Genomic DNA, 72,089 nt, shown 5'->3' with positions numbered 1-72,089 from the left:
ATGCAGCAAGATAGGGAGGAGTTGCATCAATACGTGGAAAGAGTCAAGACGGCCTGTTTGGCCTTTTTAGTAGACTTGCCAAAACGGGAGTTAGTTTCAATTGTCCTTAGGGGAATGGCTCTGAGCACTATGGGACTTAACTCCTGAGGCCATCTGTCCCCTAGAGCTTAGATCTACTTAAACCTAACTAAACTAAGGACATCCCACACATCCATGCCCAAGGCAGGATTCGAACCTGCGACCGTAGCGGTCGCTCTGTTCAAGGATGTAGCGCCTACAACCACTCGGCCACCCCGACCGGCTGAGGGGAATGCGACCTGCGGGTAAGTCACATTTTGTTTTTTGCGGTCGTCTCTCCACTTGGGAAGAACTTCGTGCCGCCGTTGTAGTGATATCCGCGTTGCCACTCTCGGACGATAGACACCGTGAAGTCCATGGGCGTCACTGAGGGGAACTCCGGATTACCAACATCAGCTGAGGCTGCTAAGGGGAAATCGCGGCGATGTTTCATGTGCGATCGAACAGGGCATTCAGTTGGTATTTGCGTTCAGCTGCGGACACCCAGATTCAATAAAAGACGCCCGGCTGGGCAACAACCCTGGGTTCGAGCCTTTAAACCCTGCTTTGCCCGTGTTACTGCTCAATTATCGTCCCCACTGCCTTATATTTGTTCTCGAATAGGTGGTGAGCCTATTTGTGCCCTTGTGGACTCTGGTAGCTCCTTTTCATTGTTGAGCTTGGAATGGATTCTTGAATTTGGATCATCTTGCGAGACTTAGGCTGGTCCCTTCTTCAGTGCAGAGATGTAGGGTTGCGACGGGCAGGTGTTCCCTCTACATGGTTGGGTCTGAGGGAGTATCTCGGCTGGAGACTTATCGTGGCCCTTGTCTTTGGCCTTGGTTAAGGAGCTGCCGGTCGATTTGATTTTGCTATGTGATTTTATCTGTAAAACTGGTGTTGTCTTGTATTATTCGGGGTACACCTTTTTATTTAAGTTCGCTCCTGGTCAGAAATTTGGGTTCTGTGGATGTACTAAACGTAAGGTGCATCGAGATGCAGAATGCAGGTTGTTGATGCTAAGGTTAGTGAGTTTCATCTCACATATCTTTCTTCCCAGCAGGCCTCTGAAATAGGGGGTTTGTTGGAGAAGTTCCCAGAACTTCTCTGTGATAGACTGCGGGTTACTACTATTCTTGACTACCATATTCGTTTGTCTGACCATATTCCGATCAGGCAGTCCCCATATCGTCTCTCACCGCCTAAGATGAAGATACTAAGGGGAAAGATCTCTAAAATGCTTGAGCAGGGGTTTATTAGGCCTTCTACATCCGCTTATGCCTACCCTATATTCCTCGTCCCTAAGGATCAGGGCCGGGACTTTTGGCCTGTTGTTGGCTACCGTCGCCTAAATAAGAAGGTTGTTCTCAAATCGTTTCCTTTACCTGATCTTCATAACTCTTTTACTTGGTTTGCCAGGGCTAATTGGTTTACCGTGCTCGACCTGAATCAAGCCTATTAACAGATTCCCTTAGCCGAAGAATGTAAACACGTTACATCGTTTTGTACTTATTGGAATCTGTTTGAGCTTAATAGGGTCCCCTTTGGTTTGGCTACTGGCGCACCCGTCCTTACTCGTTTGCTGGATAATATTCTTGGAGACTTGAAATTAGTGTGTGTTTACAATTACCTGGACGATTTCGTAATTTCTAGTCGTTCGTTTCAAGAGCATTTAGAACATATCCAGCAAGTTTTTGCAAGGTTTTATGGGGCCGGTTTGACTGTTAAACCCAATGAGGTGACATTAGCCAGACAGCAGGTATCCTTCTTAGGTCACCTAGTATCAGACGAGAGAGTTTGCATCGATCAGGAGCGGACCAAGGCCTTGAGAGCACTTCCGCCGCCCACTGATAAGCAAGGGATTGCCACGTTCATAGGGATGGGGAATTATTTTAGGCGTTTTGTCCCTAATTTTGCTCAGTTGGCAGCTCCTTTAAATGAACTGCCCCGAAAAGCGGTGCGTTTCGAGTGGGGACCTGCTCAAGAGGCCTCGGAGGAGCACATTAAGGCGGCTATATCCAGTCCTCTGGTTCGCGGAGTGCCTGATTTTAATAATAAATCTATTGTTCAGACCGACGCATCTAATGCGGGAATTCCGGCAGTGCTCCCCCAAGAGTTCGAGGGTCACAGGCAGCCGTTGGCATGCGCCTCTCGTCGGGTAACCGGCGCCGAGCTTAAATATTCTGTTTACGAATGTGAGGCATTGGCCGTCTTGTTCGCGCTGGATAAGTATCGGTTTTATCTCGAACACAGAGTATTTCAGCTAGAGACCGACAGTAAAGCCTTAAGCTAGGTGCCAGCCAGGTCGCGAGGTGGGCGGTACGCAGTTCGACGTTTCAGTTCGAGGTTAAACCCATTAGAGGCACTGAGAATGTGCTCGTGGACGTCCTCAGACGTATGTTTACTGAACAACCATCCTGTGGGGGCGCCCAGGAATCTTTAGAAGGCAAACTTAGTTGTATCGTGTTAGTGACATTGCCAACCATCAGGATCAGGACCCCACTTGGGGACCCATTAAGAGACGGCTTTCGGCGGTGAAACGTATGGATGAATACATTATCCGGAAAGATATGTTGTATAAAAGGGTGAGACGTAACAAGGCGATTAAGATCTATCAGGCACCCTAGTACTCCCGGTTATCCATTATTTTCAGAACTCGTTGATTGGCGGGCATTTAGGAACCTATAAAACCTTGCAGAAGGTTAAGGAGCGTCTGACTTGGCCGTCTATTGACCGAGACGTTAGAGAAATGGTTTCTCGGTGTCAGTTGTGCCGTGTGGTCAAAGCGAATAACGCTCTTCAACAGAGGTTCCTTAGTTCCGAGCGTGAATCTTGCCTCATGGACAAATTCTGTATCGATAATGTGGCCCCTTACCTCGCACCAAAAGAGGCCATCCGTATGTATTGGTTATTATTGACGCGTTTTCGAGGTTTACCTCGCTTCTTCCGAGTCGTAATCTGACTGCTGCCATCACCATTGCGCATTTAACTAACGTGTTTAGTGTTTTTGGACCTCCTAAGCAAATCGTTAGTGATGAGGCGCCGGCCTTTCTTTCGGCTATCTTCAAGTCCTTCTGTTTTCAAAGCGGTGTTGAGCATGTAACTACCACTGTGTATTATCCACAGGGCTCCTTTGCGGAAAGGGTCAATTGTAGCCTTAAATCTGCACAAATTGTCTTTCATCAGAGGTGTCCCAGTAAATGGGATTCTGGTCTGCCTTGGGTAAGCTTTGCCTTCAATACAGCCAGCAATGAGGCTGTGAAGGATACTCCAGTTTCCTTGATGTTTGCTTATACTGTTAATTCCCCCCTTTCGAACTCATGGGGGATTCAAGATTTAATTCCTGCGGATATCACCCCTCAGGTCGTCAAAGAAAGCTGGAATCGTGCAAGGCGCAATATTCTCATCGCCCACAACAGACACGCTGGTCATTATAGCCGTAATCGACGAGCCTTCAGGGGTAAGCCGGGAGATCAGGTATGTGTCCGTAATTTTCCCGACAGGGAGGTGTGTGTTGGCAACCTTGGTAAGTTTACTCCCCGTTTTCTGGGGCCGTGTACGATTATGCAGATTTTAGACCCAGTTAATCTTTTGGTTAAGGACAATCGTACCGGTAAGCAATACCGGGTCCATCTTAACCAAATTAAGCTTGGTTAGGCGGCTAGTTGGGTCTCCTAACACACACCACCGGGTTTGTCCTTGAGAGGGGGATGTTGACCCGTGCTGTGGCTCGTGTTGGTGCTGTTTGTAGGTTTCCGCTCTCTGTTGGAGGCCAGACGGTGCCGTTTAGTTGGCGTGGTTGCGGTTGTCTGTCTTCTTCTCGTGTTGACTGTCACCTCTCGGTTTTGTAAGCGGGGCCTGTCCGTTAGTGGCAGACGCGGCGGTTATCGATATGTAGTAACTGTTGCCCTATCTTTAGGGCGACGTCGTTGTTTTTCCGGATCATGTAAGTGGGCCAGTTCGGTTGGGCAAGAGCCAGGTCTGCACATTGCAAGAACACACCGGGACCGCTGGCGGGGCGCATGGACTGCCGGATCGAAGGGCTGTGGTCACGAGGGTGCATGACCTCGTCGTAAACCTGAATCCTGCAAGCTTTAAGATGAGTGCACTCGAATTCAAGTAGAGAAACCTCCACCATTGTGATATCTCGCGATTTCCAGTGAGTTGGGTCGTGTTGCTGCTCATAGTGTCGCCGAGGCGAAGAGCAGCGAGTGGAGTGCTTGGTGAAGACGGATCTGATTAGCTTTCCTCGATTTCTTATTAATATTTACGGCATTTACTACATTCAGTTTTTTTTATGCCTGTTGGCCACTAATGTTCTAGTTCCCTGCCCTAGGGGTTGGTGTATGTAGCGGCATTGTACGTTTCCTCACCTTGCCGCTGCTGTCCGGTAAGGAGTATGGTTTTGACAGCTTTCTTGATTGTAGGGCGGTTGATGATTTTTATGCTCTGGTGGATGTGATTTCTTTCTCGTTCCGGACGCTCTAAAGACAATATTCTCGGGACGTAGTGCAGACCGCCAGTTCCGGCTTTGGCGTATTGTTCCATCGTTGCGTTTGGTTTGTCCAGTAGCAGGTAGCTTCAGCAAGTTATCATTAGTCATTCGTTAGAATGCCACTAGTCTGAGTTACCGTCTTGTAAAGTGAATGGCTGCCTATCTCAAAGCTCAGAGGTCGATTCCTGGAGCACCGTCTGTGACTGGTCCTTGTGTGTTATTATTGTATTACTTATTATAATACCTTGTAATGCTTACATTAAAGGTTATGTATGGCTAGTTAATAGTTGTGGTCGCCTTTTGGAATAAATCTAGCAGTGTACGGGTTGTGTTACAAGGATTACCATCATTTTATTTCACTCGTTTGCTCATCAGTTGCTTGGTTCTTTTTTTTTTTAAATTAACTTTTCTATTTGTTTTATAGGGCAGGTTTATAAATTTTTTATGTAATTGCCGTTCCTGGCGTGTAAGGCCTTCAGCCACAATCAGTTATGGTGATTTGCCTGAAAATTCTAATTTGGCATTGGTGTTTTTAGCAGTAAACCTTAAAACCTTATTTACTGCCATGTCTGGCGCCTGTATTAAAATCCATGGAGAAGAAATAAAAAACGTTGTGGTTCGCCGATGACATTGTAATTCTGTCAGAGACAGCAAAGGACTTGGAAGAGCAGTTGAACGAAATGGACAGTGTCTTGAAAGGAAGATATAATATGAACATCAACAAAAGCAAAACAAGGATAATGGAATGTAGTCGAATTAAGTCGAGTGATGCTGAGGGAATTAGATAAGGAAATAAGATACTTAAAGTAGTAATGGAGTTTTGTTATTTGGGGAGCAAAATAACTGATGATGGTCGAAGTAGAGAGGATATAAAATGTAGACTCGCAATGGCAAGGAAAGCGTTTCTGAAGAAGAGAAATTTGTTAACATCGAGTATAGATTTAAGTGTCAGGAAGTCGTTTCTGAAAGTATTTGTATGAAGTGTAGCCATGTATGGAAGTGAAACATGGACGATAAATAGTTTGGACAAGAAGAGAATAGAAGCTTTGGAAATGTGGTGCTACAGAAGAAAGCTGAAGATTAGATGGGTAGATCACATAACTAATGAGGTATTGAACAGAATTGGGGAGAAGAGGAGTTTGTGGCACAACTTGACTAGAAGAAGGGATCGGTTGGTAGGGCGTGTTCTGAGGCATCAAGGGATCACCAGATAAGTACTGGGCGGTAGGGTAGAGGGTAAAAATCGTAGAGGGAGACCAAGAGATGAATACACTAAGCAGATTCAGAAGGATGTAGGTTGCAGTAAGTACTGGGAGATGAAGAAGCTTGCACAGGATAGAGTAGCATGGAGAGCTGCAACAAACCAGTCTCAGGACTGAAGACAACAACTGGCGTCGGATGCCTTCCGCTGTGTTTGTGGCTACTTACCTGTAATATTTTAACATTTGTAAGTTGTACATTGCAGTGAGTTCTTAAACATTCTGAATTTATTGTTATTCTTGGCGTATAAAGCCTTCAGCCGTGATCACAGTCGCTTGTTTTTAAAAGATCTGTTGTATCTGCATTTTATGGCGATTTGCTAAATTGTAACTGACTGAAAACACTATTGTTTTACACAGATGTTCATTCCTCCATTAATAACGTGTGGTTTTTTTATTGTTGAGTCTGGAATAACTGGTTTAAAATAAATGTGTATATGGCAACCAGTAGTAACTGACTACGGCCCCGTCCACAATCGTAACCGAATCCTGCCTTTCCCTGACTACCAGGTTTCAGTGGATACTTCCCTATTTTGCTCTCAAGTGCTTTAGATACTGATGTGTTTAGTGACTCTTCTCTAACCTGACTTTTATGTAAAAATGAAATATTAACTTGATGACATGTGGATCTTACGCCGAGACTTTGGAGCATATTTTAAAAGGTTGAAAATACGTTCAGTCAAATGTATTAAAACATGAGACTGGTAAATGGGTGAATACTAATAGATAAAATGACTTGGACATACAACCTGTAAATATAGAAACCTACAGTAAATAAGTAATCATGTATGAGGGTATATGAAGGGCTTATTTCAATAGCGGTACAACTCCATTACCTCCACTTTTTTGCCGATAGTGCTTCTGAAATTAATGATCCAAACAAACAGAAAGAAATGTTCATCTCTAGCAAGAAGCTATATGCTTGAATATTTCTGCTATCTCAACTTCAGTTTTTTCCGCGCTCATTTTTTAGGACTCTGTCTCTCAATATGAACAATGACTTGTACCACTACTGAAATAGTCCCTTCATATAGACTTCTATTATGATGAAAAACAAACTAGTGGTGTGCATGTGATAAACAGTGGCCAGTCGTGTGTTGGGGTAGAGAACTAGTGCACTGTGTCTAATCCTGATCTCTGGTGGAACACTAAACGAACATTAGGACCTGTAAACAGCATTACTGACAGATTCAAATGTGTACACTTACCTCATGAAAAACCTGAAGCCTTTTCCTCCAAGAGGCTGTGGTACCGAAGGGTGTATGTGGATTCGACTGCACGAGAACTCAAAATGTATCTTCTCTGAAAAACTCCAGATCCGCTTACACGGTATGCCGCGTCCAACAGTCATGAGTGAACTTGGCCGCGTGGGCAGGCCAGCAGTAAAATGTGATTGGAGCCGGACTTCTGTGCGGTGCACAGTATTGAACATTTAAAATTACGTTACGCGTACATGTAAACGAAGCTATAGACACGTTAATACTCGTGTGAATTTAAAACTTTTGATCTTTTTATCATCCAAATAGTGCACGAACTTTCAGTTTTGTCTGAACTTTCATTATTCTTATGCAATACTCTTCTTTACATTTTTCTTATGTCCAAGTCTTTCCAGCTTATAAAAATCTGACAAAAAATGAGTAATTGTCCAGTCTGATCCAATGTTGTCAACTGCTGTAAGCGAAAAAAATCAATTTTTTAAATATATATTGTTCTGTATTTTAACCCTGTATGTACCATAGAAGTGCATCCTTTCAAAAGTTTCATGTCATGGTACAAATGTTTCATGGATGCGTATACGAGTGGACACTGGGGTGAGAGTCAACAAGACAACAGTGTATGTGTGGACAGCGGGGGGCTGTGGAGATCAGACGAATCTGGCTTGACGCTGGCTGAGTGATGTCTCATGCCCCGTGTCTAGCACCACAACCCGCGTCTGACGTCACAATCCGTGTTTCATGTCATTCCTCCGATAGACTCGCAGTCTACATTGCATCACATGCGAAACTGACAAGTGCTTGGAATCAATATTCACCTTCAAAACATTGTGTTGCTCATATACCCTGCTCTTTACCCTGTGCAGAGTGACAAGTTTGTGCCAAGTACTTCACTTTAGACAAATAGTACACTAATTACGACTGGTTTAATCGAAAAAGAAAAACAGAATGCTTACTAACTTTTCTTTCTAGATGAATGATTATTCCCAATGAAGCAACGAAATGCATCGTACTCATTCAAGATGTATAGTAATACCCCTTTCGAAAAATTGTTTTGTATGTAAAATTTTGTGTAAAGATTTACGACCAAAGAGTCGATGTTCACACTTGCGTTGTCGCTGTAATAAAAGAAGGCGTAGCCTTCAAATTTTTAGAGAGGGTCTAGCAGAAGTCTGGCTGTTTGCTTTTGTCTTTCTACTTCCAGCTGCTATAATGTAAGCATTGTGGACCGTAGTTATAAATTATTCTTAATATACTAAATTATTTTGGGTCAGAAATCTGTTGATTTCCTATTAATTCACCAGATCACATGTTTATCTCGAAGTTATATTTTTCAGCATTTCTCGTAGGGAAGACGCAACACTTCGATGTGGCACCGATCCACCACTGGCGTGATTTTGTTACTAATATGCAGTATTCAATTTTTACTTATTGTAACAAGGGGAAGGCCTCAGACACGGCCAACCGATTCGGCTCAGATTTGGCAGGTCGCTTGTGTACAACCTGAAACGAAGGAATCTAAGATATTTTGGATCAACACCCCCGCGTCTTTGAGAAAATCACCCCTAAAGGTTATGACGAGCGATCGACTCAAAGTTGGAGGGATCGATAGATAATTGTAAATAGAGCGTTTTTCATCACCAGGTATGGAGTCCGAAAACGCATACTTTTTCATAAATCGAGATAAGAAACTTTTACAACTGCCGCGTCTCTACCACATAGTTAACGCCTATCGCCGATAGGGCCGATACATCCGGCGTGGTAACTCAGCGTGTTTGATCAGAGGGCTAGCTGCCCTCTGTAATAAAGAAACTGGAGTAATGGATCAACAACGAGCTGAAATGGGTGTGTTTCGACGTCCGCCCCGAGCAGATACAACGAACAAAAGGAGATTTAAAAAAAATAGTGCAACGTCCAAGGTAACTGGCTGGGAATCTGAAAACCCGGGTTCCAATCTCGGAGAAACCTAGCGAATGTTATTCATGTCGTTTGTATTTTCCATATCTCAGTTGATAGGGATAGGAGGGTTAATAAGTAAGTAAATCAATAAGGAATGATAATAATAAGATAGGGAAATTAATTTCTCAAGCGCCGTGAGTTAGTAAAGTATTAAACTTTTAAGCATTGTTACACGAAAACAAATTTATTTGTCTACATTATTATCATTCCTTCTTGATTTACTAACCTTATTAAACCTCCTATACCTATCAATTGAGATATGGAAAAATACAAACGAAAAGAATAACATCCACTACATTTCTTCGAGATTCGGAGCCAGTTACCATGGCCGTTGCGCTATCGGTGTTGTCGGCGAAAAGCATTGACCATGTGGGTACAGAAGCGGCAGTTGTAAAAGTTTCTTACTTCGATTGTACACAAGCGACCTGCCAAATCTGAGCCGAATCGGTTGGCCGTGTCTGAGGCCTTCCCCTTGTAAGACCAGAGCCTATAGATATTCCGAGAGGAAGTTAGAGTTTTTCAAATCAGTCACACAGCATAGCGCCCTTATCAAATCGCGATATGCAAGTTGCATTTTCTAAAATTCCGACGGTCCACATCCTTTGTTGCGCCGCTCCTGTCTGGTACATTTACGAAATTTGTTCTGGTAAAATTTTAAAATAGTTTAGTTGGCGGACATGAGAGCCAACTCACAAACAGGAACAAACATATCCTATCTTCAGAGAGAACGTAGCCTCTTTTGAAACTTTGGCCCTTGTTGGTACAGTATTCACAAAATTATACTCATTGTTTTAAACAAATTAGTTGTATACTAATTTATCCTGTCTAAAAATGTTATTTATTGCTTCCTGGGCTCTAAACAATTCACTTTTAGAAACAGTCTTTTCGGATATAAGCTCTTGGTCCAAATTTTGAGCAGATGCCTCATATTCTACCATTAGATTTGAACTTACGGTCCGACAGTTACATTTATTTTATTTAACCATTGTCCTCCATTACTTCCTGACATTATTCCATTCCATTTCATTGAACCCTTCTTGCTCACCTTCAGTTATTCTATGTAGTCTGCTCATATACTGTACTGGATGTTGATTCAAGTTCTCCTCACAACTCTTGTCTAATATGCACTGCGTGGCCTGTAGGTTGGATCGGCTGTGACTCTCTATTCATTTTTTTAAAATACACTCCTGGAAATGGAAAAAAGAACACATTGACACCGGTGTGTCAGACCCACCATACTTGCTCCGGACACTGCGAGAGGGCTGTACAAGCAATGATCACACGCACGGCACAGCGGACACACCAGGAACCGCGGTGTTGGCCGTCGAATGGCGCTAGCTGCGCAGCATTTATGCACCGCCGCCGTCAGTGTCAGCCAGTTTGCAGTGGCATACGGAGCTCTATCGCAGTCTTTAACACTGGTAGCATGCCGCGACAGCGTGTACGTGAACCGTATGTGCAGTTGACGGACTTTGAGCGAGGGCGTATAGTGGGCATGCGGGAGGCCGGGTGGACGTACCGCCGAATTGCTCAACACGTGGGGCGTGAGGTCTCCACAGTACATCGATGTTGTCGCCAGTGGTCGGCGGAAGGTGCACGTGCCCGTCGATCTGGGACCGGACCGCAGCGACGCACGGATGCACGCCAAGACCGTAGGATCATACGCAGTGCCGTAGGGGACCGCACCGCCAGTTCCCAGCAAATTAGGGACACTGTTGCTCCTGGGGTATCGGCGAGGACCATTCGCAACCGTCTCCATGAAGCTGGGCTACGGTCCCGCACACCGTTAGGCCGTCTTCCGCTCACGCCCCAACATCGTGCAGCCCGCCTCCAGTGGTGTCGCGACAGGCGTGAATGGAGGGACGAATGGAGACGTGTCGTCTTCAGCGATGAGAGTCGCTTCTGCCTTGGTGCCAATGATGGTCATATGCGTGTTTGGCGCCGTGCAGGTGAGCGCCACAATCAGGACTGCATACGACCGAGCCACACAGGGCCAACACCCGGCATCATGGTGTGGGGAGCGATCTCCTACACTGGCCGTACACCTCTGGTGATCGTCGAGGGGACACTGAATAGTGCACGGTACATCCAAACCGTCATCGAACCCATCGTTCTACCATTCCTAGACCGGCAAGGGAACTTGCTGTTCCAACAGGACAATGCACGTCCGCATGTATCCCGTGCCACCCAACGTGCTCTAGAAGGTGTAAGTCAACTACCCTGGCCAGCAAGATCTCCGGATCTGTCCCCCATTGAGCATGTTTGGGACTGGATGAAGCGTCGTCTCACGCGGTCTGCACGACCAGCACGAACGCTGGTCCAACTGAGGCGCCAGGTGGAAATGGCATGGCAAGCCGTTCCACAGGACTACATCCAGCATCTCTACGATCGTCTCCATGGTAGAATAGCAGCCTGCATTGCTGCGAAAGGTGGATATACACTGTACTAGTGCCGACAATGTGCATGCTCTGTTGCCTGTGTCTATGTGCCTGTGGTTCTGTCAGTGTGATCATGTGATGTATCTGACCCCAGGAATGTGTCAATAAAGTTTCCCCTTCCTGGGACAATGAATTCACGGTGTTCTTATTTCAATTTCCAGGAGTGTATAAGTGTATTTACCCCACGCTTCGAGTCTGGTGTTATGTGCGAAAAGAGCCGTATTCAGATCACGGGGAGATTCTAGCGTTAATGCGAAATCGATTTTCCCTGGAAAAAAATTAGTTCCAATTTTGGCCACCAGGTGCGCGTCAGGAGGTGTGAATGCAAGATAGACGTACAGAAGTGTATCCATATGTACTGCATTAGGCACGGTACGTGAGCAGAATGTTGATTCTGTTATTAACCACCGCTTACACAATTTGTTCAGTATGAGCTCGGTAACATAAACGAGATGCTGCATCCGTAAAACGAAGTGATCATCGGTTGGTCGCAGCTGTTCCGGTGGAATCTGAGCGACGTGTGTCATGTAAGGTAGAGCGCGAAAATGGCCCCGGTAAACGCGTTCTCTTAGATATCTTTAGAGCCAAAAGTCGCATGAAAACAGATCAGGTGATCTTGCAGGCTGTGCATCTGGAAGTCCTCTGGAGATAATATGTTTGTGGAAGGTGTATTAATTAGATCTTTCACTAGACGAGCGACATGAGGTGTTTACACATCTTGCACGAAAACAGTGGTTTCCATGCTGTTGTGATCTTCAAAAATTGCAACGCCAGAAGGATTACAAGAGGTGTTGTCGAGAGAAACAAAAATTACATTGTAGGGTTTGGTGGAATTTATGGAAGTCAGCTTTGATCTTAGTCATTTACTTTTGCTTACCACCTTCTGTGAGTATTTCTTAAACAATGAAATTTGGACACATGTTTCATGGGATGTTTTATTCGATTCAGTCTATACTACCACCTCCCGAAGTGTTTGCTATTCTTTCCGGTAGAGTCTGTATACATCCTGAAGCAATGGCGAAACTGCTCGAGTTCCACTTACCTTTTTTCGAAGATTTGTGCACGTTTATTTTTTTCTGACTCCCAGTGCAGAAAATGATTAGGAGAGCAAAAATTTTATCCGAATGAAGCGATTATCCGTCCTGAAAACAAGTTTCCTCAAGAACTGAAATCCGTTTCTTCTCTGAGAGAATTTATTTTGCACAAAACAGATTAGCTGCGCTGTAAAGGAGCTTTAACTACAATTCAAAACAAGGTTTCGTAAGAGTTCAAAAAATGACATGTCACCGGAGTGACTTCGTAGTGCACAGCGGAGATTACACTGAAAACAAATTTTTTTTGCCTCTAAAAAAGGTTTGTCATTTGCTACGTTTTTATTAAACCTACAAATTCGCCGGAGTACGTTATACATCAACTGGGATTTCTACACCAAGGAGCCCTATGCAACATTTTGAATACTTTCAGTTGGCTACTGCGTGAACGAATATACATGTACTAAGAGAATGAGTATACATGTTCATCGTAATGTGTAGTACAATATTGAAGATAGTGTAGCTTACATGAATGATATGAGACTGTCACAGAAGTGTTACTATTGGTACAAACACATGTATGTATCAGTCGGTCAGCGGCCGTTTGTACTGTAGTTTTGACACGGCCATTGCGCGACTGTGGCAGTCTGTAAATGCGACACAACTGCAGACTGACGCCAACAGAAGACCGCCGAGCTGTAGCGGGTTCTGCGGCTGTCGCATCTGCGGACTGCGGCGATGGCGGAGCGTAGTCTGCGTCTGGGAGAGTTCTTCTGACACCGGTTACGAGAAGGCAAGAGGCAGCACTCTCAGATTATACCCGTTTCTGGAACAGTAGCAATCGGTTTTTCAGTACTCTCCTTTTAACAAGTACTGCAATACAATAAGAAACTAATCACATGTATTGAAGTAAATTTTATTGCGTTCTTTATCTTCTAATAAAGTAAGTAAAATTAATTCCACCACCATTCCCAGAGGACCACTTATTTCCAACCGGCCGCCGTGCCATCCTGTGCCATAGGGCGTCATTTGGATGCGATATGGATGGGTCCGGAATTGGCAAACCGCTTTTCCACCCGACCTTCGAACAGCAACTTATCATCCCAGTAGCTCCTCGATTGGCTTCGCTGATGCACCCGTCTCCAATCCTACCACGAAGGAAACGTTGCTGGCAACACTGGGAATTGAACCCCGGTCCTAGGCACTGCAGTGAGACGCGCTGTTCGCTCAGCCACTGAGGCAGATAACAGTAACTGTCATTCGTCTTTTGCAACATCCGCACTAAGCTGTCATCCTCTACATTTCATAGACTCCCATGGTCCTCAGTTAACATAATTGCAAGGTCAAGTGTAGGAACATGAAAACTGTGTGAAATTCTGAGGAAGAGAGTCGGCCGTGTCCTTTCAAAGGAATTATCCGGCATTTGCCTGAAGCGATTTATGGAAGTCCCGGAAAACCAAACTCAGGATAGCCGAACGCAGGCTTGAACCGTAGACCTCCCGAATGCGAATCCAGTGTGCTAATCACTGAACCACCTCGCTAGGTGTGAAATTATGTTGCGTGAAAACCTGTATAGGAGTGGAAATAAATTTCGGTCCAGGGTACTTATAGAAGAGCCAGTGGACACATATAAAGCATAGGAGAAATGAACAATACTCAGTCAGCATCATCTACCTTTTATTAATGGAAACAATGAGTCAACCTAAAAGTTCTACTACAAATCCCTACATATCTAAATCAAAACGACTAAAACTCTTTATTTGACATGCACAGAAATATTGTGAAAAAAGTATTAAGTTACTTAAATTAGATTTATACGGTCATGCGAACCTTCTTGCACACAATAATTTCAAAGCGCAGCATGTTACCTTTAAATATCATTGCCCACAAAAGGTACTACAAAGAAAATAAGTCCTATCACGATGCTGTTCCTCTGACTGGAAAAATGGTTTCATTTTGCACTACTGCATGCGAAATGTCTTAGAACAATTCAATTTTCGTGCAAAGCACAGAACAATTCCATTTTTTCCAAATTTTACATTAGATTATCCCTGAGGGCGAAGACTACATCTTCACTGCTGGCCCATATTGTGGCAAGTGACCGAAACTGTTAGATCGCACATCATTCACTAGCACAGGATTACATGTTTACTTCTTCTTCTGGCCTTTTGGGCCAGCTAATAATCAAACCCAGGATTCGTCTTCCCAGAAAATAAAAGTCCATTTACAATGTCCCCGGTAGAACTAGCCAAAAAATTTGTATAACAATTCACCTTCAAGACTTTCTCTTACCGTTTATAAGTTGTTTCGTTCTACAATAAAGGAAAATCGAATCAAACTGCTACACTGGTAACTCAAGCCCACAAAACCTTGCAAGATATCTGCTAAAGATGCACACTATTCAGAAACTTTACACCAGAGACAGGAGAGTATCGCTGTATATGAGAGTTTAAATGTTGCTTGAAAGCACTAGTACTCATTTAGGGACGAACCTTGAAACATGTTGCAAAAAAACAGTGTGCAGTTTCGATCTTGCTGGAGCAACATTGCCAAATAAATTGTCAATCAAAATATTTATAGCGAAGCAAATAACTATTACTATTCTTTAACAAATAGCTGAATCATGTTAGGCCAAAAAGAATCAGTTGCAAAAACGAAGCGTAGTTTCCAATACAAGATAAACAGTAAAGCACTACCAACAGAGGATGAATAGTTAAAATATTGTCAACGTAATATTTATTATCTCAGACTTGTTTATCATACCAACGACATTAGAATTTTCTAAAATTTATTTGTACCATACCCGCAATAATTGAGTTTTATGACTGTAAATTTGTAGCTTTCCACACACACAGTTCAGGTAGAAATTTTTTCCTGGTGTTAAAGTTCTAATACATGCAGCTGAGGTGATGGGCAGAATTCATACCAGCGCTTCACCTAATGTTGTAACAATCGATCTTTTCGAGTAGAATGGAGCTGCCGTTTCAATAGCAACACTCATGGACACGGTCAGCAGCCATTTACATATTCCATTTTTGGGTGGTATTACAGAACATACACGTATACAAACATCGTGAGCCCACAACATTGTGCTCACTGGACCAGTTGCTAAGTTATCATATGTCACACGTTTTGGTTGGAAATAAAATTTCACATGACGACAGGACAAGGAAAATGTACACTACTGGCCATTAAAATTGCTGCACCATGAAACTGACGTGCTACAGACGCGAAATTTAACCGACAGGAAGAAGATGCTGTGATATGCAAATGACTAGCTTTCCAGAGCATTCTCACAAGGTTGGCGCCGGTGGCGACACCTACAACGTGCTGACATGAGGAAAGTTTCCAACCGATTTCTCGTACACAAACAGCAGTTGACCGGCGTTGCCTGGTGAAACGTAATTGTGATGCTTCGTGTAAAGAGGAGGAATGCGTACCATCACGATTCCGACTTTGATAAAGGTCGGATTGCAGCCTATCGCGATTGCGGTTTATCGTATCCCGACATGGTTGATCGAGATCCAATGACTGTTAGCGGAATATAGAATCGGTGGGTTCAGGAGTGTAATACGTAACGCTATGCTGGATCCCAACTGCCTCGTATCACTAGCAGTCGAGATGACAGGCATCTTATCCGCATGGCTGTAACGGATCGTGCAGCCACGTCTCGATCCCTGAGTCAACAGATGGGGACGTTTGCAAGACAACAACCGTCTGCACGAATAGTTCGACAACGTCTGCAGCAGCATGGACTATCAGCTCGGAGACCAGGGCTGCTGTTACCCTTGACGCTGCATCACAGACAGGAGCGCCTGCAATGGTGTACTCAACAACGAACCTGGGTGCACGAATGGCAAAACGTCATTTTTCCGGATGAGTCCAGGTTCTGTTTACAGCATCATGATGTGCAGCCACGTCTCGATCCCTGAGTCAACAGATGGGGACGTTTGCAAGACAACAACCGTCTGCACGAATAGTTCGACGACGTCTGCAGCAGCATGGACTATCAGCTCGGAGACCAGGGCTGCTGTTACCCTTGACGCTGCATCACAGACAGGAGCGCCTGCAATGGTGTACTCAACAACGAACCTGGGTGCACGAATGGCAAAACGTCATTTTTCCGGATGAGTCCAGGTTCTGTTTACAGCATCATGATGGTCGCATCCGTGTTTAGCGACATCGCGGTGAATGCACATTGGAAGCGTGTATTCGTCATCGCCATACTGATATATCACCCGGCGTGATGGTGTGGGGTGCCATTGGTTACACGCCTCGGTCACCTCTTGTTCGCAGTGACAGCACTTTCAACAGTGGACGTTACATTTCAAATGTGTTACGACCCGTGGCTCTACCCTTCATTCGATCCCTGCGAAACCCTACATTTCAGCAGGATAATGCACGACCGCATGTTGCAGGTCCTGTACGGGCCTTTCTGGATATAGAAAATGTTCTACTGCTGCTCTGGCCAGCACATTCTCCAGATCTCTCACCAATTGAAAGCATCTGCTCATTGGTGGCCGAGCAACTGGCTCGTCACAATACGCCAGCCACTACTCTTGATGAACTGTGATATCATGTTGAAGCTGCATGGGCAGCTGTACCTGTACACGCCATCCAAGCTCTGTTTGACTCAATTCCCAGGTGTATCAAGGCCGTTATTACGGCGAGAGATGGTTGTTCTGGGTACTGATTTCTCAGGATCTATGCACCCAGATTGCGTGAAGATGTAATCACATTTCAGTTCTAGTATAATATATTTGTCCAATGAATACCCGTTTATCATCTGCATTTCTTCTTCGTGTAGAAATTTTAATGGCCAGTAGTGTATTTCTCTGCCGTGATCTGAAGGAGTGCCGGATGTTCTTGACGCCATGCGTTGTTAGAAAGTAGTGCCAGGAATTTTCCGGGTCAATGGGTTGCTGCACTGAATACACGTTCCTCACTGCGATCGACGGTTTCGATGATAATACATCGTTCCGCTTAGCATCACGCCTAAAAGATTGTTCAAATGGGTCTGAGCACTATGGGACTTAACACCTGAGGTCATCAGTCCCCTACAACTTAGAACTACGTAAACCTGACTAATCTAAGGAGATCACACACATCCATGACCGAGGCAGGATTCGAACCTGCGACTGTAGCGGTCACGCGGTTCCAGACTGAGCATCACGCTTACAGTGATGGAAATTTCTATTTTCAATATAAGTAATATTATGTGTGAAAGTTGAAACTCTGACAAGTCACAACTGTAACTGATGTGTCAGTAGTGCCAACATTCGTCCCACGAGTAGTGTCAGTAATACTTATTAGTGAGACATCACTTCATACAAATAGTTTTAATATGTGATGCGTATTGTATAATTTTTGGGTCAATTTCGTCCAGGATGATCACTTCATAGCCATCTGTTTGAACTGTCTGACACTTTGTTACGTCATGTAGATGGGTGAGAATGACCGTCAGATTTATAAAGGAACACTTAAAGTAGAAATAAATACTTTTTTATATACATGGTAAAAGTAGGCTGTCGTTCATGAATATATTGTATACACAGGGAGATTCTTGGATGTATACGGGAACGTTTTTTGCAGTAACGACAGTTAATTTTCCGCGCGGGGTAGCCGCCCGGTCTAGGGGCACCCTGGACGGTTCGCGCGGCTTCCCCGTCGAAGGTTCGAGTCCTCCCTCGGGCATGGACGTGTGTGTGTGTGTGTGTGTTGCCCTTAGCGTATGTTAGTTTAAGTTAGATTAAGTAATGTGTAAGCGTAGTGACCGAAAACCTCAGCAGTTTGGTCCTATAGGAACTTACCACCACAGATAATTTGCAGACGAAAAATCTTCTTCCGGTTTTTTCCTTTTTTTTTGTTTAGTCAACGTTTTAGTCAATAATTAACGTCAATATTTTAAATATGAAAACAAAGCATGCGGAAAAAGTGCTATAACCGTTCGTGACTAAAGCTGACTTTATACATATTTTAAAACTAAAAGATCAAAAAGTGTCTTCTCTTATGATCAAGTCGACTGATCTTGCAAATTGATTGGGTGGGATACTTGTGACCTACGTACCTAACTAGGTCGATGTTATCATTTGAACCTGGGTTTACAAAGTTAAATTTTTATTTGTATAAGGATTTTATCACGATGGCAAACGTAACAAGGGTATCATAAATCAGTACCACAACACACTTACTCTAATGAAAAAAAAATTATTTATTGCTTCGAAATTCCAACATACAATGTGAAGATGGAATGTCTGTGATGTATAAAGAAACACAATCATTTCTGACATTCTTGAAAAAGAGAAGATGGTAATTAGATGTGATTTTCGTAGCCGGTCTCGGTGGCCGAGCGCTTCTAGGCGCTTCAATCCGGAACTACGCGACTGCTACGGTCGCAGGTTCGAATCCTGCCTCTGGCATAGATGTGTGTTATGTTCAAATGGCTCTGAGCACTATGGGAGTTAACTTCTGAGGTCATCAGTCCTCTAGAACTTAGAACTACTTAAACCTACCTAACCTAAGGACATCACAGACATTCATGCCCGACGCAGGATTCGAACCTGCGACCGTAGCGGTCGCTCGGTTCCAGACTGTATCGCCTAGAACCACTTGGCAACCTCGGCCGGCTGTGTGTCAGTCCTTAGGTTAGTTAGGTTTAAGTACACTCCTAGAAATGGAAAAAAGAACACATTGACACCGGTGTGTCAGACCCACCATACTTGCTCCGGACACTGCGAGAGGGCTGTACAAGCAATGATCACACGCACGGCACAGCGGACACACCAGGAACCGCGGTGTTGGCCGTCGAATGGCGCTAGCTGCGCAGCATTTGTGCACCGCCGCCGTCAGTGTCAGCCAGTTTGCCGTGGCATACGGAGCTCCATCGCAGTCTTTAACACTGGTAGCATGCCGCGACAGCGTGGACGTGAACCGTATGTGCAGTTGACGGACTTTGAGCGAGGGCGTATAGTGGGCATGCGGGAGGCCGGGTGGACGTACCGCCGAATTGCTCAACACGTGGGGCGTGAGGTCTCCACAGTACATCGATGTTGTCGCCAGTGGTCGGCGGAAGGTGCACGTGCCCGTCGACCTGGGACCGGACCGCAGCCACGCACGGATGCACGCCAAGACCGTAGGATCCTACGTAGTACCGTAGGGGACCCACCGCCACTTCCCAGCAAATTAGGGACACTATTTCTCCTGGGGTATCGGCGAGGACCATTCGTAACCGTCTCCATGAAGCTGGGCTACAGTCCCGTACACCGTTAGGCCGTCTTCCGCTCACGCCCCAACATCGTGCAGCCCGCCTCCAGTGGTGTCGCGACAGGCGTGAATGGAGGGACGAATGGAGATGTGTCGTCTTCAGCGATGAGAGTCGCTTCTGCCTTGGTGCCAGTTATGGTCGTATGCGTGTTTGGCGCAGTGCAGGGGAGCGCCACAATCAGGAATGCATACGACTGAGACGACTGAGGCACACAGGGCCAACACCCGGCATCATGGTGTGGGGAGCGATCTCCTACACTAGCCTTACACCTCTGGTGATCGTCGAGGGGACACTGAATAGTGCACGGTACATCCAAACCGTCATCGAACCTATCGTTCTACCATTCCTAGACCGGCAAGGGAACTTCCTGTTCCAACAGGACAATGCACGTCCGCATGTATCCCGTGCCACCCAACGTGCTCTAGAAGGTGTAAGTCAACTACCCTGGCCAGCAAGATCTCCGGATCTGTCCCCCATTGAGCATGTTTGGGACTGGATGAAGCGTCGTCTTACGCGGTCTGCACGTCCAGCACGAACTCTGGTCCACCTGAGGCGCCAGGTGGAAATGGCATGGCAAGCCATTCCACAGGACTACATCCAGCATCTCTACGATCGTCTCCATGGTAGAATAGCAGCCTGCATTGCTGCGAAAGGTGGATATACACTGTACTAGTTCCGACATTGTGCATGCTCTGTTGCCTGTGTCTATGTGCCCGTGGTTCTGTCAGTGCGATCATGTAATGTATCTGACCCCAGGAATGTGTCAATAAAGTTTCCCCTTCCTGGGACAATGAATTCACGGTGTTCTTATTTCAATTTTCGGGAGTGTAGTTCTAAGTTTAGGGGACTGATGACCTTAGATGTTAAATCCCATAGCGCTTAGAGCCATTTGAACCATTTTGTGCAACAGATGACTGCGCCTTCTACAAATATACAGCTCCTTTCTTGATCGCTTTCAGCCTTGATCCACTCGTTCATCAGATTTGTCTCCAATAAAGCACATATGGGACATCATCGGACAACAATTCCAGCGTCACCCACAAACAGCATTAACCGTCCCAATATTGACCGACAAGGTCCAAAATATGGTTGAAATGGCTCTGAGCACTATGGGATTTAACTTCTGAGGTCATCAGTCCCCTAGAACTTAGAACTACTTAAACCTAACTAACCTACGGAATCACACACATCCAAGCCCGAGGCAGGATTCGAACCTGCGACCGTAACAGTCGCGCGGTTCCGACTGAAGCGCCTAGAACCGCTCAGCCACCACGGCCGGCGACTAGGTGCAACGTGCATGGAAAGCCATTACACAAACTGACATTCAACACCTGTACAATACAATGCAACCATGTTTTCAGGACTGCATTTAACATTCTGGCAGTTATACCGGTTATTAATGTACCAGCATTTCACATTTGCAATGGCTTATCTCGTGCTTACATTGTGATCTCGCAATGTTAACCACTGTGAAATATGTCACCTAGATAATTGTATCCAAAAAAAATTATTACTCCACATTAACTACTTTTTGGATTTCCAGATGTGTGTGTCGTGGACACTCCCATCTCCAAGATGATAACAGCTTTTCTCACAGGGCAGCTCGCGCAATTTCCCTATCTGACGAACGCCCGAGCATCCTTTAGCATATGAACTAGCCCGCTGAATTGTCCAATTTCAGTCGCACCTCATATGTGTGGGACTACTTGGAACAGCAACTGCATGGTTCAGATGGCTCTAAGCACTATGGGACTTAACGTCTGAAGTCATCAGTCCCCTAGACTTAGAACTACTTAAACCTGACTCACCTAAGGACATCACACTCATCCGCGCCCAAGGCAGCAATCGAACCTGGGACCATAGCAGCAGCGCGGTTCCGGACTGAAGCGCCTAGAACCGCTCGGCCACTGCGACCGGCTCCTAGGGTGATTATTTTTTTTAAATCTAGTGTGCTTCTTTCAATGGAAGACGATGTTGTTATTGCTTCACATGAAGGAGGTTAGCCACTTCCTACAGAAGTTCCCTGGTAGGAATGAAGCAGTGAGGGGTGAGCACAGTACTCACTGCGCGAACTGCAGGCGGACGCAGCGGCCCGCCTGGTTACGATAGAAGCCGTCCCTGCAGCGCCGTCTGCGCTTCGCCGGTGTGGTGGTGCTGGCGGGGGTCGTGGTGCTGGTGGCTGTGGCGGCGGCGGCGGCGGCGGTGCTGGTGCTGGCGGGAGCCTCTGTGGAAAAAGTTCGAAACTGTGTACTAGCTACGCACGCTTGGGCGTCCGTACACATTTATGCAAGAGCGGGCAAGCTTTCGGAATTTTCATTCATGGCATAAGCGATTCCGTGAGTTTGTGAACGTGTCGTAGACCAGAACCATATTTTACAGGCCGAACACAAAATGTATTGTCCACTATCTGACCTTGTATTGTCAGTATAGGAGCACTAACCGCAAAATTGGTTGGTCAACAGAGCTCAGTGGCTTCGAGCGTGGACTGGTCACTGGATATCAGTTGAGTAACAAATCGAGTGGCCGCATGCCCCTGGCGCAGGCCGCGACTAAAAAAGGGCGGAGCGAGCGCTGAAGAATCACTCTTCCGGCTCACTCTGAAGATGGCTAAATGATATGCAGCAGCACACCCGAAATTTAATGAAGCGCCTTAACCTCATATCACCCATAAAAATAGGAGACTGCCAGAATCAATGCATGTACTACAAGTTTTTCTTCAGTTATGACAGGGACGCATATGTGCTCAACTAGTATTGTGCACACTTAGCATTCGAAGCGTGCATTCCACGGACGGGTTTACGGGTGCTTACTGACACACCTTCTGCTTCACGATCCAACAGAGTTACTACTGTGTGAACAACTCGGTGTCGAGTTCCTTGGCCAGCTCTTGTGGCTTGAACAACAGATACGAGAGGATCATTCCATGAAATATGAAGGTTTTGTTACATCCGTAAAACGTACTGTTCCTTTGTTTAGTAGCTTATCAGCACAGATCCCATCATCAAACCTTCGCTGTATATAGTGTCATATTTACGCCTATCTGTTTCTTTTCTTTTTATTTTCATGTTATCACATCAGTATAGACTGTACAAATGCTACGCCCATAACCATAAAATGAACCTAGAAAGTTTCTCTCTCTGACGACTGTTGGAAAACATTTCTCTGGATATTTGTTCAGTCTTTAGAGATAACCACCACGCTGCAGCACACATTAAACGCAAATCTGCAAGTTCATGTAATCGATCATCCTCAACACTCTATCACAAAATTTACCGTGGAAACATCACAGATAACTGAATGTTGAATTTCAAGATAAGATCATCAACGTCGATGCAACAGACAGTTGTTTACAGATTTACGTGTTTACAAACACGCCCCTAAGTCGGATTACTCATTCAAGACTTCGCACTGCCTGAAATATTTATTCAAAGAATCCGTTATTATCATAAGTTGTCACCCACGTCACTCTCCGCCATCTGAGACTAGCACTTCGTAGCACTTACATCCATCCCTTACACTTTTTGACTTCTACGGTTTCATCTAGTACCACACAAGTTATTCCGTGATCACGCCTTAAAACATGCGCTTTCATCTTCCCCCTTCATGTAGTCAGTTCCGCATATTTTTTCCTCCCTGGTTCTGTGAAGTAATCCTCATTTCTTATCTTATCAGACTGCCTACGTTTTGGCAACCATCCGTAACACTACATCTCAAACATTCGTATTTTCCTCTTTTTCCGGATTTCCTCCGAGTTCATGACATATATCCACACAGGGCTATGCTCCAGAAGTACATTCCCAGAATGTTCGTCCTCAAGTTAAGGCCTACAGATGGCACTAGCACACTCCTCTCAGCGAGAAATTGGTATAAGGCTAGCCCCTAAGGTTTGGAGCACTGCGAAAAATGACAGCCAAATTCTGCTCGTACCGAGTGTTCGGTCTAATCTGGAAGGAAGGATGCAAGAGTACTGTATCGGTGACCGATGTAATACCATTCAGTTCTACCGTTGCTTGTCGGCTAACACTAGGACATATCCTTTCGTCACATTTAAAATGTGTTGGGTTCGAAAATTAATACTTCCATTTTGTTGTTGTTCTACCCTGCGGAATCCTCATCAAACCTGCGTAACTGTTGCAAGTTATCTCTATGAGCCGTGGTAAAAATTGCTGTTTTGAAGAGCGCGCCGCAGCGTGTAGTGTGACGCAATCGTCCTCCGTTGGTGGCGGTGGCGCCGCTGTGGCAATCGTAGATTTGGTGTCTCCCTCTGGTATGAAAGCGGAAAGGTAGCCTGTTCACGTGCATTTAAGGGGCGCTATGAGCTCGGCAGTTGTACGATCTCATTCCTTTCCCCCACCTCCTCCTTTTCCTTGAAAGTATACGGATCCTGTACACCTCCCGCAAACTCGACCCTCCTCACCCGCTTGTCTCGCCCATCCTCTCCCAAACCCCACCCGCTGCTGCGCCTCTATTCCCACGTCCCACCCGGTCTCCATCTCTCCACCCTCCTTACCCTCTCCCAAGGTGGCTTCCGGCAGCTCCCCCTCCCTGATGATGTCCTCCTCCCCTCCATCTACCCCTCCTATCAACTTTGATCCTCCCTCCCTCTTCCCCTGTCTGTTCCTTTGGGCACCGTCCCTCCCTCCTCCCTTTCTCCCCACCCCTCCCCCGGGCTTCCCCTCCCCTGTCCCTCTCCCCCTCCTCCCATCTCCTCAGCCATTGGCATCTTTGTCCTCTCCTCCCCACCCTCTCCCCCCTCACCTTTCTTCCCCTCTTGGCAGGTCCCCGGACTCGCACACGCTACGTGGACTTCCGCGCGCGCCGGTGATCATCGCCATCTGTGTCTCGTGTGTGTGTGTGACGTCGTTTTGTGTTTTTAGTGTCCGCCGTCACGCTTCTACGTTCACTTGTGCCATCGGATTCATCAGTGTTCTGTGTGCCGTGTCAACGTGTTTTCAGTGTCGTTATCGTCGAGTGTGAACGGGTCCGTGTTTTTTTGTGTATCTGTGACCACTATTTTTTAGCCCGTCACTATGTTCCTTCTGTTTCTCCAACCTGTGTTCTGTCATTGTCAACACTATGGCTGAAGAGCGGCTTAGCATGCCGCTGACAGCCTACCTGTTTGTATAGGTATTAAAATAACAATAAAGGGAAAAAAACTCGGCAGTTGGTCAGTTAGTCTGAGTCTGTCAGTCTGGGCGAGTCTGGTCAGTTTGTCAGCCAAGTCAGTCTGGGTCTGTCTCTCGTCCGCATTGGTGAGGCGGTTAGTGTCTGTCTGTCGTCCGGAGTGCTGGTATGTGTTAGGCCGCCAGTCTGCTCGAGTTTGCTCAGGCAATGGGCATTGGCGGTTGGATCGATCGGCTGGTCGGTCGCGCACTGCGACACAAGATGACTTGTCCGTCGTGAGCGTCGGCGCGTTTGAGGTCGCCACATGAGTCCAGTGGGCCGCGCCGTATAGCGAGAGGTAGTGGCTTCACGGCCGACACGAGAGTAACAGGAGTCAACCCACGACATGGGTCTGGCCGGCGCGAGCTGCGACGCCGTGAGACGGCAGATCGGCGTGCCTTCTTGCGTCCGTTAAAGCGGCTGGCAGCGGGCGGTTCGGGAGAGCGTTTTGGGGGTGCTGCGCCAGGTCTTCGCCAGAAATCGCAGTTATTATAAGTTATATGATTCGTGATATGTTGTTTCAGTTACTTGTTAAATTCTACTTTTCTTGGTCAGTTTCTCGACGCCAGTTTGTTCGTCTGTCTTTCGTCCACATTTGTTAGGCACCTAGTGTTTGTCTGTCTGTCGGTCTGCCGTACGTTAATAGCTGCCTCTGTCATGTTTGTCGGATTTGGTTAACGAAATTATAGATTCCAGGTGTAAAGGCCAAATTCCTGAAATATCTTTTTAACTTGCCTATCATCTCTTGAAGCGGTATATGTGTAATGTAGAGCATGTTGTACATTTCATGTAAGTCTGAATTTCATGGATTTTATTTAAATAGTCATTTTTATAAAGTTGCCACCCTTCCACCGTTAGAGTCCTTTTAAAAACAAATTGCACTTTCGGTGGCAAATAATTTCTTAGTGTGAGTCTTTGTACCATTTCCACCCCTCTTACGGGTTGCATAGTTAATGTGTTTGAGTGAGTTATTAAAATTTTTTAGTTTACAGTAATCTGGTGTGTTGCAGATTTGCACCAGTGTAGTCTTTCAGAGTTTGTTGTGAGCGGTCGTGACTACGGCCGTGTTGAAAGGGAGCGGCAAGGTTCTCCCGAAGGCTCATACTGTCAATATTGTTCTTTCTGCCTCTAAATAAAATTGTAACTTGATATTTCGAGGGTGATTTTCTGCTTATAAATTTTAAATCTGTTTTTGAAAAGGCTTTTATGAATAAAATTCCCATTTGTTAAAGGTAATTTCATTTTCATCAGTTACTCCCTGGCAACTAATTCCACGCTTAAATGTGTTAATGTTCTTGATGAATCGCTAGTAAATAAAATAAATTCTTAAGAGAAGATTTTGAAAGTAAATTCACGGTTCACTCTATTTGAACCTACTTAACATAGTCAAGACTAGGTCCTTCACTACAATTATTACACTAGACACTTCCCTTTGTTGTCAAAATGCCAGTTCTTCGATGCCTCAGAAAGTGCCCCATCAATCGATGGCTACTTTTACTCAATTTATGCCATAATTTTCTTTTCTGACCAATTAGATTCAGTATCTTCTCGTCAGATATTCGATCTACACATCTAATCTTCAGCATTCTTCTGTAGCACCACATCTCAAAAGCTTCTATTCTTTTCTTATCAGAAATTTTCATCTTCCACGAGTCACTTCAGCACAATGCTACACCCCAGACAAGTACCTTCAGAAGACTTCCTTACACAGGCGAGGGACGTTCAGTAAGTAATGCAACACACCTTTTCCTCGGTCCATTTCGGTTGAAAAATGCTGGTATCGTGGGATATTTTCGCTTCAGCTCCTGTGGTTTCATGAAGTTCCGACTGGCGGTGGCGCTATATGTAGCCTTCAAAATGGCGTGTGTAACGAAGGTGAGTTCCAACCAGAAAGCTGTTACTGACTTTCTTTTGGCGGAAAACCAGAGCTTAGCAGATATTCGTACGCGCTTGTAGAATGTCTGTGGGGGCCTGGAAGTGAACAAGAGCCAGGCGAGTCGTTCCGCGAGGCGTCTCTCATCATCGCAACAAGGTCGTGCAAACCTGTCCGATCTCGCGCATGCCTGCCGGCTGCACACAGCCGTGACCCCCGCAGTGTTGGAACGTGCGGACACTCACATTCGAGATGAACTATGGACCACAACAAACTGTACGTATGTGCTGGTAGTGAGATGACACTCGTCCACCAGTTGGGATACTCAAAGATGTGTGCCCGCTAGGTTCCTCGCCGGATAACAGAATACCATGAAGAGCAACAAAAGACCATCCGTGCGGAGCTACTTGTGCGGTACAAGGCTGATTGTGACAATTTTTGTCGAACATCGTCAAAGGCGAAGAAACATTGATTCATCGCTTCGAACATGAATAAAACGGCAGTCCATCTATTGGCCTCACACCACCACTCCTCGGAAGAAAAATTTCCCAGCAGTACACTCAGGTGGTAAAGTACTGGCGACCGTCTTCTGGGACTCTGGAAGGGTTATACTGTTTGATGTCCTCGGTCATGGTGCAACGATCAACTCAGAAGTGCATTGTTCTACCCTCATGAAGTTGAAGAAAGGGCTTCAGAGTGGTCGTCGCCATAAAAATGCGGACGAAGTTCTCCTTCGTGACAACGCAAGGCCTCATCCAAGTCTGCACACCCGGGAGGAGCTCACAAAACTTTTTTGAGCTGCTCTTCCTCATCCACCGTACAGCCCAATCTCGTACCTTTAGACTTCCACCTGTTTGATCCAATGAAGGAAGCATTCCACAGTAAGCAGTTCCCGGGTGATGGCAGGGTTACTGATGCAGCAAGGAGTTGCCTCCGACGTCGACTAGTAGTGTGGAGCAGTGCTGGCATACAGGTCCCTCCAGCAACGTGGCGTAAGGCCGACGCGTTGAATGGAGATTATGTTGAAAAACAAGGTTTTGTACCAAAACACTGGGGGTAATATGGCGTATTGGAAGCCTAAATAAAACCCAGTTACTCTCAGAAAAAAGCCTAAATTACATATTAAACCCTCCTCGTAAATTTATATTCGATGTATTCAGATCTCTCATTTTCAGAAATGCATTGCTTACTATTGTTATTCCTCATTTTATATCCTCTCTACTTCTGCCTACGTCAGTTATTTTGCTGTCCAAATAGCAAACCTCGTCTACTACTTTTAGCGTCTCATTCCCATACCTCATTCCCTCAGTGTCGTTTGATTTAATTCGACTACACCGCATTTCCAAAACTTTGTTTTTGTTGATACGTTGTAAACTTGTTTTAAGGCAGTATCCATTCCGTTCATTTGATCGTCCAAGGTGTTTGCCGTCTCTCCACGGTAATGACATGAGCATACCTCAGAATTTTTAGAATTAATTATTACTCTGCCACGGAGTATGCTCTGATTTGAAACAGCCTAGCAAATTAAAACCGTATTCTGGACAGAGACTCGAACCTGGGACTCGAACGTGGTAAGCTCGTCTTTCGCTTGCAAATCCTCTACTGACTGAGCTATCTAGGCACGACTCACGAGCCACCCACACGGCAAGGTATGCCTCAGAACGTCTGCGAAGTCTGGAACGTAGGGGATAAGGTACTGGTGGAAGTAAAGCTGTGAGTCCTGCCTGGATAGCCCAGTGTGAGCTTTCGTTTCAGCTAGCATATTTCGGTAATGAATACGTGTTGAGCAAGATATAACATTTCGCACTGTGCTACCACTACTGGAAACCATATCACAAAATACACTACTGGCCATTAAAATTGCTACACCACGAAGATGACGTGCTACAGACGCGAAATTTAACCGACAGGAAGAACATGCTGTGATATGCAAATGATTAGCTTTTCAGAGCATTCACACAAGGTTGGCGCCGGTGGCGACACTTACAACGTGCTGACATGAGAAAGTTTCCAACCGATTTCTCATACACAAACAGCAGTTGACTGGCGTTGCATGCTGAAACGTTGTTGCGATGCCTCGTGTAAGGAGGAGAAATGCGTACCATCACGTTTCCAACTTTGATAAAGGTCGGATTGTAGCCTATCGCGATTGCGGTTTATCGCATCGCGACATTACTGCTCGCGTTGGTCGAGTTCCAATGACTGTTAGCAGAATATGGAATCGGTGGGTTCAGGAGGGTAATACGGAACGCCCTGCTGGATCCCTACTGCCTCGTAACACTAGCAGTCGAGATGACAGGCATCTCATCCGCATGGCTGTAACGGATCGTGCAGCCACGTCTCGATCCCTGAGTCAACGGATGGGGACATTTGCAAGACAACAACCGTCTGCACGAACAGTTCAACGACGTTTGCAGCAGCATGGACTATCAGCTCGGAGACCATGGCTGCGGTTACCCTTGACGCTGCATCACAGACAGGAGCGCCTGCAACGGTGTACTCAACGACGAACCTGCGTGCACGAATGGCAAAACGTCATTTTTTCGGATGAATCCAGGTCCTGTTTACAACATCATCATGGTCGCATCCGTGTTTGGCGACATCGCGGTCAAAGAACATTGGAAGCGTGTATCCGTCATCGCCATAATGGCGTATCACCAGGCGTGATGGTATGGGGTGCCATTGGTTACACGTCTCGGTCACCTTTTATTCGCATTGACGGCACTTTGACTGTCGACGTTATATTTCAGATGTGTACCACCCGTGGCTCTACCCTTCATTCGATCCCTGCGAAACCCTACATTTCAGCAGGATAATGCACGACCGCATTTTGCAGGTCCTGTACGGGCCTTTCTGGATACAGAAAATGTTCGACTGCTGCCCTGGCCAGCACATTCTCCAGATCTCTCACCAATTGAAAACTTCTGGTCAATGGTGGCCGAGCAACTGGCTTGTCACAATACGCCAGTCACTACTCTTGATGACCTGTGGTATCGTGTTGAAGCTGCATGGGTAGCTGTAGCTGTACACGCCATCCAAGCTCCGTTTGACTCAATGCCCAGGCGTATCAAGGCCGTTATTACGGCCAGAGGTGGTTGTTCTGGGCACTGATTTCTCAGGATCTATGGACCCAAACTGCGTGGAAATATAATCACATGTCAGTTCTAGTATAATATATTTTTCCAGTGAATACCCATTTGTCGCCTGCATTTCTTCTTTGTGTAGCAATTTTAATGGCCAGTAGCGTACCTTAGCTTTGTCTTGTCGCCATGTCTGTAGAGGGAATATATTGTAAGCTCCTTTCGAGAGAGCGACTTTAGACCGAAGAAACGGCCAAGTAGGCAGTAATGGTGCATACAGTGGACGGACAAAAATATGGAAACTTTATAAACACAACACATTACTATGCCCAATACGGTTCAGGAGAAACCGTACGCATTCAAAACAGCTTGCAGTCCTCTCGGAATGGATAAACACAGGTTCTGTGTGGCTTTCAACGGATCCTTGTGCTAGTCTTCCTGTAAAACGGTGATAAGTTTAGGTAACTATGACGGAGGTGGAAAGAGATCACGCACGCACACTTCTCTCCAAAATAGACTACAAAGGCTCAATAATATTGAGATTTGGTGATTGTGGTGGCCAGGGGAGATGTCGCGATTCATCCCCGTGCTCACAAAACCTGTCCTGGACGGTGCGAGCTGTGTGAACAGGGGCTCTGCCATCTTGGAACACAGCGTCAACATTGGGGAACTAAGCGATGAACCTGATCAGCCAAAACGGTGACATAAATCTTGGCAGTAAGTCGCCTCTCCAGAGTAGCCATAGTGCTCATGGAACACCACGATATGGCTGCCCAAATCATCACTGAACTCCCGCCTTGTTTCAATCTTGGGGCGTAAACACATCCAGAAGATGGAAACCGGGTGCCACGAGACTCATCCGACCAAATAACTTTCTTTATTTTCTCAATAGTCCAGCTTTTATGGTTTTGGCACCATGTTTTCCTGTTACGGCCATTTGCATCACTGATGACTGGTTTTAGAATCCCAGCTGCCCTGCAATTCCCTGCTTAAGGAGCTCCCCTCCTGTTGTTTTGGTGCCGATAGGGTTCGTGAGTGTAACGTTCAGCTCTGCAGTGATTTCTGCAACTGTCGTCCTATTATTTTTCGTCATTAGTCTCTTCAATGACTGTCTATCACGATCACTCAACATACACTTTCGTCCGCGTTGCGTCTTGGCGGATAGTTTTTCGCTTTCCGAATTTTCCCCATAAATCTTCGATGCGGTGCCTTTGAAACACCAAACACTTCTCCTACCTTGGTCACGGAAGCTTCCACCGTACGAGCACAAACAATTTATCGGCGTCCGAATTTACTTAGCTCCGTTATAGTGCTGTCACAAATATACACAGAACACTTCTGATCACGAGTGACCCTTGCGAGGTACTGAGGACAATGCACAGGTGAGCATGGCGTTTGTGGTCAAGTACAACATCGCAACCGGCAGGCATGGCTAGCGTTTGTATTTATGTTCAAACAATCATTTCTCGCTGTGTTTCCATTTTTTTGCTCAATCCCTGTACTCAGCAAAATACGACAAAACTCTGCCCTGTCGTGACTCCTACAGGTAAAGTACCACAGATCAACGTAGGCCACGTCCGCACCTTTTGTGAAGAAAGAAGTTGTCACACCAACACGGCAATTACTAAAGCCTATAGAAAGGAAGTACCAGGATGACAACTAGAAGAACATCTGGATGAACATTAATAGCCCCACAATTTTATCGAAAGTCAGCTCTGTGCGTATTTCCTACGGTAGAGGGACAGAATAGTGTCAGTCTGTGGCCTACGCCACTTTGTGAACAGTACAGCCTCATAGTGATCTTAGCACACATTCTCACTTGTGGAGACCCAAACCGAATTTTGACTGTACGAGGAAAAAACTGGTTTTTATCAACAGAACATCAGATACCACACTAAGTATCAACCGGGACTCCAGGCAGAGTACAAGCTATTCTCTGTCGCAAAAAAGAAAGAATGAAAAAATCACAGCGCAAATGGATTATAGGAAAGCATGTCTGCAACACGATAAAGAAGAAAATGGGAACCACGCAAGATTTTATCACTAACACCATCATATGAAAAACTGCGGTAAGTATAAAATATGGTCATACAATCGATGTCTTAGCTGCTGGTTACGCTTTCGTGCTGCATGGCCGTGTTAGATGAAACTTTTCCAAATAACGTTTCGTACAGGGCTGCACTGTACATTTTCAAGGCGCTCCTGGTTCCTCTGAGTCTTGTCGACCATGCAATTCGGAAAATTCAACAGCAGCTATAGAAGATGGTTCAACAATTTAATGGAAATTGCGTTATCCAAAGAAAGAAAATGAACTGCACGATTTTTCTTTCCTTAATTTTTATTTTTGATAAGAAGCGTTTCATTTTTATCTGGAAATTTATTCATCATCCAAAAGGCCAGAGAATATGCGTTTTAGTTTTCCAACGTATTTAGGTCTAAGGAAGAATTACAAATAGTCTAGAGAAGAAGATTTTATTGCAGCAGAAGCGTTCGTAACTCCATCAAAAATACTAGTTCATAAATGGCCTCAAGAACTTAACTTTGTTTTTGAAGCAGCCAGTTCCTATGAACTTTTTATTTTAGAAGGAGCAATATTTTATTTCCATTTTAAGTACCTTGAAAACTCCACGGCATTTTATTCATTCTCGTTTATCGTTTTAAGAAGATCTTCGAGTTTGCCAGGAGAATTGAAGTTCTGAAACAGAAATTTTGTCTTTAGATATTCTGCAATATCCAAGAAATACGAGAACTTGACAGACTGCATGACAACAAAGGTAACGCGCCAATGAAGTCAAAATAGTAAGGCCACAGAGTCCACGCACGAACGAAGACGATAAATGGCGAGCGCAAATATAGGCTACAGGGAAAGATGAAGGCCCTAATTAAAATAAAACATAATCATCAAGCATTTTCCCGAAAAGGCAATAGTTGCTTCTTCGAGTCTCGGTCGGATTAGGGTGACCAGACGTCCGGATTAATCCCGGTATGTCTTCCTTTTTAGCTATTTGTCCGGGGTCCGGGCGGATTTTTACAGTGTCTGGCTTTTTCGCTGAGTTGAGCGTAATACAGCTAAATTTGCAATTCGTCCCGTTCTATTGCTCTTGTCTTAAATACTTTAACTATTGGCACAGCCTTCGTGATAAACACACATGAAGGCGGTGTTAGTAGGTGGCACCAGGATCGTCGATGTTATCGTTGATTGACCTATAAGCGAATGCAAATACCGATTATTTAAAATTTTCGTTTCGTGTTTTCGCTTTGTATTGGCTTGACTTACAGTAGTGCACGTCTGATTTGTCAGCGTAATTTTTAACCGAGTGAGTTACGTAAAATATTTAGCTATTCCTAAACTAAAGTGTACATTTTCTGATGTCCTTTCCTGCAAATATCCGGCTTTCAAGAAAACGAGAAATGAATTTGAAGCGGAAAGTGAGACATGTGGAGCTGAAAAGTACGTCTCAGTGGCCAATAAATGTAAGAAATAACTCGACAGATTAACTGTAATGGTTTTATATCATTGTTTCATAGTCATTCAATTTATTTGTATTCGGAAGGTTAAAGTGTACTTTACATGTCGTCAGCTGCTGATTGAATTGTAGATGTTGGTAGCGGTGTGTCGAATAAAGGGAGGTGAATGGTCTGACGTTTTTCGCTTTGTAAACAATTCCGTATTGCTGACGTAACAAAACAATTGACGTCACACTGTCGCCACAATCAATGTTTTTTTATTTTTATTTTTATAATGCTCAGTTAACCACCACCTGATCATCAGTAACAATTAACTACTAGTTTTATCGGTAATTCCCGGCAGTGACGTGACTTGTCCAAAGCTGACGTCAGGTATCCTCATGTGCAGTTGACCCGTTTGATGTGTCCTCTTTGTCCTTCCTTTGTCCTCCTTCTTGAAGTTGTTTGTCCTCCTTTTTAAACAACTGCATCTGGTCACCCTATGTCGGATACACCTGACGTTTCAAAAGTTTTGCATCATCTCGCCGGCCGCGGTGGTCTCGCGGTTCTAGGCGTTCAGTCCGGAACCGCAAGACTGCTACGGTCGCAGGTTCGAATCCTGCCTCGGGCATGGATGTGTGTGATGTCTTTAGGTTAGTTAGGTTTAAGTAGTTCTAAGTTCTAGGGGACTGATGACCACAGATGTTAAGTCCCATAGTGCTCAGAGCCATTTGCATCATCTCCCTGAACTTTAATTCCCTTTTCAGATTTCTCCTTCGGTTGCTTTACTTGTTGCTGAATGTACGGATTGTTCTTATCGACGTTATTATCTTTTATTTCTGCTATGTCATGTGTTTCCTGTTTTGGTTGAGTTTGACGACATTCATAACACGGTTGTTTTTAATCATGCGGAATCTCCTTAATACTTATGGAAACTAGCTAAGTGTAGCTAAGAAAGACGGCCTTACCCGAGCACGTGGCGTTGACGATGGCAGGCGTCGCGGCTGAGTTTGGTAGAATCATCGTCGTCGTCGACGTCGTCGTCGTCTCCGCCTCCGGCGGGGAGTCGGCCGGAGGGGCGTCGTCGCTCGCCACGGGGTCCTCTGGGTCTTCGTACTCGTCGTACATCTCGTCCATCAGCTCCTGCACCAGACCAGCCCTCCGTGTCACACTGCACGCGGCTCACTTCCCCACTTGCCACACTTTCAAATGTGACAGTCACTGACAGCGACAAATATTCGTTCTCGGGCAATGATAATATCATTCGATAAATAGATATAGAAGCTTTAGAAATGTGGTGCTACAGAAGAATGGTAAAGATTAGATGGGTAGATCACATAACTATTGAGGAAGTATTGAATAGGATTGGGGAGAAGAGAAGTTTGTGGCACAACTTGACCAGAAGAGGGAGCGGTTGGTAGGACATGTTCTGAGGCATCAAGGGATCACAAATTTAGTATTGGAGGGCAGCGTGGAGGGTAAAAATCGTAGTGGAGGGAGACCAAGAGATGACTACACTAAGCAGATTCAGAAGGATGTAGGTGGCAGTAGGTAATGGGAGATGAAGAAGCTTGCACAGGATAGAGTAGCATGGAGAGCTGCACCAAACCAGTCTCAGGACTGAAGACCACAACAACAACAAATAGATATCAAACTAATGACTTTATTATTATTTCAAAACATTTCCCAGCACGTAACCTGGAAATCAAACGTTGTCGCTATGGTCCTGACGTCAGTTGGCGGGGTGTGTAGTGCCCCATTACGAAATAATGTGTTTAGCGTGTGCAGTGACAGGGAGCCAGAAATTAAAGAACAGTGTAGTCCTAGCCTTTGACCTCTACGTAAGTAAATGACTTCCTTTTAAAACAGTTTTGTACACTAGGGATAAACCGAATGATGTAGCAATGTTTTAAACCAACTGAAGACTACAATCTTCATCTGGCCATCCTTATTTAGGATTTCCGTGGTTTCCCTAACTTTCTTCCCGGCCGAACACCTCTCCCATCCTTACCAAACTGAACCTGTAAGTGGGTAAATGCATGTACATATCAATTATGTCATTTTTGTTATTTTTCAGTTGAAATACCATGACATTTACAATACCACCAGCACCTAAGGGTGCCAATACCGTTGTAAAAGTGATGAATGAAGCTACTGCTACTAGTACTACTTCTACCAAAGAAAAACTACAAAAAGTTACCGAGGAACAGAGTTTGTGGAATACTATTTCCGCACAGACAGTGCAGTGGGAGGTCTTATAACGGATAGAACGAGCTGGTGCTCTAGTTAAGGCACTGGATTCACATTCGGAAGGAATGGTGTTCAACTCCGTTTGATCACCCAGAATAAGATTTTCTGCAGCTTTCCTAAATCTATTAAAGCGAATTCTGCAAATGTTCCTTTACCAAAAATATGGTCGATATTTCCTCCACTCTATATCCCATCATAGCTTGTACTCCGCATCTATCGCGCTCTCAGATTTCTCATATGAAGAAATTCATCACGGAATTTTGTGCTCTTATTCATACGATCCTTGCAATATCAACAATCTCACAAATCTACATACGATGATGCTTTTTCGGAAGATATCTCTAACCGGCGTATGGAATGTGACGAAAGGCCAATATTCGTAAGACGACGATTGTCTTGCAATAAAGGGCTTGAGTACTGGTGCAGAGACTTCCCATGAATTTCTTCCGATTCGCTATGTGTCTTAATCAATGATCTCTATACCATAAGGATATCGTACTCCAGCCGTTTGAATGTGCCGGCCAAAGGCGCTAGTAGTTCGTTTCTTACCTAATTGCATCATGGCTGTCACTAAATGCAACGAAAAAGCAAAATGGGAACACTTTTCGATTCTTCTCCCACATCAGCGCCGCATATTAATATAAAGTTCCAAGTCAGAAACCAATAAAGAATTCTTTATCACGTACAGATCTGTCGAAGTTTTGTCGCCTAATTACAACATGGCACACTAAACAGTTGACAAGAATCTGCAAGCACGTCGAAGTCCCCTGCTCTGAGATCGGATATCTAATCCAGTTAGTATAGAAATCACTGGTCTGACCCCAGGTACAATATCTTTCAAAGAATAATGAGTTATCATTGTGGAATATTAATGCGCGCTGCGCTTGTTTAGAAATTAAAACAAAACCGTTTAAAAACGGTTCGGAGGGTTCAAAGCGGGCATATCCGCTGGATGCTGTGCTGCTGGCAGACGGAGCAGACTCGCTTCCCGCGGCCGCGAGGAATGCTGGGTCCTGCTGCCGTAACCACCTTGCGCCACGCCCCCCACCACGCCTCCTGCAATTCCGTTTTCTAGTTTTTCCGGTCCTGGGTGAACGACTTCATCACAGCAGCGCATTTGTGAGCTAATGCTCACACAGTTTGTTTTGCCCTCAAAATTCTTTCTCTTTCTTTCTAGTCGTGCTTCCTGTTGATTCTGGTTTTAGTGTGTTAGTCCGACCTGCCTTCCTGCTTAGCAAAGTGTTTGGACCAAATGTTTCTTTGATAATCCTTTTTCCCCACAAGAGTATAGCTGTCTAAGCCTCAATGCAAATTTAGCTATGTCTTAAAAATAATAATAATAATAAAAATACATCAGTTGCTGGACACGAAACTCCCATACTAGGACACCAATTTTGATCAAGCAGAAGTATATCATTTGTAATGAAATAACTATTTCACTACTGAGTTACGGAAAAGCACTTACGGTAGAAAATATTTGCGATCTGACTTTCGAGTTCTTCTGTGTATCGCGTCATTTTATAGCATTTTGACACTGATACACTTCAACATGTTGAAACCACTTATAGCACTGGGATCCGATCCTGGACTTCTGCGTTTCGCACTCGACGCTCCTATCGACTGAGACATCAGACCCTGCCAAACGGCCTGATTAAAAACTTCCTGCATATTTTTCTTCGCTGTTGCTAACACCACACGAGTTCGGTGTGTACATAATAGACATCTGCAGAAGGATATGACGGAGAATGACCTACCTACAGTCTAAAGTTTGTTTTCCACAATGAGCGGAGATGATACAGCAAGGATTGCAAAATAGTTTCACTACATTAAAATCCTTCGTTCTTATAGTTTCTCACGTTTCCTGTTCGTCCCAGGCCACATAAGAGAGACATAAATAGGTTCTTAAGGACGCTATGTCTAGACAACAAGGGTAGAGAACATGTAAATAAGAGATAATAATAGTTAGTAACTGAGTTTATGGAATGTCCTCTATTTTTCTAATGCGTCCTTTTACATTTCAGCCAGATCCGGATGGAGCTATTTATCTCGACAGCCTCTAGTGCGTGTCTCTAGAAAAAGCGCGTTTAATTCCCTCCCTTCGTTTCATTCAATAGTTGGTTATCCGTCGTAACACAGCACTGCACTAGCGTTCGCTGTAGTGCAGCTTCAGGAAACAGGTACTCATCGGACACGTCCAGCGTGAATTGGAGAACTCGGAAGAAACCACTGCAAACAGACGCGGTGACAAATTCCCAATTGACCTGACGAGGAATGAGATCACAGGTACTCATCGGACACGTCCAGCGTGAATTGGAGAACTCGGAAGAAACCACTGCAAACAGACGCGGTGACAAATTCCCAATTGACCTGACGAGGAATGAGATCACAGTTTTTTGCGAGCGTTACCTCGTTGCGCGTGGAGAATTAGTCTACCTAATCAAAAGTATCCGGACACCTCTATGTAATGCGGAATTCACCACCAGATGAAATGAGAGGTGGGCCCGCCAGTATAAAAGGAGGCGAGGAGTATTGGGTTGGCAGTAGAGAAGCAGTAACAGCAGGGTGGGTCAGTCAGGCGAACCCTACAACTTCGAACGTGAACTGGTCGTTGGGTGTCCCCCACGTAACAAAATCATCAGAGGACAAATTTAAGCCTTTTAAAGCTGGTCGAGTACTCTTGAAATAGCTGTTAAGTGGAAGCGCAAAGGAATAACCCACCATAGCTAAAGCGAGACCAGGTGCACCTCGTATACTGATGAACAGGGACTATGGAGCACTGCGGAGCGTGGCGGCAAAAACACGCAGAAAAACGAGGAAGGAATCACTAGTGAGTTTCAAAGCGCTACCAGCACTCCAGCTAGCACAGTGATTGGGCTTAGGGAGTTAAAAAGAATGGGGTGCAGTGTTCTTAAAAACCACACGCTCCCGTAGTCAGTGTAAACCGTCGCTTGACGAGATGTAAAGAGTGACGCCACGGGTCAGCGGATGACTAAAATGAGAGCTGAATCACGCTGAGCTGTGTGGCAGTCCGATGGATGTGCCCGGGTTTAGGGAGCGCCTCCAGAAATTTGCCTACAGTCATGTATAATGGAGCATCCCTGTGAGGCTTTCATACTTACCAGGTGAACCTGTAACGATAGGTGCTGATCTTATTTGGATCTTCTCTATTTCCTCTAACAACCCTGTCTCGTACGGATCCGAGACTGCCGAGCAATATTCAATTATTGATCGAATGAGTGTTTTATAAGCTATTTCATTTGTAGACGGACTACATTTCCAAACCGTTCAGACAATGAATCTCAGTCAGGCATCTTCCCCACCCGCGGTTAATTTTATGAGATTGTTCCACTTCAAATTGGTCCGTACGCGTACTCCTAGGTACTAGAGACGTTCAATACGTAATGCAGCATATTTATTTTTTCGGCCAATTTCGGTAGAAAGAATGCGGAATTTGTTGCGCGACATCCTAGCATATTCTCGCTTGACCCCCTATAGCTTCATGAAGTTCCGATAGGAGGCGGCGCTCTGCGTAGCATTTAAAATGGCGTGTGTGATGGAGGCGCGTTCGAAGCAGAGCTGTCATCGAATTTCTTTTGGCGGAAAACCAGAGCATCGCAGATATTCATAGGCGCTTGTAGAATGTCTATGAAGGCCTAGCAGTGAACAAGAGCACGGTGAGTCGTTGAGCGAGGCGTCTGTCACCATCGCAACAAGGCCGCGCAAATCTGCCCGATCCCCCGCGTGTCGGCCGGCCGCACGCGGTCAAGACTCCTGCAGTGTTGGACCCACGCACTCTCTCGTTCGAGGTGATCGACGGATGACGTTCAAACACCTCGTCCACCAGTTGGGATACTGAAACGTGTGTGTCCGCTCTTGACAGAAGGTCATGCAGAGCAACGAAGCACCATCTGTACGGAGCTGCTCGCTTGGCACGAGCAATTTTCCAACTTGGGACCGGAAACTAAGTGACAACCTCCTTCGAAGGAAAAGTTCAGTGCCGCACGCTCCGCCGGTAAAGTCATGGCCACTGTCTTGTGGGACTCCGAAGATGTTATTCCGTTTGATATCCTCTCTCACGGTGCAACGATCAACTCGGAAGTGTTATTCTACTACCCTCGGGAAATTAAAGAAACGACTTCAGAATGTCCGTCACCACAAGAATGCAAACGAACTTCTCTGTGACAACATAAGGCCCCAAACAAGTCTGCAGCCCGACAGGAGCTCACAGAAATTCATTGGACTGTTCTTCCTCATCCACCCTACAGTCAGGATCTCACACCTTCACACTTCCATCTGTTCGACCCAGTGAAGGATGCACTGCGCTGGAAGCAGTAAACGGATTGCCCGGAGATTATTGACGCAGTGAGACGTTGGCTCCGATATCGACCAGTCGAATGGTACCATTTGGGAACACGAGCCCTTGAGTAAGGTGGCGTAAGGCTATTGCACAGAGTGCACATTCTGTTCAAAAACACGGTTTTGTAGCCAGAATAGGGGAATAACAGGGTGTATTCGAATTATGAATAAAACTAAAAGGTGTTACTTACCAAAGAAGGCCGGCGTATTTTATGAATGTAACTGCTTCCAGTGGTTGTTCTGCAATTATATTACATCGTGAAAATTAATGGTCTATAACACTCCGTTGGGAAACGCCGAAGTGACTTTGTGTGTGAAGACTTCTTTCCGTTGAGAGTGATATGCTGTGTACTGTTTGCTAGAAATTCTCCCATTCGGTCACACATTTGGTATTATATTGCGTACGCTCGTATTTTGTTCACTGGACGGCAGTGCAGAACTGTGTCGAACGCTTTCCGGAAGTCAAGGAGCATGGCGACAATCTAAGCGCCGGTACCTGCTGCTTCCTGGATTTCGTGGACTAACAGAGTGAGCTGGGTTTCACACTATTGTTGTTTACGGAACCATGTTGTTTCCTACAACGGAGATTTACAGTCTGCAGATACGTCATAATACGCGAGCTTAAAACGTTTCAATATTCTACAACAGACTGACGTCAGAGATACAGGCCTGTAGTTTTGTGCGTCTGCTTGCTGACCTTTCTTGTAAGCGGGAATGGTCTGCGCTTCATTTTCAATCATTTAGGAACGCCTCTCTCCCCCAGAGACACTGGCTCCGGAAGGGGCGTGTTAAGCCGATCGACTATAAGAGCGGAAGGTAGAAAGATGTTAAGTCCCGTAGTGCTCAGAGCCATTTAAACCATTTGAACAATGCGCGTCTTTCATTTTAAAATACAACCTATGGCGTATCTGTTTTACTGCTCCCACGATCCCAAAAGCCGCAGATCCAACAAGGTCTTCACGCTCGATGACTCCCCCCCCCCCCCTCCCCCTCCCGAAAAGAACCATTTGGTAAAAGCGTTTATATTTTTACACACATAAATTCTCCCCATCCCTCAGTTCACTATCGGAGAATAAAGTAGAATAGTAACAATAAAGTTCGAAAATCAGTAGAAAGTCTAGAAATCAGAAATTATGTTTACTGCAAGAAAGGCAAGTTGTATATGTGGCCTGACCAGATGTAGAGAACCTTCCAGTCAGGGAAAGTCGCATATTCACAGGCTGAACATACGTGCGCGCAACAACAAATCCGGCACATTTCATCAGTCCAGTGGTAGAACCATGAAGCCACAGGGGTAGAGTAAGGCAAGACGTAAAAGGAAAATCTTACATTAAAAGAACAATAACTTAAAGACTGACTTTCCCCAACGCAGGCGAAAACGGCTGAAAGAAACAATCTCAACCCCCCACCGCCACCTCGTTTGTATTGTATTAACCGGGAACCTAGAAACGACGGAGAACTTTAGGAAAGTAGAGAGTCGCGAACGCTCTCAAATGGTTCAAATGGCTCTGAGCACTATGGGACTTAAACATCTGAGGTCATCAGCCCCTAGAACTTAGAATTACTTAAACCTAACTAACCTAAGGACATCACAGACATCCGTGCCTGAGGCAGGATTCGAACCTGCGACCGTAGCGGTCGCGCGGTTCCCGACTGAAGCGCCTAGAACCGCTCGGGCACACCGGCCGGCAAACGCTCTCATTATGAAAGACTATATGAATATGAACTCGGTAATTTGCACTCCATTTTAATCAAAAGCTAGTTTCTCACACATCTCCGTGTTTATAACATCATTGTCCTGAAATATGTATCGTACCACGACATAATTTTATACGTACATTAAGTGGTGTAGGTGGACACTGTATGCTAACTGTGTTGCAAATAGAGTCAGTAGTAAAAAAAGTAATAAATTAAAACGTTATGCCTGATGTTGAAGTTTTACTGGACGCCGTTTTAAAGAAAAGCTAATTTTTTCAGGTATCTAAATGTTTATTACGTCATACCTCTTGAACCATTGGCCGTACGATAATATAATTTTGCAGGTACATTCACTAGTATATGCGGATACTGCCTGCAAATTAGATTTCGAATAGAGTAAGTAACAAAGAAGTAATAAATTAAAATAGCGTACATAATGCGGCAGTTTTTCACGCATCTGTGTACTTGAGGTCATACCTTGTCAACTATGTCTTGTACAATGATATATTTTTGTGCGTACATTCAGCGGCAGATGTGGACACAGCTTGCGACAACTGTTGCGAATGGAGTTAGTGGTAAAGAAGTAACAAGGTAAAACGTTACGCTTGCTGCTGAAGTTCGACTGCACGAAAAGCGAAAATGTAGTAAGCGATAAACTTCTTTTCCTTTCATCGTTTTTTGAGAGGTGTCGGCGAGTAAAAATGTCGTAAAGGTTTGAAATTATGTTTAAACTTGGCTAAAAGTCGCTCTCATTGTCAAATACTTGATGAATGAAATCCGTATACTTGCGCACCGTCAGTATACGTTGCCTCAGTACAAACACAGTTTTTAACTGTAATACTTGTCTCATTCTGTTTGATAAGACTATAACTCTGAATGAGTAGATTATGAAAGAATTTTAAAATTTTAAATTCGGTCCATAATTATGCGAAATATTGACAATCGAATTTTTGTTCCCCCTACGCTGAAGCTTGTACCGGGTTCCAGCACAGCGTTTTAGTAATACAGATGCGACGGTAAAGACTGCGATGTGGCGAGCGTTATTTACCGAGAGCGTGCCGTGGGGCAGCATGGCGACGAGTGCGGCGTCCGAGACGCTCACGTGCACGTTGACGCGGCCGCTCTGGCGCTGGTCGTAAACGTCGGCGGGCAGCGCCTGCGCATGCGCGGCCGCCAGCAGCGCCAGCAGCAGCGCACCCAAGGCCTGCGTCGGTCTCCGCGTGTCGGCCATGACTGGCGCGCCTTCCGCTGCAGCCGCTGCTCCCGCGTCCTCCAGAGGCCACTGACCGCCGGCTGCGAGGCACACGCGTCGCCTGCCTACACCACTCCACTCTGCCTCTTTGTTTACGGTGTTCCAACGCCCCCTTTCTCATAACGCGCAAGTCTGGCAAGCCTAAGGTTCTTACAAGGGAACCTCCCTATCGCACCCCTCTCAGATTTAGTTATAATTTGGCACAGTGGATAGGCCTTGAAAAATTGAACACAGATCAATCGAGAAAACAGGAAGAAGTTGTGTGGAACTATGAAAAAAATAAGCAAAATATACAAACTGAGTAGTCCATGTGCAAGACAGGCAACATCAAGGACAATGTGAACTCAGGAGTGCCGTGGTCCCGTGGTTAGCGTGAGCAGCTGCGAAACGAGGGGCCCTTGGTTCAAGTCTTCCCTCGAATGAAAAGTTTGCATTCTTTATTTTCGCAAAGTTATGATCTGTCCGTTCGTTCATTGACGTCTCTGTTCACTGTAATAAGTTTAGTGTCTGTATTTTGCGACCCCATCGCAAAACCGTTCGATTAGTAGACGAAAGGACGCGCCTCTCCAATGGGAACCGAAAACATTTGATGGCAAGGTCATAGGTCAACCGATTCCTCCACAGGAAAACACGTCTGATATATTCTATACGACACTGGTGACGGCATGTGCGTCACATGACAGGAATATGTTGTCGACCCACCTAACTTGTACACTTGGCGAATGGGTAAAAAGATTCTTCTACCTTGCCCGATTTAGGTTTTCTTGTGGATGTAATCATCACTCCCAAAAAAAGTGATGAAAACATAAGAGTTTGTCACATAAAATGCAACAAATGACTGGAACAGTTTCACAGTCGCACAGTTTTCCCTGTGCTCTGTCAAAACATATGCTAACGTTTTCAAATTTTTCCGTGTCTAGACCGTCAAATCCTCAAATCCTGCATATGTCCAAGCAAATCTGAACATGTCCTTGTATTTTGGAGAGCGAAGTTTATTATGTGCGAGTGCCTGAACTTTGATAATTGTCTGAAAATAAAAAAATTAAACTTTTCACTCGAGGGAAGACTTGAACTAAGGACTTCTCGATCCGCAGCTGAGCTCACACTAACCTTGATGTTGCCTATCTTCCGCATGGACTACTCAGTTTGTATATTTTGCTTATTTTTTTCATAGTTCTACACAACTTCTTCCTGTTTTCTCTATTGATCCGTGTTCAGTTTTTCAAGGCCTATCCACTGTGCTTACTTATGGACCGTCTGACAGCAACTGAATAAAACAATTTTAGTGCCATACGCGTTTCGCCTTTATTTTCTGCAAGGCATCACCAGTAGCCTGGAATATGTACATATGTTTGCAATTTAATGTACATTTTGGTCACTGTACTTATAGGTTATTAACAGTTCTGGTGGTTGGTATTTCCGACTAAGTAGTAATGTTTTGAACTGTACTTACAGTCTGCGTGGACGATATCCTAGATATTACGCTCCTGTTGCATTTTTAGTGTTGTTCTTCTTATTATAAATGCCAATTTGCGGTTTTTTCCCCACGTTCCACAGCACTATGCACTGAACACTTGTTTCGATGCAATGTTTTGGTTTCTGTTGCCAACTGTCAGGTGTTTTTGCCAAAGATTGAATGTTACTGCCAAACTTTCGAGTGTAATTTTTGAAGTATACTGTGACCTATTCGTGTATGCATTTGTGTGTGTATGCGTGTGTGTGTGAGAGAGAGAGTGTGTGTGTTTGGGTGTGTTAATGTTGTTGTTGGCGGTTATGGTTTTTTTTTTTTTTTGTGGCTGTGTTTGTGTGTATGTGTCCAGAAGGCGAAGGGGGAGGAATGTTTTTTTTCCTGGTTGTGTGAGAGGAACGATTGGTTTCTTTTTATCACATGTTCGTTTTCAGAGATGGCTTTCTGAATGTGGAAGTTTTCTTGTGTTTGTCATGGTGGCTTATTCTCATTATTTTCAATTCTTGTTCCATGTTTGTAGGATGGTGGTTATGGTGTTTAAATGTTCTGCAAGTGTTGAAACGTTTGCTTCGTACTTCCAACACCTGATATGTTTTTTGTTTCGTGTTTTAAAATTCTTACATGTCATACTTATGTATACTGCATCACAACTTTGACATTCACGTTTACGTATTCCTGATTGTTGAAATTTGTTCCTCTTGGTAGCTGGTCAGGTTAGGTGTGATTGGAGGGTTTTCCCAGACTTATATGCTATTTGGAAGCCCTGTCTCTTTAGGATGTTTGCAACTCTGTGTGTTAGTTAGGTTACAGTGTACCATCTGGTTCTTTTCTGTGTGGTGTTCTCATTGTGTGTGGTTGTTGAGTGTTTTCAGCTTGTGAGTTCCCTTGTATTCTGGAAATGTGTTTGTATTCTATTAGGGTTTTTATTTTTCGATTGAGCCTGTGCACTACATGTGTGTCACACTCATTGTTCCTACCTTTTTGTATGGTTGCACTCATTTTTTTCATAGTTTTTCTTGTTGAGTGGGATTCTGTTTAATCTATGTAGCATATGTCTTAGTGTTTCTAGTTTCTGGCTGTGGAAATGGTTAGATGTAGAATGTATTATTGAGTGTGATTTTCTAAAGATGTTAAATGTATGTTTGCCATTTTCTTTTTTTATTGTAATGCCAAGAAAATTTATTTGATTTTCCTTTTCTTTTTCAAGTGTGAACTTTATGTTCTGATGAGCTCTGTTGATTTTGGAATGGAGTTTATCTATTTTTTCACTTGGCAATAATATTCGATCTTTAGCAAAAACATCTGACAGTCGGCAACAGAAACCAAAACATTGCATCGAAACAAGTGTTCAGCGCATAGCGCTGTGAAACGTGGAAAAAGAAACTCAAATTGGCATTTATAAGAAGAAGAACAACACCAAAAATGCAACAGGAGCGTAATATCTAGGAAATCGTCCACGCAAACTGTAAGTACAGTTCAAAACATTACTACTTAATAGGAAATACGGACCACTAGAACTGTTTATAACCTACAGGTACAGTGACCAAAATGTAAATCAAATTCCAAACATATGTTCATATTCCAGGTCACTGATGATGCCTTGCAGAAAATAAAGGCGAAACGCGTATGGCACTAAAATTGTGTTTTATTCAGTTGCTGTCAGGCGGTCCATAAGTAAAAATTATCAATATACCGTAACATTGCCGGCCGCGATGGTCTCAGTCCGGAACCGCGTGACTGCTACGGTCGCAGGTTCGAATCCTGCCTCGTGCATGGATGTGTGTGACGTCCTTAGGTTAGTTAGGTTTAAGTAGTTCTAAGTTCTAGGGGACTGATGACCACACATGTTAAGTCCCATAGTGCTCAGAGCCATTTGAACCATACCGTAACATTACATGCAACTGAGGAAGACAGGACTACAAAAGTTGAAGAATGATACTTTTTCAAAGATAATAACTACATGGAAGCCACCACGATTTACGATGGACACCTGAGCGCTACAAAAGGCTGGACATGGCTCTTAATACGGTGTGTGATCACCACAGACGGCAATACACGCTCTGCAACGTGCTTCTATGCGACCCACAAAAGTGGCAAAGAGTTCTTGTGGTAGGGCGTCCCATTCCTCCTCCAGGGCGGCTGAAGATTTTTGGGTGGTCGTTGGCGCATATGGACGTGCTACAGTGCATACGGATGGGCTGCAGTACGTGTCCTCAACACATCCCACACGTGCCCCATTGGATTTAAGTCAAGCGTAACGGGCAGGCCAGTTTATTCGTCGAATATCTTCTCGTTCCAAGAGCCCTGTCACCTGCCCGGATCGATGCGATCGCGCATTGTCATCTATAAAAATGAAGTCAAGGACAACAGCATCCCTGAAAAGATGCATATAGGGTTGGTCTACAGTATCGCAAAGTCTTTGACCGATGAGTGTATCGCGTTCAAAGATTTGTAGGTCAGTATGCCCATGCAACGTTATTCCTCCCCAAGCCATAACACTTGAACCACAAAAACGATCATGTTCGACAGTATTCCTGGATGCGTTGTATGTTCCCACCTCTCGCCATATGAAAGCAGTAAAGCATTGTCAAACAGGATCATTTCGACGGTTGAGGTGTTGTGGTGTGGTGAGGCATAATACTGCATGGTCGTGCTGGCCTCCAAATTTTTAATCATGGCACTGCACTCACCCATCAACGTTGTTGTGACGCTGCACTCCTTGCCCCCGTCTGCCCTGACTTCATTTTTATGGATGACAATACACAACCGTATCGAACAGCACATGTGGAAGAGCTTCTGGAACGAGAGCATATTCGACGAATGGACTGGCCTGTACGTTTCTCTGGCTCAAATCACATCGAGCACGTGGGGAATGCTTTGGGGAGATGCACTGTAGCCTGTCCACACACCCCAATGTCCATTCAGCAATTGTCAGACGCGCTGGTGGAGGAATGAAATGCACTGCCATAAGAACTTTATACCAACGTTATAATCAGCATGGGAGTACTTTTTAGAGCGTGCATTGTCGTCTGTGGTGATCACACGCCATATGACGAATCATGTCCCAGCTTTTGCAGTGTCAAAGGGACCATCATAAATAGCGGTCACATCAGTGTAATTTATTGTCTTTGCCACTCCTGTTCGTCTCATTCCGTATTTGGTTGGTTGATTAGGGGTAGGGGACCAAACAGCGAGGTCATCGATCCCATCGGATTAGGGAAGAATGTGGTAGGAAATCGGCCGTGCCTCTTCAAAGGAACCGTCCCGCCATTTGCCTGAAGCTTTTAAGTGAAGCAAGGAAAACCTAAATCAGGATGGCCGGACGCAGGTTTGAACCGTCGTCCTCCCGAATCCGAGTCCAGTGTGCTAACCAGTGAGTCACCTCGCACGATATTCCGTATTTCTTACTTCTGGATTATACTACATCTATGTACGGTCCAAGTTTCTTCGAATTATTTTACTTATCAGTGACACATCATGCACTGAGCGAGGTGGCTCATTGGTTAGCGCAGTGGACTCGCATTCGGGAGGACAACGGTTCAAACCCCGTCTGACCATTCTGATTTAGCTTTTCCTTGCTTTACGTACTCGCTTCAGGCAAAAGGCGAGACGGTTCCTCTGAAAGAGCAGGGCCGACTTCCTTCCCTGATCCGATCGGACCGACGACTTTGCTGTTTGGTCCACTCCCCCAAATGAACCAACTAAGCACGTTATGCGAAAGTTACTTTCGTTATTAAGTTTTGCAGAGCAGTGCATAGTGCAGGGGAACAGATACCACCTACCACACCACAAGAAATCTTCTCGCATATGAGGTTATTACCCACCAATAAAGTTCCGGGACACGGTGATATCATGTGCCAGACGCTGACGGTACTGCCACGAGAGAAAGACGACTCCATGGCAGACATGGTTAACCACATTACCAGAAGAAGACCTATCAGTAGTCATGGTAGTCCCCAAGTCCATGGAAAACCACGTGTAGCCAAAGAATTACAGGCTTAAAAGCTTCCTACGACTTCTACTTTACGTTTTTGAAAATAATCATCTTACAAAGGATTTCTCGCAGAATCGCAGAAGATGAGACCTTACTTACATTTAGGTTTTCCCGAATGTTATTGAGTGCGTAACAATTTCTTCGAGACGCAGAACAAAAACAGAACCTCATAAAACAGAAAGGAAATCTGCGGCGCTATCTTCCTTGATATTTCCCGGGAGTTTGACAGCGCCTGACAGCTAGGGATGTTGTACAAGTTCTTCACAGTAGCATTTGACAGTTGCTAGCGATTTATCTGCAAAGGCGGACATCTGCAGTCCGAGCAAGTAAAGTGGACTCTGTAGTCCGACAAATTGAATCCGACGTCCCACAAGAATGTGTACTTGAACATTCCACTCTGAATACACAGCGCTCCTGACGAGAAGTACATAGGCGTCTGCACAAAGCGTACACCGATCTGGAGAAAAAGGAGACTTAGTGGAGTATAGGCTTAAATGCAACAAAAATCCAGGCCCTAGTGTACCCCAAAACACAACAACCTCCCATTCCCTGTCTTTAGTCCTTTGGTGACCTGTACAGAGAACCAACGAAGCCAAATATCTCGGAGAACTACTCGAATCAAAGCTTGCCTGGGAGAAGCAGGTTCCTGAAGAAAACTCAGCAAGGACTTGGCGAGATGTACCCAATGTTGAACCAACTGCTGGTCCATTGCGACGTCACAACCTACAGAACACGTCTTCCACCCATATATACACTACTGGCCATTAACATTGCTACACCAAGAAGAAATGCAGATGATAAACTGGTATTCATTGGACAAATATATTATACTAGAACTGACATGTGATTACAATTTGGGTGCATAGATCCTGAGAAATCAGTACCCGGAACAGCCACCTCTGTCCGTAATAACGGCCTTGAGTCAAACAGAGCTTGGATGGCGTGTACAGGTACAGCTGCCCATGCAGCTGCAACACGATAGCACAGTTCATCAAGAGTAGTGACTGGCGTGCTGTGACAAGCCACTTGCTCGGCCACCATTGACCAGACGTTTTCAATTGGAGAGAGACCTGGAGAATGTGCTGACCAGGGCAGCAGTCGACCATTTTCTATATCCAGAAAGACCCGTACAGGACCTGCAAAATGCGGTCGTGCATTATCCTGCTGAAATGTAGGGTTTCGCAGGGATCGACTGAAGGGTAGAGCCACGGGTCGTAACACATCTGAAATGTAACGTCCACTGTTCAAAATGCCGCCAACGCGAACAAGAGGTGATCGAGACATGTAACCAATGGCACCCCACACCATCACGCCGGGTGAAATATCAGTATGGCGATGACGAATACACGCTTCCAATGTGCATTCACCGCGATGTCGCTAAACACGGATGGGACCATCATGATGCTGTAAACAGAACCTGGATTTTGCCATTCGTGCACCCAGGTTCGTCGTTGAGTACCCCATCACATGCGCTCCTGTCTGTGATGCAGCATCAAGGGTAACTGCAGCCATGGTCTCCGAGCTGATAGTCCATGCTGCTGCAAACGTCGTCGACCTGTTCGTGCAGATGGTTGTTGTCTTGCAAACGTCCCCATCCGCTGACTCAGGGATCGAGACGTGGCTGCGCGATCCGTTACAGCCATGCGGATAAGATGGCTGTCATCTCGACCGCTAGTGATACGAGGCCGTTGGGATCCAGCAGGGCGTTCCGTATTACCCTCCTGAACCCACCGATTCCATATTCCGCTAACAGTCATTGGATCTCGACCAATGCGACCAGCAATGTCGCGATACGATAAACCGCAATCGCGATAGGCTACACTTCGACCTTTATCATAGTCGGAAACGTGATGGTACGCATTTTTCCTCCTTAAACGAGGCATCACAACAACGTTTCAGCAGGATACGACGGTCAACTGCTGTTTGTGTATGAGAAATCGGTTGGAAACGTTCCGCATGTCAGCACGTTGTAGGTGTCGCCACCGGCGCCAACCTTGTGTGAATGCTGTGAAAAGCTATTCATTTGCATATCAAAGCATCTTCTTCGTGTCGGTTAAATTTCGCGTCTGTAGCACGTCATCTTCTTGGTGTAGCCATTTTAATGGCCAGTAGTGTATGTGTGTGTGTGTGTGTGTGTGTGTGTGTATGTGTGTGTGTGTGTGTGTGTGTTCCACCTATCCTTCTAAACCACTGGACCATTTTCAACCAAACTTGGTACACATATTCCTTACTATAAGGCAACAATCGTTTTAGATGTAAGAACCATGTAACTATGAAAGGGAAGTGGATGAAAAAGAAGCGTAGCCTGTGACGCACGAATTCGAAGAATTTATTCGCCTGTTATTTGAGAATGAGAGCACTTAGTGACTTGCAACAAAATCTGGACATAATTTAAAACCTTTCGATTTTTTTTCGATAGCAATCCTACAAAACGATGAAAGGAAAGAAGTTTATCGCTTACTACTTTTGCGCTCTTCATGCAGTAAAAGTATTACCTGACATTATAATTTATTAATTCCTTCCTACAATCTGAACTCTCGACCAATTTTGCAGACCGGATGCACATATAGCACTAAATGTAACTGCAAATTTATATCGTACGTACAACACGTAATTCAGGAGATGTGACTCATAAACGATGCGATGAGTGAAAAATTGCCACATCATTTATGACGTTTAAATTTATTACTTCTTTGCTACTAACTGTATTCGCAATAAATTTCGCAGACAGTAACCACATATACAGCCGAATGCACCTACACTATTACATCATTGTTCGACGCATACTCCAGGAATGAGATGCATAAAAATGCAGCTTCATGCACGACGTTTTATTACATAATTCCTTACTACTAACTTGTAAGAGACTCCCATTGTCGAGTCAACTTAAGGAAATCCCTGACACCTGCCAGCGCTTTTGACAGGTTTCAAGTGTCAAGCGCCAATGGCTGTAGGCGAAAACAATAGCTGTCAACAGTGCCATGAAGAGACGTTGACATAGAGACACTGGCAAAATCGTGTTGTAGACCCGCGAGGCAGCTGTACTTATACATTTGTTCATTATGTATATTTCTTTGTACCACTGTTAAGTTCGAAGATGTTTTCACGAATAAATAGGAATGACATTTTTTCGATGTTTAGCCGCGCCGGGTAGCCGCCTTGTCACGTACGCGCGGCTTCCCCCGTCGGAGGTTCGAGTCCTCCCTCGGCCATGTGTGTGAGTGTTGTCCTCAGCGAAAGTTAGTGTCAGTTAGATTAAGTAGTGTATAAGCCTAGGGACCGATGACCTCAACATTTGGGTCCCATAGGGACTTACCACAAGTTTCCAATTTTTTTTCGATGTTACAGCACAAACAAAGTTCACCTTTTTTTGCGTTGCAAATAGAAAATTGTCAAAATGAATATTCGAGCAATGCCGGGCTAATCATCTAGTATTTCAATATTTTACAAGGTAACGGAAGGGCAAATATCATTACAAATAACATTAAACTAAAATCAGTGCATACAAGTACACTTGGATATTCCCAAAAATCTTCTCGATCAACAAAAATGTTGCCCAAACGCTGATGGTTCATTTTCTTTAAGAAATTGCTCAAACTTCTATCATCAGTAGCAAAATATTGTCCAATCTCGTCACCCGGCAGTACTCAGATATAAAAACCGATTTTCATACGGAACAATGGGGAGGGGTTTGTGGAGAGCTGGTGGATTATGTGACGACAGCACATTCTGCAGTTCGTTCGTTTGTAAAAGATTTTTTTCTGCGGGCTGCTTGGCTTTGACCGACCTGACTGCAACGTGTATCCCTCGCTCCCTCCCCCCTCCGGCTCTTTCATCTACATGGATACTTTGCAAATCACATTTAAGTGCCTGGCAGAGGGTTCATCGAACCACCTTCACAATTCTCTATTATTCCAGTCTCGTATAGCGCGCGGAAAGAATGAACACCTATATCTTTCCGTACGAGCTCTGATTTCCCTTATTTTATCATGGTGGTCGTTCTTCCCTATGTATTCGGTGTCAAAAAAATATTTTCGCATTCGGAGGAAAAGGTTGGTGATTGGAATTTAGTGAAAAGATACCGTCGCAACGAAAAACACCCTTCTTTTAATGATTTCCAGCCCAAATCCTGTATCATTTCTGTGACACAGTCCAATATTTCGCGATGATACAAAACGTGCTGCCTTTCTTTGAACTTTTTCGATGTACTCCGTCAGTCCTATCTGGTAAGGATCCCACATTGTGCAGCAGTATTCTAAAAGAGGACGGACAAGCGTAGTGTAGGCAGTCTCCTTAGTAGGTCTGTTACATTTTCTAAGTGTCCTGCCAATAAAACACAACCTTTCTCGCAACATTTTCTGTGTTTTTTCCAATTTAAGTTGTTCGTAATTGTAATACCTAGGTATTTAGTTGAATTTACGGCTTTTAGATTAGATTGATTTATCGTGTAACCGAAGTTTAACGAGTTCCTTTCAGCACTCAGATCGATAAGCTCACACTTTTCTTTATTTAGGGTCAACTGCCAATTTTCGCACCATTCCAATACCTTTTCTAAATCGTTTTGCAGTTTGTTTTGATTTTCTGATGACTTTATTAGTCGATAAACGACAGCGCCATCTGCAAACAACCGAAGGCGGCTGCTCAGATTGTCCCCTAAATCGTTTATATAGATAAAACACTACCTTGGGGAACGCCAGAAATCACTTCTGTTTTACTCGATGTTTTTCCGTCAATTACTACGAACTGTGACCTCTCTGAGAGGAAATCACAAATACAGTCACATAACTGAGACGATATTCCATAAGCAAGCAATTTCACTACGAGCCACTTGTGTGGTACAGTGTCTGTTTACTGCTACGCTCCTGAAATGCTACAATAAGTGAAATTGTTGATCATTTAAGAAAATTGAAGAATTTTAATGAAAGGAAACGTACATTATTAAAATATGAGATTGAACTGAGGAACTTGGGATGATTTGATGTGCCGAACGAATTGTGGCTTAGGATGCTTTGATGTGCAGAACGAATTCTGACTTCGTATCAGATAAGTCATAAATTTAAATACAAGATTATTGTAGGAGAAATATAGCTATTGGCAAAAAACATTTGAACCCAGTTAACTTTAAAAGTTACTCAACCCACCCTTAAGATTCTTCTGCTCTACGGTAGTGAATATTGTATTACAAGACAGCTTTTTTTTTTCTTTTTTTTTTTTTTTTTTTTTAAGCAAAGAGGCAGTACGTGGCGTTAGAATTTTAATTCGTTTGGCAGTAGAGTGAAGTTATCATATTGCCACATAAACAAATATTTAATTGTACATTTGGGCATTTCTGTACACACCTGAGGCAGCAACAATAGAGCGAAAGTTCTTGTTAAATTACTGAACAGCCGATCAGTTGCAAAGTCGAAGTTATATTAAAACTCTTTCGCCATGGTTTCACCGTTTATTGATACGTCTTTCTATGAGCTTTTCTTGCTTGATTTTGTATGCCAAATTCCATTTGTATGGAGGCCTTCAGAAAACAAAAGTCACAGAAATGCTCACCCAGCTGCAGTGGCACAAGATACAAGAGGGTAGTTATGAGTTACGGTGTGGTTTTCTGTTAGAATTCTGTCAGCGAAATTTCTGTAAGACTCGATCAATATATTGATTCCTCCTAGGTATAGCTCGCGAAAAGATCATGATGGGTAAGTTAGAGAGAGATTCGAGCTCACATGGACGATTTTCAGCAATAGCTCTTCGCACAGTCCATTCGCGATTGGATCAGGAAGGGGCGGGGGAGTAACAAAAAAATGGTTCAAATGGCTCTGAGCACTATGGGACTTAACATCTGTGGTCATCAGTCCCCTATAACTTAGAACTAGCTAAACCTAACTAACCTAAGGACATCACACACATCCATGCCCGAGGCAGGATTCGAACCTGCGACCGTAGCGGTCGCGCGGTTCCGACTGCGCGCTTAGAACTGCTAGACCACCGCGGCCGGCGGGGGAGTAACAGCGAAGCACAAAGTGCCCTGCGCCAAACTCCATAACTTGGCTTGCGGAGTGCAGCTATAAATTTAGATGTAGCTGTAGATCCCCCCCCCCATGAACCATGGACCTTGCCGTTGGTGGGGTGGCTTGCGTGCCTCAGCGATACAGATGGCCGTACCGTAGGTGCAACCATAACGGAGGGATATCTGTTGAGAGGCCAGACAAACGTGTGGTTCCTGAAGAGAGGCAGCAGCCTTTTCAGTAGTTGCAGGGGCAACAGTCTGGATGATTGACTGATCTGGCCTTGCAACATTAACCAAAACGGCGTTGCTGTGCTGGTACTGCGAACGGCTGAAAGCAAGGGGAAACTACAGCCGTAATTTTTCCCGAGGACATGCAGCTTTACTGTATGATTAAATGATGATGGCATCCTCTTGGGTAAAATATTCCGGAGGTAAAATAGTCCCCCATTCGGATCTCCGGGCGGGGACTACTCAGGAGGATGTCGTTATCAGGAGAAAGAAAACTGGTGTTCTACGGATCGGAGCGTGGAATGTCAGATCCCTTAATCGGGCAGGTAGGTTAGAAAATTTAAAAAGGGAAATGGATAGGTTAAAGTTAGATATAGTGGGAATTAGTGAAGTTCGGTGGCAGGAGGAACAAGACTTCTGGTCAGGTGATTACAAGGTTATAAACACAAAATCAAATAGGGGTAATGCAGGAGTAGGTTTAATAATGAATAGGAAAATAGGAATGCGGGTAAGCTACTACAAACAGCATAGTGAACGCATTATTGTGGCCAAGATAGATACGAAGCCCACACCTACTACAGTAGTACAAGTTTATATGCCAACTAGCTCTGCAGATGACGAAGAAATTGAATAAATGTACGATGAAATAAAAGAAATTATTCAGATAGTGAAGGGAGACGAAAATTTAATAGTAATGGGTGACTGGAATCCGAGTGTAGGAAAAGGGAGAGAAGGAAACATAGTAGGTGAATATGGATTGGGGCTAAGAAATGAAAGAGGAAGGAATGAAAGAGTTTCAGGGAGAGCATAAGGGAACAATTGACAGGAATAGGGGAAAGAAATACAGTAGAAGAAGAATGGGTAGCTCTGAGGGATGAAGTAGTGAAGGCAGCAGAGGATAAAGTAGGTAAAAAGACGAGGGCTGCTAGAAATCCTTGGGTAACAGAAGAAATATTGAATTTAATTGATGAAAGGAGAAAATATAAAAATGCAGTAAATGAAGCAGCCAAAAAGGAATACAAACGTCTCAAAAATGAGATCGACAGGAAGTGCAAAATGGCTAAACAGGGATGGCTAGAGGACAAATGTAAGGATGTAGAAGCTTATCTCACTAGGGGTAAGATAGATACTGCCTACAGGAAAATTAAAGAGACCTTTGGAGAGAAGAGAACCACGTGTATGAATATCAAGAGCTCAGATGGCAACCCAGTTCTAAGCAAAGAAGGGAAGGCAGAAAGGTGGAAGGAGTATATAGAACGTTTATACAAGGGTGATGTACTTGAGGACAATATTATGGAAATGGAAGAGGATGTAGATGAAGACGAAATGGGTGATACGATACTGCGTGAAGAGTTTGACAGATCACTGAAAGACCTGAGTCGAAACAAGGCCCCCGGAGTAGACAACATTCCATTAGAACTACTGACGGCCTTGGGAGAGCCAGTCATGACAAAACTCTACCAGCTGGTGAGCAAGATGTATGAGACAGGCGAAATACCCTCAGACTTCAAGAAGAATATAATAATTCCAATCCCAAAGAAAGCAGGTGCTGACAGATGTGAAAATTACCGAACTATCAGTTTAATAAGTCACAGCTGCAAAATACTAACGCGAATTCTTTACAGACGAATGGAAAAATTGGTAGATGCGGACCTCGGGGAGGATCAGTTTGGATTCCGTCGAAATGTTGGAACACGTGAGGCAATACTGACCTTACGACTTATCTTAGAAGAAAGATTAAGAAAAGGCAAACCTACGTTTCTAGCATTTGTAGACTTAGAGAAAGCTTTTGACAATGTTGACTGGAATACTCTTTTTCAAATTCTAAAGGTGGCGGGGGTAAAATACAGGGAGCGAAAGGCTATTTACAATTTGTACAGAAACCAGATGGCAGTCATAAGAGTCGAGGGGCATGAAAGGGAAACAGTGGTTGGGAAAGGAGTGAGACAGGGTTGTAGCCTCTCCCCGATGTTATTCAATCTGTATATTGAGCAAGTAGTAAAGGAAACAAAAGAAAAATTTTGAGTAGGTATTAAAATTCATGGAGACGAAGTAAAAACTTTGAGGTTCGCCGATGACATTGTGATTCTGTCAGAGACGGCAAAGGACTTGGAAGGGCAGTTGAACGGAATGGACAGTGTCTTGAAAGGAGGATATAAGATGAACATCAACAAAAGCAAAACGAGGATAATGGAATGTAGTCAAATTAAATCGGGTGATGCTGAGGGAATTAGATTAGGAAATGAGACACTTAAAGTAGTAAAGGAGTTTTGCTATTTAGGAAGTAAAATAACTGATGATGGTCGAAGTAGAGAGGATATAAAATGTAGACTGGCAATGGCAAGGAAAGCGTTTCTGAAGAAGAGAAATTTGTTAACATCGAATATAGATTTAAGTGTCAGGAAGTCATTTCTGAAAATATTTGTTTGGAGTGTAGCCATGTATGGAAGTGAAACATGGACGATAACTAGTTTGGACAAGAAGAGAATAGAAGTTTTCGAAATTTGGTGCTGCAAAAGAATACTGAAGATAAGGTGGATAGATCACGTAACTAATGAGGAGGTATTGAATAGGATTGGGGAGAAGAGAAGTTTGTGGCACAACTTGACTAGAAGAAGGGATCGGTTGGTAGGACATGTTTTGAGGCATCAAGGGATCACAAATTTAGCATTGGAGGGCAGTGTGGAGGGTAAAAATCGAAGAGGGAGACCGAGAGATGAGTACACTAAGCAGATTCAGAAGGATGTAGGTTGCAGTAGGTACTGGGAGATGAAGCAGCTTGCACAGGATAGAGTAGCATGGAGAGCTGCATCAAACCAGTCTCAGGACTGAAGACCACAACAACAACAACAGCTGTAGATCCAACAGATGTAGAAATATCTCCCACAACGACTAAAATTCTTCTGGGACAACTGAATTACGTATTGTAGATCCAACAGATGCAGAAGTATCTCCTACAACGACTAAAATTCTTCTGGGCCAATGAGTTACGCATTGTAGTGTTTCTTGCTTAATTTTATATATCAAATGCTATTTGTATGAAGGCTTCCCGAAAGCAAATTATTTACATAAAATTAAAACTATCGTTTCTACAGTATTACAAAGGCCTTCCTACGCCAAGTGCTGATACACTTACATAAAATCTGTTCTTTCAAATATGGCCAAATGAACAGATACAACACATGCTGTATAGTATACACACCGCGATGGCCATTAAAATAATTTCCGCGTGGATATACTCTCACTCCTGGATTCTTGTGGGGATCACCATGAGGCAGTAAGCAACGAGTTCGGTGGACAGGAGGCGCTATGTAAGTAGTGTGCGAGAGTTTGAGCTGAACGGGGAGCGTGCTTGACAGCCAAAGCGTAAAGCGGAAAATCCGAGGTCGAGTCCAACTACGACACAAATTTTCCGTTGTGGCCACTGAAGTCATTTCAGTGACAGAGGCGCTCCTGTTTTTGCTGCTAATAAGGCGAGTATACTGTTCGTTTACTGCATATTTTTACGAGTTTCGAACAGGAGCGACTTCAGAAATGGATTGGCCCTGTGATTGCTGTGTACAGATGCGAGCTGAGTTAGTGACCCTTCGCTAACAGCTCCAGGCTGCATTGGCTTCGGTCACACAGCTTGAGGCTGCTGCCAATGGGCATCACTGTGGGGGGTCGGACACGGGGATGCGAGGGATGTCGAGCACGACCCACGTGTTCCCCCATCGGCCCACTACTGTGGCAGCCTCGGCTACTGCCAGCACTGAGGTTGACCCCCCACCTGTGGTCGAGTGGGAGATCATTCCAAAGTCTGGCAGGCAGCCAAAGACTTTCCCAGGGGCTGATCGTAGGGCCTCCCCAGTTCGTTTGACGAACAAATTTCAGGCGTTGTCAGTGGCTCACGAAGCCTCTGATCCAGTTGCAGTTGTCCATCCTGTTCCAGGGGAAGCTTCTTGACCTACAAGGTCTGGGCATTCGCAGAGGGTGGGTTTGCTGATAGTTGGGAGCTCGTAATGGCGCGTAATGGAGCCCCTTAGGAACATGGCTGCCAAGGAGTGGAAGATAGCTAGTGTGCACTCCATGTGCATACCGGGAGGAGTCATTCCGGATGTGGAAAGGGTGCTTCCTGATGCCATGAAGAATACAAGGTACAGCCAACTGCAGGTGCTGGCTCATATCGATACCAATGTTGTGTGTCGCTTTGGAACAGAGGAGATTCTCTCTGGTTTCTGGTGGCTAGCAGAAATGGTAAAGACTGTCAGTCTTGCTTGCGAGGTTAAGGCGGAGCTCACCATCTGCATCATCGTCGATAGAACCGACTGTGGTCCTTTGGTGCAGAGCAGAGTGGAGGTTTTGAATCAGAGGCTCAGGCGGTTCTGCGACCGTGTATGCTGCAGACTCCTTGACTTACGCCATCGAGTGGTGGGTTTCTGGATTCCGCTTAATAGATCAGGAGTCCACTGCACACGAGAAGCGGCTACACGACCAGTGGAGGCTGTGTGGAAGGGACGGGGCGCTGTTTTAGGTTACAGGGTCTCAGGAAACCACAGAAAAGCCGTCCGTCTACAGGGGGGCAGGTAAAACACAGTAAGGAAGTTTAAGGAACGATCCGTATAGTAGTTGTAAATTGTCGTAGCTCTGTTGTCAAGTAAGCAGGGCTCCATGCCCTAATGGAAGGCACTGAAGCTCAAATAGTTATAGCTATGGAAAGCTGGCTAAAGCCGGAAATAAGTTCAGCCGAAATTTTTTCAAACGACCTAACAGTGTTCAGAAAGGATAGATTAAATGCAGTTGGTGGTGCATTACTTATTGCTGTCGGAAGTAGTTTACCTTGTAGTGAAATTGAATTAGATAGTTCCTGCGAAATGGTACGGATAGAGGATATACTTGACAATCGGACTAAACTACACTCCTGTAAATTGAAATAAGAACACCGTGAATTCATTGTCCCAGGAAGGGGAAACTTTATTGACACATTCCTGGGGTCAGATACATCACATGATCACACTGACAGAACCACAGGCACATAGACACAGGCAACAGAGCATGCACAATGTCGGCACTAGTACAGTGTATATCCACCTTTCGCAGCAATGCAGGCTGCTATTCTCCCATGGAGGCGATCGTAGAGATGCTGGATGTAGTCCTGTGGAATGGCTTGCCATGCCATTTCCACCTGGCGCCTCAGGTGGACCAGAGTTCGTGCTGGACGTGCAGACCGCGTAAGACGACGCTTCATCCAATCCCAAACATGCTCAATGGGGGACAGATCCGGAGATCTTGCTGGCCAGGGTAGTTGACTTACACCTTCTAGAGCACGTTGGGTGGCACGGGATACATGCGGACGTGCATTGTCCTGTTGGAACAGGAAGTTCCCTTGCCGGTCTAGGAATGGTACAACGATAGGTTCGATGACGGTTTGGATGTACCGTGCACTATTCAGTGTCCCCTCGACGATCACCAGAGGTGTAAGGCTAGTGTAGGAGATCGCTCCCCACACCATGATGCCGGGTGTTGGCCCTGTGTGCCTCGGTCGTATGCATTCCTGATTGTGGCGCTCACCTGCACGGCGCCAAACACGCATACGACCATAACTGGCACCAAGGCAGAAGCGACTCTCATCGCTGAAGACGACACATCTCCATTCGTCCCTCCATTCACGCCTGTCGCGACACCACTGGAGGCGGGCTGCACGATGTTGGGGCGTGAGCGGAAGACGGCCTAACGGTGTACGGGACCGTAGCCCAGCTTCATGGAGACGGTTACGAATGGTCCTCGCCGATACCCCAGGAGCAACAGTGTCCCTAATTTGCTGGGAAGTGGCGGTGCGGTCCGCTACGGCACTGCGTAGGATCCTACGGTCTTGGCGTGCATCCGTGCGTCGGTGGGGTCCGGTCCCAGGTCGACGGGCACGTGCACCTTCCACCGACCACTGGCGACAACATCGATGTACTGTGGAGACCTCACGCCCCACGTGTTAAGCAATTCGGCGGTACGTCCACCCGGCCTCCCGCATGCCCACTATACGCCCTCGCTCAAAGTCCGTCTACTGCACATACGGTTCACGTCCACGCTGTCGCGGCATGCTACCAGTGTTAAAGACTACGATGGAGCTCCGTATGCCACTTCAAACTGGCTGACACTGACGGCGGCGGTGCACAAATGCTGCGCAGCTAGCGCCATTCGACGGCCAACACCGCGGTTCCTGGTGTGTCCGCTGTGCCGTGCGTGTGATCATTGCTTGTACAGCCCTCTCGCAGTGTCCGGAGCAAGTATGGTGGGTCTGACACACCGGTGTCAATGTGTTCTTTTTTCCATTTCCAGGAGTGTATTAATTGGATCGTTTTACGGACCCCCGACTTAGAAGACATTGTTGCTGAACAGTTGAAAGAAAACATGAGTCTCATTTCAAAATAGTTGCCGCACTCATACAATTATAGTCGGCGGTGGCTTCAATCTACCTTCGATATGCTGGAAAATTTATACGTTTAAATCCATCGACAGGCATAAAACGTCATCCGAAATTGTACTGAATACTTTCTCAGAAAGTTATTTTGAACAATTAGTTCATGAGGCCACTCGAAGCATAAATGGTTGTGAAAACATACTTGACCTCTTAGCAACGAATAATCCTAGACAAATAGTGAGTATGGTGCCGAATATAGGGATAAAGAGACCACAAGGCTGTTGCTGCTAGGCTGTATACCGTAACATCTACAACCATCAAAAAGAAACGCAAAGTATAACTATTCAAAAAATCTGATAAAAATGCTCTTAGCGCCTTTTTAAAAGACAGTCTCCACTCCTTCCGATCTGATCATGTAAGCATAGAAAAGCTGTGGAATGATTTCAAAGAGACCGTATCGACGGCAGTTAAGAAATATATACCACATAAATTAATAGGTGATGGTATTGATCCCCCAATGGTACACAAAACGGGTCATATCGCTGTTGAGAAGCAAAGAAAATATCATGCCAAATTTAAAAGAACACAAAATCCCAAACTGTATGCAAAGTTTTGCAGAAGTTCGGAATATACAGCGTGCTTCAATGCGAGATGCTTTTAATAATTTCCATAACGAACCTCTGTCTCGGAATCTGGCAGAAAAGCCAAAGAGATTCTGGTCATATATAAAGCACACCAGTGGCAAGACGTAATCAATACATACACTGCGAGATAACAGCGGTGAAGTCACTAATGACAGTGCCACTAAAGCAGAGTACTAAAAGAAATCCGCTAAATTTCGAATACGCGGTAAGTCACACAAATCTGAAGGCTGTACATTCAACTAGATATTTAGGAATTATAATTACAAATAACCTAAATTGGAACGATCACATAGGTAATGTTGTGGGTAGGGCAAATCAAAGACTGCGATTCATTGGTAGAACACTTAGAATATGGAACAGATCTACTATAGAGACTGCTTACACCACGCTTGTCCGCCCTATTCTGGAGTATTGCTGTACGGTGTGGGATACGCATCTGGTGGGACTGACGGATGACATAGAAAAAGTTCAAAAAAAGGCGGATCGTTTTGTATTATCGCGATATAGGAGAGATAGTGCCACACACATGATACGTGAATTGCAATTGCAATCATTAAAACAAAGGCGTTTTTCGTTGCGTCGGAATATTATGAAATTTCAATCACCAGTTTTCTCCTCCGATTGCGAAAACTGTCTGTTACCACCCACTTACAAAGGGAAAAATGATCATCACGATAAAATAAGAGAAATCAGGGCTCGCGCAGCAATTTAAGTGCTCATTTTTTCCGCGCGCCCGTTCGAGAGTGGAACGGTAGAGAGGCAGCTTGTAGGTGGTTGATTGAACCCTCTACCAGGCACTTAATTGTGAATAGCAGAGTAATTACGTAGATGTACGCCTGACTGCGGCCGACGTCAGAAGTTCCGTTTCATTTCATCACTTATTCAGCCTTCGAATACTATTAATGTTCAGTAGTGCTGTACTATGACGAAGTATTGTTCTCCCTGCAGTCTTTCACAATGACGTTCGTAAGTCTATAGACGCACTAGATCTGGAGCTGAGCTTGAACTGCGCCTGCATATAAACGGATTTGCCGACTGATAAGAGTCTCGAACAGTGAGGTCGTGTGAATTAGCGTCATCTAGTGGCTTTTATGCATGGCGGCCCTCGTAGGAGACAAAGAGTAATGGAAGGGCCTTGCACAGCATTGGGTGCCATTGACAAAGATGGCGTTGATGCTGCATTCTTCCCCCCGAAAATTACGCACCGTCGTCACATCGTCACATACTGTGGCGGTGGATGCGCGCGATGGCGGGGGGAGGGGTAAGCGACTGATGGGGTTGGCTGTGCCACGACGGCAGCCGGCGCCAAGCAACCCGCATTCCGACATTCGTGTTGCGAACCACCGGGCATATCTGCCGACAAACCGAAGGTAGGATGTCCATCCAACGACACAGTTGGATGCGGCATTGGCGCTGTTGAGTACGCAGAAGGCTATACGTCACGAGTAGGTTCTATGAGGTGTGATTGGAAAGTTTTAAGAATGGATATGTAATTGTACAATGGTGGTACTTACACGCTACTGTGATGCTTCCCCTTCAAAATAGTCCCCTTCTGTCTGAACATACCAATGGTTTTTCCACTTTTGGAAAAATTCCTGGAATTTTTTTTTTCTGAAGTGTGTTAAGTACGCTCTCCGTATTTTCTTGGATGTCTTCAATCGAGTCAAATCTCTTCCCTTTCAGTGAAAATTTCAGTTTAGGGAACAGGTAGAAGTCCGCAGGGGCCAAATCATGGGAATATGGTGGTTGTGGTAGGACAGGAATTTTAAATTTGATCAAAAATTCAACAATGGGGAAGGAACCATGAGGCGGAGTATTGTCTTGGTGCAGCAACCAACTCCTGTCTTTCCACAATGCACGCCTTTTCTTCCGCACCTTTGCACACAAATTGCCTCTCCTCCAGAGTTAAATTCATGATGCACAATACCGGTAGAATCGTCAAAAATCGCCAATATTGTCTTCACCTTTGACTGACTTTGCTGTGCTTCTTTTAGGTCATGGCGGACGTGGAGTCTTCCACTGCGGAGACTGCACTTTGGTTTCAGGATCATGTCCATATACCAACGATTCGTCACCTGTAACTACCCTATTTAACAAATCTGGGTCATTTTTAGTCCTATTAATCTGTTCTTAGCACACTTCAAGTCGGTATCGTCCCTGGCCACTTAACAACACTTTTGGAGTGGATTTTGCAGACACTCGACGCATGTTCTGATCTTCAGTTAAAATTGACTGAACGGCATAGAAACTTAAATTATCTCCCTAATTGTAAGTCTACGATCAGAGCGCACTAAGCTACGAACTTTCACAACATTTTCATTCGTTTTTGCAGTGGAAGGATGGCCGGACCGTGGTTCATCTTCAGATGATTCGCCGCCATTTTTAAATCTGTTTAACCAGACAAAAATATTTGACTGGCTCGTACAATTACCCGCAAAAGCTGTTTATAATAGTTCTTAGTCTCAGAAGTTGATTTCTTGGTTTTAAAACAAAATTTCACACAAACTCGTTGCTCCATTTTTGCATCCATTTTCACGCAGACAGAATCCGGCAACAAGCCCTAACAGACCCGCACTCAACCAGCTGCCATAACGAACTGATTGAAGGAAACGCAGTTCCCTGTCAGAGGGCGTTCAAGGACAAGGCAATGACTCGCTCCCCACCCTCTGTATACCTGCCGTCAAACCACTAAGCACCAGCGGATCCATTCTCAAAACTTTCCAATCATACTTCGTGTATCCGTGATGACGTCACTGTGAATGGTGCTAGGCACAGCGGCAGCAGCTGCGGGATGGGCGGGGTCGATCTCCACGGCAGAATCGTCGGAAGACCCACGTTCACAGACGGCAGGCACCAGCGAGGACTGCTCGGGGGCAGCAAGCTCGGTTGGAGATAGCGTGTCTCATAAATGAAAGTCTGCGGCAGGATCACTATAATCACAGAGACGAAGTTGGTTTTGGTGCCATAGATGGGTGCCAGGTGCGTCGTGTAATGGACACAGCCTGAGGTTTGAGTGACGACGCCGGATTCCCAGTTGTGAGGTTTGCTATAGCCACGTTGGAATACTTTTTCCCTCGTGAGGAACTTGTTTGTGAAGTTAGCGTTGGAAAGAGAGTAACGAGCGTGAAAGATACACAGCAGAGTGCGACGGCCGTGTAAGAGTTCTGCCGGTGAAGCGTCGTGAGCAGGCATTGTGCAATAAGTGCAACAAAGCGTTTTCCCTGAAATGTGAAGCACGAAGTTTGGGCATCTGAACCTTGAAAGTGCGAACGAAACTTTAGGTTTCTCCGTTTAATTGAAGAGAGAATGATACCGTTCAGATATGGTGAATTCTATTCTGTTGAAAAAATTGTTTAAACTCCGACGAAAAATATTGCGGACTATTGTCTGAAACAATTGTTTGTGAAAAAAATTCTAAGCAAAAGACGGAAGCGACTGCTTTGATAGTAGTCGAATGCAATGGAACGAGAAAAGGATATCTGCTGCAGGCATCGGCGATAATAAGAGTGTGGTATTATCCAAAAGCCGGCACCTCGCATCGATACCGCAGAATGTTGCGATCCGTCGCTGTATTCCGCAACGACAAATGGGAGTCGCTGGCGAAGCCACAGCCTCTCTCAGCTTCGCATCGTCATCACACCGAGACGCCAATATACAGACGAGCAGAGCAACACTCGTCCCCAGTCCCTGATCAACGATTAAGACGAAAGTATCGTCTCAGAAAGGCACCAATGTATTTCATTATATATGCTGAACTTAAACTGTATCGTGATGTCTATGTACTTCAAGGGAAGCTTCTTGTAACATTGTCTGTATACAGTGATATTTTAAAATTCAGATATTGTTGTAAATACTCAGAGCATTTCTGTGGAAAGTGATACTACAAACTTAAGTAAATCTTCATAGCTATCTTCCAATGGAGTGAACGAATACACTACTGGCCATTAAAATTGCTACAACAAGAAGAAATCCAGACGATAAACTGGTATTCATTGGACAAATATATTATAGTAGAACTGACATGTGATTACATTTTCAAGCAATTTGGGTGCATAGATCCTGAGAAATCAGTACCCAGAACAACCACCTCTGGCCGTAATAACGGCCTTGATACGCTGGACATTGAGTCAAACAGAGCTTGGATGGCGTGTACAGGTACAGCTGCCTATGCAGCTTCAACACGATACCACAGTTCATCAAGAGTAGTGACTGGCGTATTGTCACGAGCCAGTTGCTCGGCCACCATTGACCAGGCGTTTTCATTTGGTGAGGGATCTGGAGAATGTGCTGGCCAGAGCACCAGTCAAACATTTTCCGTATCCAGAAAGGCCCGTACAGGACCTGCAAAATTCGGTCGTGCATTATCCTGCTGAAATGTAGGGTTTCGCTGGTGTCGAATGAAGGGTAGAGCCACGGGTCGTAACACATCTTAAATGTATCGTCCACAGTTCAAAGTTCCGTCAGTGCGAACAAGAGGAGACCGAGACGTGTAACCAATGGCACCCCATACCATAACGCTGGGTGATTACGCCAGTATGGCGATGACGAATACACGCTTCCAATGTGCGTTCACCGCGATGTCGCCAAACACGGATGCGACCATCATGATGCTGTGAACAGAACCTGGATTCGTCCTAAAAAATGACGTTTTGCCATTCGTGCACCCAGGTTCGTCATTGAGTACACCATCGCAGGCGCTCCTGTCTGTGACGCAGCGTCAAGGGTAACCGCAGCCATGGTCTCCGAGCTGATAGTCCATGCTGCTGCAAACGTCGTCGAACTGTTCGTGCAGATGGTTGTTGTCTTGCAAACGTCCTCATCTGTTGACTCAGGGATCGAGACGTGGCTGCGCGATCCGTTACAGCCATGCGGATAAGTTGCCTGTCATCTCGACTGCCGGTGATACGAGGCCGTTGGGATCCAGCACGGCGTTCCGTACTACGCTTCTGTATCCACTGATTCCATATTCTGCTAACAATCATTGGATCTCGACCAACGCGAGCAGCAGTGTCGCGATACGAGAAACTGCAATCGCGATAGGCTGCAATCCGACCTTTATCAAAGTCGGAAACGTGATGGTACGCATTTCTCCTCCTTACACGAGGCGTCACAACAACGTTTCATCAGGCAACGCCGGTCAACTGCTGTTTGAGTATGAGAAATCGGTTGGAAACTTCCCTAATGTGTGCGCATTGTAGGTGTCGCCATTGGCGCCAACCTTGTGTGAATGCTCTGAAAAGCTAATCATTTGCATATTACAGCATCTTCTTCGTGTCGGTTAAATTTCGCGTCTGTAGCACGTCATCTTCTTGGTGTAGAAATTTTAATGGCCAGTAGTGTATATTATCTGTTCAAGTTCCCACTCGTTCTCCTCTCGGAGCAAGTAAGGAACCCACAGAACAACAGTGCTATCTCGTGTCTCAGAGAAGTCAATCATAATCAATATGGGCATGTTGCAAAGGACCGTCAGGTCGAGGCCAATTGCAAAATTTTTAGGGCGCGACCGCCTAGTTATCCAAGCATGGACGGCAACGGTCGGTCATATCTTGTATGTGTTTATCTATCCCGAACTATATACAATGTTGAGCCTCACGCTGCTTAGTTCTAATGATTTCCCAATGGCTTCTATGTAACAGTTTCAACAGATAGTGTTCGGGAGTTGTGATAAACAGGACTTGTTTCTTCATTAGGAGAACACAATAAAATTACATCATTCTGAAGAGAAAGGCTGCTGCCGTGTCTGTGGCTTTTGTGAACTACTGCCTAGGAGAGTGATTACGGATCATGAGGCCAACCCATCCAAAAGTACCATCCTATTCCGCACCGCACAGTCCGGTTGTCACGCTCGGATGCTACAGTCCGTGGAGCTATTGCGCTATACCATCCCGCCGAAGCTCTACTATGCGAATATTGCGCTTTACCACCCCAACCGGAACAGAGTTCAGGTGCAGCGCCGTACTCTACTGTATGGATATTGCGCTGTACCATCTTGTACAAAAACGCGTCCGAGTACAGCGCTGTATTGTACATTCCAGCTAATGCGTTGGCACTACCCCATACATCGCGGTGGTACTCGCGGGGGGCAGTCGCCCTCCCTCCCATGGACACCTTGCACAGAAAATAGTGCAATTCGGTTAGGAGTTTACAATCGGATTGCAATTACAATCGAATTTAGAATGTATGACAAGAAAATCACGTGATCGGAAGTGTCGCCATCGCGGATCTTCAGATTATAAAAGGAGACTTGACAATCGCAAACCGATCAGTCTTCTGTGGTACTTCAAAGTGTCAACATGGATCCCTCCAAAGTGCTTAACATGCCTCAGCTGTTAGGGAGGAAGACGAGACCAACCGACGAACGCTGTGGTTTATGGTTACTGCTGGAGAACCTGGACACTCTTGTTTCTGACATTGGCAACATAAATTACACCGAAAATGGTACGTTGTTTAGCAAGAAGAATTTAAATGTGCTTACTCCTACCACATAACCGTTTTGCTATAACATTATGGTATTTAAAATCGCTGATCAAAGGGACAGTCAGGAGCAGTTAGAAGGGGACGATCTGTAACGTTAAAGAAGGAGATGTGTGGCTCTCTTAACTGTTATCTACGTAATTAATTCTCCAAGTTCGTCACTGCAAAACATGATGTCAAGGTGAAGCTACCATTTCTCCTATATGGAAGCGGCAGTGTGACAACAAATTGATGTTGGATAAAATCGGCAAGGAAGCACTGGAACCCATTTCGAAGAAATATAAAAATCCTTGGCTATACCATATGCAGCGGAATTAGCCGATGTTAAATAGGATGTACTAATGGAAGAGTTGCCTGGAATATTGCAGCAGCTACTTCTAGACGATTATTACTTTTCGGATTTAGACATAACTCAAAATTGTGCCATATTTTTTAATAAAATGGAGACGAACGACTATCTAACATCAACCCACGACTTCCTCATGGAAGGAGACCACCAGGGAAGCAACATTGTGATTGTGGACAGCGATAAGACAGCTGAAATCGTTTGTTTAACGTGGATGAGTTCCAATTGTAAAGATATATAACACATTTATATATAAAATCACTAGTCCAAGAGTAAACAGAGTTATCAGTAATCATCTTATATATTTTATAAAGTGTCCAGACACGCGACTACAGGAAGGCTAACGAACATGGCACGGACAGGCTGGAAGCTACAGTATACAGCTACAGAACTGATCGTGTGTTCGACCCAATGCAAGTCTGTTTAAGTGTATTAGACACCAACAAGCAGTTTTTACAATGTTCTCCACTTGACTCTGTGGCAACTGCGTCCACATGGTGTCAGCTAACTAATAACTTACAGAGCGGTTTTTGTGTGGCGTTTAACAGTTTCTGCAATATGTCTACTGCGGTAGTAATAACACCCGCAAAATTGACTAGTGTGCAAGTAACACTGCCGTACTCCCAAGACCGAGAAAAGCTTATAAGTTATGCTTTGTCTGCATAGAGTTTTAATTATCTACCTGTAAACTACGTGGAGATTGTTAACTCTGACTTCAACAAAGGCAATAGAATTATTATACAAATGTATTATGTTAAAGCAGGAGAAACTTATTTCTCTCAGTCTAAAACATTGTTGTCCACAATACCGTCCGATATAGATATCGCCGAATTGGGATTGGTTCCTACAAATAATATTATACCGCAAGACTTAAGAACAAGCACCAATCTACCAAACAGACTTCTAACCATTCCCCATCAGAGAAATTACTCCTTAAGTGCAGTTACTGTATTAAGTGTACGGAAATGGAGGACCTCGGAGTAAAGAAAAGAAAACTGGAGTATATGAAGAAAATAACTGCCATAAAGTAAGAACATAAGCTGCAACTGGAAAAGGAATAAGATATTGCGGATGTCCAGGCCAGGCTTAAATATGGATTTAAACACAATGTATGGAGAAATATGGCAATGAAGGGGGAACATAAAATACTGGCATTTGCCGTCAATAGCAATAGGAACCAGTTACGAATTGGAGTACTGGCCGAAGTCAATGGAATCGAGAATATTTAGTATATTAAAGGATACACCAAACATGTATTTATTAAGCGCTATTCCCATTTGGATCGGTTTAAAAAGGATGGTCATGTTCTATCTAAGTGTGACGAGCTGGATATTGTTCACCTACCAACAGAATAGCCATTTGGCGAGTTTAAAACTGATGGAATAACTACATTTCCTGGATACTCGTTTGCAAAAGTTGTAATCTTAAAGTTATATAGAGATATCCCGCAAGAATGTGGAGCAGAAGAGTTGCTGAGATACACACTGGAGGATGTAGAACACTTTAACAACAGCACGATAGAGGAGATAAGGGGAAATATTAAAAACCTCGTTGCTCTCTCCTAGAATAAGGCAGGAAGTAACTGAGCTAATAGTTAAAGCCGTTAAACTAGTATTTTGCAGGAATAAAATTAGATATGTATTAGAATTCGAGAATATACCTTCTCTGTATTTGTCAAATTACTGGTTGGAGAAAGAAAAAAATGATTTAGATGTGGATTTAAGCTATAAGTTAAAAATTAAATTGGACACTATTAAAGCTGCATCTAATAAAAATAAGGAAAGAGTTGTTTCCTTTAGTAAATGGATAAGCAGAGGTTAATAAGGATTTTGTACCAGAATATTTATCTGCCTTATTCGCTAACCTACCAAAAATCCTAAGAAATCTCCTATATACAACGATCTATGTGCATGTATTTAGGATGTGGAAAGTTGTTGGTTGGATGACCTTGCAAAGTAGTTTAAACTAGGTAGTTTAAAGCGTAGCGAGCTCTTTTCTTACCTATATGAAGTATGTGTTACAAAAACCCACGTAGTTTACAGGATGAGGGGGAGGATGAAAACCGAATGCAGCCAGAGCATACCTTTCAAGTTTTTCTCTGTCTTGAATGACTGAGTATCCCCAACAAACCTCAATTCCCCGCATTTTATGGCACTTTTTCTCTAATTTGAAGTATTCTCAGTCAATTTACGTAATTCTGGAAGTTTTTTCGTGGATTTTCATATTTCGTCATATTTCCCTCAATTTTACGCGTTTCCCATCAATTTGTCGTAATTATACTAGGTTTTACTCGATTTTTACCGATTTTATCTCATTTTTTCATATTTTTAGATAGTTTTTCATATGTATGTGGTCATAATGCTGTCATTCCAATGCGTTGCTTGATTTTATACGAGGATATTTGCGTGTACTATACAACAGCCTATTAAACAATCCTAAGAATTCCCCTCTTCATGATGATCTACATGCTTGAATTGTGGATAGGAAGATTATGGAAAAATATAGTGACACTCGCCTCGTACCTAGATGAGACTCAACGACAGGAACAGACTGGAAAATCGTAGTCTGGAAGCAATTCCGCGTATTGCTATGACACGTCAGAGAGCTTGTCTGCAGACTAACGTAGCGATGCAATTGATGGCAACTCAGAGTCTGGCACAGTCCTACACATTCATCTGTCTCAAGCTCTGCTGTGTGGGGATCTACGAGGTGCATTCAAGTTCTAAGGCCTCCAATTTTTTTTCTTCGGACTGGAAAGAGATAGAAACATGCGCTTGTTTTAAAATGAGGCCGCGTTCATTGTCAATACGTCCCAGAGATGGCAGCACCGTACGGCAGATGGAATTTTACCGCCAGCGCAGGACCAGGCCTACAGAGAAGTGGACAAGGACCCTACAAAAGCTGTAACTAGAAAGACCATCGCTCTTCTCAACTACTCAGGTCTGGACCAGAACCTGATAAAAAGGCTTTACCCCAGAGCTCCGGTTCCACCACGGTTATACGGCCTCCCCAAGATACACAAGAGGGAGGTACCATTATGACCGATAGTAGACACGATCAACTCTCCCACCTATGGTATAGCCAAACACCTGGCGCTACTGCTTAAGCCTCTCGTGGGTAAATGTCCCCACCACATCAAGAATTCTACGGAGTTTGTTAAAACACTCAAGGAGTGGCGTCTTGACAAAAATGACATTATGGTCAGCTTTGACGCTATATCCCTCTTCACAAGGGTACCGTTAGAGGACTCCCTGAAACTACTGGAAAATCATTTCGACGAAGACACAGTGGAATTATTCCGCCATGCACTCACGACCACATATTTCCAGTGTGGCGGCAGGTTATACCAACAGGTGGATGGAGTCGCTGTGGGATCCCCACTGGCACCATGTATCGCTAATCTGTACATGGAATACTACGAGGATATCGCCTTGGAAACAGCACGCCTTAAACCCAAGATCTTTTATCGGTACGTGGACGATACCTTCGCGGTCTGGCCGCACGGCGAAAACACTCTAACGGAATTTCTGAACCATCTGAACAGCATACACGAGAACATCAGGTTCACAATGGAAATGGAAGAAAATGGGTGCCTACCCTTCCTCGATATCCTTATAAAGAAGAAAACGGACGGCACACTGGGACACTCGGTCTACCGAAAGAAAACGCACACAGACCTGAACCTCAACGCCAACAACTGCCATGAC

General features: G+C 44.7%; 1 protein-coding gene across 1 annotated transcript; it reads right to left on the bottom strand.

The window, feature by feature from the left end:
* Positions 1–12,597: 12,597 nt before the first annotated feature.
* Positions 12,598–42,848, bottom strand: LOC126345073 (uncharacterized). Its single transcript, XM_050002073.1, has 4 exons — positions 42,633–42,848; positions 34,249–34,423; positions 21,782–21,941; positions 12,598–13,279 (listed from the first exon to the last, which is right to left on the bottom strand). The coding sequence occupies exons 1-4, from the start codon at positions 42,813–42,815 to the stop codon at positions 13,237–13,239; spliced, it is 561 nt and encodes a 186-aa protein (XP_049858030.1). The 5' UTR covers positions 42,816–42,848; the 3' UTR covers positions 12,598–13,236.
* Positions 42,849–72,089: the final 29,241 nt, after the last annotated feature.

This window comes from Schistocerca gregaria, chromosome 1 (assembly GCF_023897955.1).
Source record: "Schistocerca gregaria isolate iqSchGreg1 chromosome 1, iqSchGreg1.2, whole genome shotgun sequence".
NCBI lineage: Eukaryota > Metazoa > Arthropoda > Insecta > Orthoptera > Acrididae > Schistocerca > Schistocerca gregaria.
Note: the sequence above shows the minus strand (reverse complement) of the source record. Positions and strands in the feature narration are given on the sequence as shown.

Coding starts and splice junctions, on each gene's coding strand:
- LOC126345073 (XM_050002073.1), bottom strand. CDS start 42,815: ATGGCCGACACGCGGAGACCGACGCAGGCCTTGGGTGCGCTGCTGCTG. Junction 21,942..34,248: donor CGTCAACGCCACGTGCTCGG/GTAAGGCCGTCT, acceptor CTTTTTCCACAG/AGGCTCCCGCCAGCACCAGC. Junction 13,280..21,781: donor GTCCGCCTGCAGTTCGCGCA/GTGAGTACTGTG, acceptor CTACTGTTCCAG/AAACGGGTATAATCTGAGAG.